The 65589-nt window shown below is 59.7% G+C and overlaps 5 protein-coding genes across 11 annotated transcripts in view; 1 reads left to right on the forward strand and 4 right to left on the reverse strand.

The window, feature by feature from the left end:
• Positions 1 to 442: 442 nt before the first annotated feature.
• UNC45A (unc-45 myosin chaperone A) lies at positions 443 to 11528 on the reverse strand. Of its 5 annotated transcripts, none has more exons than XM_054577609.1 (20): positions 11427 to 11528; positions 11051 to 11212; positions 10790 to 10826; positions 10331 to 10506; positions 8660 to 8752; positions 7981 to 8148; positions 7216 to 7384; positions 6771 to 6941; positions 5967 to 6138; positions 5161 to 5461; positions 4396 to 4490; positions 4004 to 4157; positions 3537 to 3677; positions 3255 to 3382; positions 3033 to 3099; positions 2511 to 2624; positions 2228 to 2343; positions 1374 to 1491; positions 1132 to 1287; positions 443 to 1004 (listed from the first exon to the last, which is right to left on the reverse strand). In XM_054577609.1, the coding sequence occupies exons 1-20, from the start codon at positions 11430 to 11432 to the stop codon at positions 747 to 749; spliced, it is 2802 nt and encodes a 933-aa protein (XP_054433584.1). In that variant the 5' UTR covers positions 11433 to 11528; the 3' UTR covers positions 443 to 746. The 5 variants fall into 5 exon arrangements, with proteins under 5 accessions (XP_054433584.1, XP_054433583.1, XP_054433582.1 ...); XM_054577608.1 differs by having other exon boundaries at positions 4016 to 4157; positions 11379 to 11502; XM_054577607.1 differs by having other exon boundaries at positions 11379 to 11502.
• Positions 11529 to 14071: 2543 nt separating this feature from the next.
• HDDC3 (HD domain containing 3) lies at positions 14072 to 15668 on the forward strand. The gene is made up of 4 exons (XM_054577612.1): positions 14072 to 14212; positions 14489 to 14544; positions 14653 to 14893; positions 15207 to 15668. The coding sequence occupies exons 1-4, from the start codon at positions 14101 to 14103 to the stop codon at positions 15335 to 15337; spliced, it is 540 nt and encodes a 179-aa protein (XP_054433587.1). The 5' UTR covers positions 14072 to 14100; the 3' UTR covers positions 15338 to 15668.
• A 3684-nt stretch (positions 15669 to 19352) lies between these two features.
• MAN2A2 (mannosidase alpha class 2A member 2) lies at positions 19353 to 35933 on the reverse strand. Of its 2 annotated transcripts, none has more exons than XM_054577614.1 (23): positions 35821 to 35933; positions 34221 to 34370; positions 33439 to 33696; positions 33223 to 33367; positions 32933 to 33104; positions 32381 to 32508; positions 31986 to 32159; positions 31432 to 31618; positions 29106 to 29283; positions 28606 to 28808; positions 28332 to 28514; positions 28071 to 28185; positions 27766 to 27833; positions 27479 to 27644; positions 26802 to 27038; positions 26465 to 26587; positions 26034 to 26148; positions 25636 to 25769; positions 25283 to 25424; positions 23575 to 23708; positions 21601 to 21795; positions 21344 to 21454; positions 19353 to 20737 (listed from the first exon to the last, which is right to left on the reverse strand). In XM_054577614.1, the coding sequence occupies exons 2-23, from the start codon at positions 34350 to 34352 to the stop codon at positions 20585 to 20587; spliced, it is 3453 nt and encodes a 1150-aa protein (XP_054433589.1). In that variant the 5' UTR covers positions 34353 to 34370; positions 35821 to 35933; the 3' UTR covers positions 19353 to 20584. The 2 variants fall into 2 exon arrangements, with proteins under 2 accessions (XP_054433589.1, XP_054433588.1); XM_054577613.1 differs by having other exon boundaries at positions 35705 to 35907.
• Positions 35934 to 40219: 4286 nt separating this feature from the next.
• Positions 40220 to 50034, reverse strand: FES (FES proto-oncogene, tyrosine kinase). The gene is made up of 19 exons (XM_054577571.1): positions 49976 to 50034; positions 49301 to 49519; positions 48963 to 49136; positions 47116 to 47212; positions 46825 to 47008; positions 45372 to 45509; positions 45178 to 45297; positions 44968 to 45090; positions 44678 to 44864; positions 44478 to 44561; positions 43737 to 43946; positions 43334 to 43456; positions 42900 to 42953; positions 42188 to 42306; positions 41804 to 41898; positions 41594 to 41717; positions 41201 to 41358; positions 40946 to 41068; positions 40220 to 40505 (listed from the first exon to the last, which is right to left on the reverse strand). The coding sequence occupies exons 2-19, from the start codon at positions 49508 to 49510 to the stop codon at positions 40363 to 40365; spliced, it is 2466 nt and encodes an 821-aa protein (XP_054433546.1). The 5' UTR covers positions 49511 to 49519; positions 49976 to 50034; the 3' UTR covers positions 40220 to 40362.
• Positions 50035 to 51203: 1169 nt separating this feature from the next.
• Positions 51204 to 65589, reverse strand: part of FURIN (furin, paired basic amino acid cleaving enzyme) — a 19084-nt gene continuing 4698 nt past the window's right edge. The window contains exons 1-16 of one of the 2 annotated variants that reach the window (XM_054577615.1): positions 62335 to 62620; positions 58531 to 58870; positions 58072 to 58170; positions 57866 to 57961; positions 57386 to 57514; positions 57201 to 57277; positions 56806 to 56894; positions 56127 to 56299; positions 55500 to 55712; positions 54987 to 55087; positions 54764 to 54867; positions 54557 to 54674; positions 54265 to 54444; positions 53740 to 53864; positions 53528 to 53638; positions 51204 to 53310 (exon numbers count right to left, since the gene is read on the reverse strand). In XM_054577615.1, the coding sequence (XP_054433590.1) occupies positions 52718 to 53310; positions 53528 to 53638; positions 53740 to 53864; positions 54265 to 54444; positions 54557 to 54674; positions 54764 to 54867; positions 54987 to 55087; positions 55500 to 55712; positions 56127 to 56299; positions 56806 to 56894; positions 57201 to 57277; positions 57386 to 57514; positions 57866 to 57961; positions 58072 to 58170; positions 58531 to 58707 (2385 nt within the window). In that variant the 5' untranslated portion in view covers positions 58708 to 58870; positions 62335 to 62620 and the 3' untranslated portion in view covers positions 51204 to 52717. Of the gene's footprint in view, positions 53311 to 53527; positions 53639 to 53739; positions 53865 to 54264; positions 54445 to 54556; positions 54675 to 54763; positions 54868 to 54986; positions 55088 to 55499; positions 55713 to 56126; positions 56300 to 56805; positions 56895 to 57200; positions 57278 to 57385; positions 57515 to 57865; positions 57962 to 58071; positions 58171 to 58530; positions 58871 to 62334; positions 62621 to 65589 lie in introns of those variants that run through there. The other variant, XM_054577616.1, reaches the window with a different exon arrangement.

Here is a 65589-nt window from a genome sequence, read left to right on the forward strand (position 1 = left end):
CCTTCCAGCCAACGAGTTCCGGGAGCTGGCTCGGCCCGCCCAGCGGAAGCGGGAAGTCGGGTCACCCCAGGCTTCGCTCCCCACGCGGCGTAGGTACCGAGGAGCCGCTGGCCCGGTGACACACCCACCCCGAGTCGCAGCGCCGCCCGAGTGGTCACTGAGACGTTCAATACACAGTACTGAGGGGCCAGCATCTAGGAGTCTGTACCCCAAACCGCACGATTAGCTTCCTAGGCTTAACCCCTGAGCCTCCAAAGGGACTGAGCAGCGACACTGCCCGACGCGGGGAGTCCGCGGGAGTCCTCGGCAGAGGCGGCGCCGCTGTGCGCGGGGGCCGGCTCCCGCTCCCGGGGCTGACCCACGGCCAGCCTTCCTGCAGGCCACGGACGGGGCACACAGCTGAGTTCCACACACTTTATTATTACAGGGTCGGGAGCGGTGCCGCTAGCAGGCTCGGGTGACGCTCGCTGCTGGTGCGGCTGCTGGACGTGCCCTTCCCCGCCTGGGCTGCGTGAGGGGCGCCCCCCACTCCCCGCCGTCTGCAGTGGCGCGGGCAGAGCCCTGGAGCGTGCGGCTGCAGGCAGCGCTGGCGGAGCAGGCCTGTGGTGAGCGTGACCCCCGGCTCGGGACACAGGACATCAAAGGGCAGCAGCGGAGGCCAGGCCAGCGCGGCAGCCCCACCCCTGACAGCCCAGCCCGCGCTCCTCATCCCGAGCTGCGACGCGCCGCGTGCGTGCGACAGCCCCTCACTCTCCGTCCCGGTTGGGCTTGATGAGCCCGTATTCCACCGCTTTCCCCAGGCAGGCGGCCGCCGCCCTCCTGACAGGGCCCTCCTCGCCCTTGGCCAGCACCGACAGGATCTCCAGCACCTCGCTCTCCATCAGGGCGCTGGCGGTCTCCCGCGAGGCCTCCACCATGTTCAGCACCACCACGGTGCCCCGGTGCTGCAGCTCCTGGTTGGGGCTGAGCAGCAGAGCCTGCAGGATCTCTAGCCAGTGCGTGGTCTGCAGGAAACGGGGCGGTGTGAACACGGCCGCAGGCTGAACCCCGCAGGGGCCACACCAGCCTGCCCTGGCCCACGGCCCACCGCCCGCCCCCCCCGCCCCCCCCCCCCAGAGAAGAGGCACTGACCACGTGGGGGAGGCGGTGGCACAGAGAGGGCCGCATGGAGGTGAGCATGGCCAGGCCCCCGGCGGCCGCCCGCCGCAGCAGCTCGTCGTCCTCCCCGCTGTACAGCACCAGCAGCTTCAGCCGGTCATTGCCCTCGGCTTCAAAGAGGTCCTGCACCTGGGGCCAGACAAGGGCGGCCAGGTCCGCTGGGGCAAGGCCCACCCAACCTGCCGGCCCACGGCACTGCCTGGATCAACCCTCACCTCCTTGCTCATGGCCAGGTTGCACATGCACTCCGTGGCTGCCCGGCGGATCATCTCGTGGTCCTCAAACATGTAGCCCTCGATCATGGGCACGGCCTTCTCCTTCAGGATCTTCTGCCTGCGGAGCCAGGGGTGGGGGTGGTGCGCCGTCAGCCCCCACCAGCCCTGGGCAGTGTCCAAGGACCCTCCTGTGCCAGGTGTGAACTGCAGGGCTTTCCGGCCTCCCAGGCACGCCCGGGGGATGACACGGGGCCACAGAAACCCCCTGGGCTAGGAGTGAGGAGACGAGGGTGGCGGTGACGCGACGCTCGGCGCCTGAGCGCTTACCTGACCCAGCCCGCAGGCTGGCTGACTTCACGCCCCCCGGCCCAGGCTGAAGGGGCAGGTGTGACTATCGTGGCTACTCTGCAGAAGAGGCCGCCAAGGCTGCGGAGTGATTCACGCAGCCACAGTCCCATTTAGTTATGGCCCCTAATAGGTACTGACTGGGCACATCGCTGGGAGCCAGGCACCTTCGTACTAAGTGCTTTTACATGTATTTTCTCACTTAATTCTCGCCACAAATCCTTTTCACAGAGGGGGAAAGTGAGGCACGGTGAGATTAAGGAACTGGCTTGAGGTTATACACTGGTAACCGGAGAAGTCAGGATCCAAATCCAGGCAGTCTGACTGTGGGCGTGCACTCTAACGGCCGAGGGCCTTGTCCTCATGGAACTGTCCCCCCAGGTGTACGACAAAGAGGGATCTCAAACAGAGCAATGACCAAAGACTGCTTTCCAGGCTGTAAAGTACTTCACTGGGGATAATCTAAACCCTGAAACCCCGCCCAGGCCCCACCTCCCAAGGCATCTTACCGGAGTCTCTCACTGATGCCTGCCAGGTTCGTGAGAGCCATGAGCGCCTCGAAGTTCTGCAGGCCGGAGCAGTTGAGATGCAAGAGGGAGACGAGGGGCCGGACCACCTCATAGATCTGTGACATGCACCCCGCCTGTCAGGGCCGCAGGCCCCAGCCGCCACCGGCCCTGTAGGTGGCGGTCCACCCCTGACAGAAAGTTGCCCTCCCCATCCAGAGGCCCTCAGGGCCCAGGAAGAGGGTGGAGGAGAGGTTGGGCTGGGGCAGGGAGACACGCCACGTACCCGCTCTCCAGGAAACGTCATCTCTGGGTTGGAGGTGATGGTGAGCTTGGCGAGGGCCTGGGCCGCCTTTGTCTGCCCCACGTCAGTGCCTTCCAGGGCCAGCGGGAGCAGGGCCTGCGGGGACAAGCCCTTCAGGGATCCGGGTGTGCCGGGAGCATAAGGCCTACGCCGCCAGGCCCTGACCGTGCCGCCCTTGCCGACCTCCTCACCCCCGACTTGCAGATCGGGGGACTCGGACCTTTGGACCCTCATTCCCTCTCTGAAGTCTCCCATGAAGCTACCCAAACACTTCCTGAAACACCATGTAAGGGCTAGACATCGGCTGTGCTGGGCACCGGGCTACAGAGGTCAAAGACACAAGGAGAGGAGGAAAACGCAACCTGAACAGGAGGAACCCGCCCCGCTCAGCACCACTCACGCAGCAGGAAGACAACCTTCCTGGCCACGAAGAGTGCTTTTCCGTTCCACATCTAGCCCCCAAGCTGTGCTTCAGAGACGGAGAAGGAGTGTAACCCAGCTCACCTTGCCGCCTCCCTGAGCGACCACAGTGCCGCGGTCCTCCACCTCTTCCACCAAAGCCAGGAAGACCCTGTGGGGAGAAGGCGGGGGCGGTGGGTGGGCCCGGGGCTCTGGTGGCAGCCATTCCACTTCTGGGCGCAGGAAAGGAAGGCAGCCACGTGCAGCCCCTGCTCCACGAGGCCCACAGCACCGGGACCTGCTCCCTCGGCTGGGACGCGGGCTCACCTGGACAGCAGCTCTCTGCAGGAACTTGTCAGCACGGGGCTCTCGGTCTTCACCATGCAGGTCATGGCTGACACCACGCCCGCTGCCAGCAGTTTCTTTACCCGCGCCCGCACGAAACTCGGTTTGTCCTAGGGAAGGAGGCAGCTTAGCTCACTAGACAGGGAAAGGGGACCCCTCACAGCACAAAATGATAAACATGAAAACAAAGGGAAGGAAAGACCTGCCTACTGGATGCCCAAGATCAACGGGCCACCATGATACGGAAACGCCCAAGCCCCTCACCTTGGGGTGCTGCTCGGGCACGTGCTGCTTGGCGTACTTGGCCAGCTCCACCATCTTGGGGTCGGGCTCCTCATAGTCGTAGCTGTTGGTGCAGTTCACCAGCGCTGAGGCCACCGCAAAGAGCACCGACCTCTCCTCGGACTGCCGGGGGCAAAGATGGGCACAGCAGCACTGAAATCAATGCAACCTGGGCCCGGCCCCCAGTTCTGCCCTTGGCTGGGCCTCCTATGCACCGGATGTGTCTGGGAACACCCCCAGTCCCCAGGCTGGCCCCAAACTTCAAGAGCTCAGACACTTGACCCCCAACTCCTCCAGAGGGATTGCCCTTTCCGACACTACTGGTGTGGGCCAGTATGTCCGCGTCACACAATGTGGCCACTCAGGCTACCAGCCCTCCCTCCCTGGGGCCTGAACGCTGTTGGCCAGGGCCTGCCAGGGAAGCTGGGGGGCTCTAGTCGGCTGCACACCCGTGGAGATACCTGGCTGAGCTGGAACAGAGCCTTCAGGGCGGCCTCATCCTCCACGAACTCCTCCTTCACGTCGGCATCAAAGGTGAGATAGGCCAGGCCCTCCACTGCCCAGCGCCGAGTGCCCGCATCGATCTGGTCATTGCACAGCCACCTGGGGACAAGGAGGGGAGCAGACAGCCCTCAGGTGGGGCCGAGAAGGGGCAGGCCAGGGCCAAGGAGGAACGCCAGGTACTTGATCCACTCTAAACAGGGAACCCATTCGCGTGACAGAACCAGGAGGGTCTGCCTGGGGGAGAAAGGGGCAGTGGGGAGACCCCGCCCCGCTCTGGACCCTACTTTCCTGAGGTCAAGCCAAGAGGCAGGGAGCCGGGGCAACGCCAGCAACTCACTTCCGACACTGCTTGGCCAGTTTGAGAGTCGAACCCTCAGCAAACTGCTTCATACTGAAGTCGGTCCCTCCGGCTGAGCCGAGCTTGCAGAGTCCCTGGAAGCAACAGCAAGAGCCAGCGGTTGGCCACTGGGGATGAGGCAGAGCCGGGCTGCACACCTGGTGTGGGCTCCCTCCCTGGCGCTCTTCCAGGCTGCCGCATGGCACATTTGTAGCAAAATGTAACACTGGGGTGGCCACATGACACAGCACGGAGTTAAAGAGACTGCTGGCACACGGACCACTGTGCTGTCCTGGGATTTGCTGTCCCTTTGCATGTCAAAAAATAATAAGACTCTTCATAGGTGGAACTAGGCCGTGTGCAGGGACAAGACAGGTGCCTCGGCCGAGGCCAAGATCCTTAAGGGATGAAGAAGCCCAGGACCAAGTGCCCCAGGGGGCGGACCAGTCCCCCCAAGAGGCTCACGCAGGCCAGACGGACCCCCACCTCCAGCTCCTGCAGCCGCCTGCGGGCCCTGCCTTTCCCTAAGGCCCTTCTGACCAGCCTGTCCCAGCCTGTCCTCCAAATGCATCACCTCCTCCTGGAGCTTCTCCCAGCACCTCCAGGGGGTGGTGAGTGCAGCCTGCGTTCTCGGGTGTCCTCTCCGGACGGGGCTCCCCTCTCTGACTTGACCCTGACAGGGCCCCACCCCTGGCAGCATGTGCTGGGGCGGACACCAGCCGGCCCGGGTCCCTGGTGCGCCCGGCCTCAGCCCACCCAGCTCACCACCAGCGCCCGGATGCGGATGCTGTCCTTCTCGCTGCGCTTGTACAAGTCCTTCAGCAGCGACACACCATTGGCTGTGATGAAGGAGGCCCGCTTGGCCTTGCCGGCCGCGTGGATCAGCGCCTCCACGGCCACCAGCTGCTCCTCCTCCCGCTCGGAGGCACACAGGGCGATCACGCTCTCCATGACGCCGCTCAGCTCCAGGGCCCGGTTGCCGGCGTCACACGGGCCCTGCAGGAGGCAGGACACCGTCTGGATGGCCCGCAGCTTCCCGGTCAGGCCGTGGCCCTCAAACCAGCTCCTGAGGAGCACAGGGTGACAGCTGTCACACCAAGGCCAGCACAAAGGGACCCTCCTCCCTGCCCACGGCCAGGCACCTGCCTCCCCAGGCAGGAACAGCGGCCCAGGGAACGCCAAGGCCGTTTCCCGGACGCCGTCCCTGCCCTCGGCTTTCCTCCGAGCCTCCCGACGACACACCACCCCGTGTGCCCCATTTTGCACTTAATAAGGTTGGAAATCATCCTTCTCATTTCATAATTTGTCACCCGCACCCTCCCGGCTGGAAACGCCTCACGAGTTGGGCTGTCACCAGACGACAGGCAAGCCACACTGCTACGCTCAGAGACACAGCCAGCGCTCCGTGCAGAGCCTGGGCTGGATGGGGCGCCACTGAGAACTGGGACAGAGGGCCCCTGGGGAGGGCACTGTGGGAAGAGGGGTGGGCGGGGGCGCCGGGCCCTGCAGGGTCCTCCCACCACCCACCCCCCCGACCCGGGAGCTGGCAGCGGACGGGCCGGCCCACGTGCCTGATGTGGTTTTCGCAGAGGCGGTGGAAGTTCTCCCTCTCGGCGTCACACTTGAGGTCATCGAAGAGCTTGCTGAGGAGGGTGGAGGCGCTCATGCGGCTATTTGCTGTCACTGTGAGCTCCCCGGGAGGCTCCTGCAGGGAGCCCCCCACCTCCAGGATCTTTTTCAAACCTGAAAAAGACACCCTACTTAGAAGCAAAACACCAAGTCTGGCCCCGACAGGCCGAGGGCAGAGGTTTCTGGTAGCCCCCAGGAGAGCAGGACCACGCTGGAAAGGCCACCGGGCGCAGACAGTGGCGGGCAGGGCGGGCTCGGGGTCTGGCTGCTGACCCATGGCCAACGGAGGTCTGCGTGAGGCCCCGCTCGTGGGACCAAATGCTCTGGGGCTTTGAGGTGCCTCATGTGTGTAAAACAGGGGAAAATACCACCCCCACATCACAGGATTACTGCGGTGACACAGGAAGGTGAGCACCCAGTAGGTGCCCACACGGGGGCTTTGGCCACGCCTTCCTCCCTTACCCTTTAGGGGGAAAGACCAGTGTGAACCCCTATGTTACACTTTACTATTTTTCCCTGCGAACAGAAGCAATACTCACTCACTGCACACCATCAGGTATGGAAAGCGGACCCAGCCTCCCGCTGACCTGCTCCACACGCAGGCACATGCACATGTCCACACCGAGGGGTCCCGGTATGAGCGCTAGACGGACCCAACCGCCCCTGGGGATGAGTGGGCCCAGCCCCCCAAGCAAGATGCAACACGTACGCCCAGTCTCTTTCTCTTTCTAAAGCACTGTCCCTACCTTGATCAATGACCCAGAGGGTGAGGCTGTTGTTGGGGTCCTTCAAAGACTTCCGGGGCACCACTTTAATCAAGAGAGTCAGGGCGTTGTCTCGGCCTTGGCCCGAGACCCCCACCTCGGTCAGCAGCTCCAAGAGGTTACTGATGAGGACCTTCAGCTCCCGGGCGGGATCTGGCAACAAGACGACATTAGTAGGCTCCACAGTGACCCAGCCCCGTCTGACCTTTGAACTTGCCCAAGAGGCCAGAGAGACACTGGGAGGGGCATCTGCACCCTGAGCTCTGGGCTGGGCTCCAGCTTCCCCACAGCTTAGGAGCTGGAGTAAAACGCTGTCACCAAACCTTATTCCTGAAAAGCCTGCGCCTGCGAGTCTTGTCCTTGGCTGGCCCCGCCCCCTCCCACCCAGGACAGTGCCACCCAGGGGCCCCAGACCTCATCCACTCACCCACGACGAGTGCTCCTTCTTTGCCTCGGAAGCCTTTCTTGACACCTTCCTTGAGGGCATCGAACATCACCTGCAGCAGGTGACAGGCAGCCAGCGACACGGCCTGGTTTTCCACGCCCAGGACGGAGACCAGTCTCCGAGTTCCCAGCACACTCAGGGCTGCCACTGTCTGGGGGGGGGGAGAGGGGGACTGAGCCTCTGGTTGGGCTCCTCTGAAAGCAGCCAAGGGTCAAGCCCCTGTCCCCGGGGCCAGCCAGCTCAGGTGAGCGCTGGGGCACGGACTTCCCCACAGCAGCCAGGGCTGGGTTGTTCCTGCTGAAGCATCTCTGCTGGGCACCACAGTCTAGCCTGAGGGCCATCTTAGCATCAAGCCATTCGTATCTGTGTCTCGATGGCACAGATGCTGCGGTGACACCACTGGCCACATCAAAACGCCTGTGGGAGCCAGGGAAGGACAGGCGCCCTGCTCCCTGCAGCACGCCTGCCATGAGCGCACGGACTGAGAGTGAGTCAGGAAGCAGGCCTCCCCGTGAGCAGCTGCGGGAGGTCGCACTCGGAAGCCACCCCGCCAAAACAAGTGCTCAGTTGTCAGCGGATGGCTTTGCCCTTTCTTGGCCCTGGTTCATCCCAAATCCCGTGGGTGGTGTCCGAACCACTTCACTTTTTCCTCTCCTATTATGTGCTTCCTTCTACTCTCTGGAGTAAGATGAGAGGTGCATGGACAAGTGGAGGGAGGGACGGATGGACGCACTGCGGCCCACCTACCCGGGACTGGTGCTCAGAGCAGATGCCGACCAGCGTGCGCAGCGCCGCCAGCATCAGGTCGGTCTCGCCTGTGTCCAGCAGGCGCTGCAAGAGCTGGACCCCATTGTTCCGGAAGATCTTCTCAGCCCCAGCCTCCTCCCGGGCCAGCACCACCAGGTTCTGAGAAGCCTGCGTCAAAGGAACTGCAGGGTAATGTGGACACCACACACACACAGGGCTGCACAGGCAGGAAGCCCTGAGCCACTCTGGCTCAGCTGAGCGACCTTGGCTGCAAATTGAACGCTAAACTGCAGTGTCCTTCTTTTTAAGTAGAGGTGAAAGCCCACTCTCAGGGCTGATGGTTAGGGAACACGGGGTCCCAAGTCCCTGGCAGCCTGAAGGGCAGGGTCAGTGACTCAGTCACGTCTGAACACTCAGCTCCTGGCGCGGGGCCTGGCCAGCAGGAACCCCATGAACACTGGTTCCCTCTCCTTGGCTCACGCTTGGGCCCCAGGGCCCTCCAGGCTCCCACCCAGGCTCTGTGACCCCAGGTGCATGATCTGATGAGCGACACGCAGCAGACCGGGTCCACGGGGGCTTCTGGGGCCAACATCAGCAGGGCACAGGCAGGGCACTGGCAGGGCACTATGGGCGGGCAGCTCTACGGAAGCTAAGCTCTCGTTCTGTCCAGGCCCCTCACCTTCTGCTTCTTCTCAGTGCCTTTCTCCTGTGGGTCCAACAGGATCTGGAACATCTGTTCCACCTTGGCATCCGTCGAAGACATGTATCGTACCTATGACAAACCAACAAAGCGTAGAACAAATCCCCGCTTTGGCCAGAGACGGCACATTCCCTCTTTGTTCTCTGCAGCTCCTCCCAGGGCCTGGCTCCGGTCTTTGAGAGGCACAGCAAGGATGTCTGGGTGCAGGCCCTGCACCAAGCTACCGTGGGCAGGAGGAGACTCGCCTGGCCGCTTCTCCCTAACTTCCCGAGGCTATTTTCCTCTCTGAGCAACTTCCCGCTTGGACAGCAGGGGCGGCGCCCATGCTGAAGGCAGTGCCGTTCAGAAGGGGAGGCATCTGGTAGCCAAAGGCTCCCCACTCCCCGTGGTGCCATCTGTGTTGTGGCAGCATCCCCACATCCGGCAAGGGGGCCTGCGGGTCATGAGGCAGCTGCTCACACTGCCCGTAGGTCGAGTATTCAAAACTGATCTGAATAACCAAGGTCGTCCCAGGCCCTCTCCCTCAGCACGGTGCTGGGCACGGGCCGGGGCACAGGCCTCACACGTGCTGCACCCTCCCTGCTCCTGCATCCACGACAGACAGGACTAACCAGGCCCAGCAACCCACTCCCTCATCCTTCCCGCACAGGGCTCTGGGCAGACCCTGCTAATCGAACAGAGCTGGCCCTGACAGGAACAGTCTCCTTTTCTGGGTCTCAACCTTGCAATGAGGCATATGCCATCGTATTACTTGCTTCTGTTGTGTCAGCATTTTAAGACCAAAAGATCTAGTTAATTTGAATTCAGTTATAGTTCACGATGGCGTTCAAATTCTTTTCTCCTAATTTAATTCCTTTCCCCAGGGGTCACGCTGTTATCATTTTGATACGTGTCTTTTAAATTATTTTTCTTTGTATTTACATACCCAAGTGTTTGCACAGAAAAAATACAGTGCTGTCTCGGGTGTGTATGTAAGGCAATCATTTTCATGTAAATGACACCATACTGTATGTATTACTATATGGTACTGTTTTTCAATTAACAAGTCTCAGCTTTCCATGTCTGTGCACGTGGGTCTACCTCGTCTCGGTAACTACAACGGAGGAGCCTGTAGCAAGGACGCTCCCCAGTTTACTCAGCTGTTCTCCCACGGCTGGGCACTGAGGCTTCAATTTTCCATTCAGATAAACAGAACTGAAATAAACACGCATGCCCGCTTGTGCACATGGGCAAGGCTCCTCTCTAGGGGAGACATGTAAACATGCCTGATCACAGGACGTGCCCATTTACAGCTTTAAGAGCTACGCGGAAACGCGCTCCTAATTAGCTGCACCAGCTCACAGCTCTCCCACAGCCGTGAGCAGGCCCACGCCCACCACCTCACCACTCAAGTGCCTGCCCCTCTCTTTCCAGCAAAGTGTACACCCTTTAGGTGTTTGCCAAACAGACCCCCACCGACAAAAACAGCACCTTGCTGTTGTTTCAGTTTGCTTTCCCCGACCCGCCGGTAAGGGGGAACGTCATTCTGAAAGCCCCTGTGCCGTCAGTACCTCCTCTCTGCAGACCTGGGTGCACACCTGTGACCCAGGTGCATTTACTGGTGTCCCTCTGCCACCAGTCCCTGCCACGCTCTCTCAGCCACTCCCATACCTTCTCCTGAATCTGGCCCCCGATGCTGCGCAGGGCCTCCTGGAACACTTTGTTCTTGGGCTCCAGGCTCACACATCTCTGCAGGTCAAGGACAGCCTGGTCGAGGCGGCCCAGCTTCTCCAGGGCTTGGCTCCGCCGGTAAAGTGCTTTGACGTCCCCACCGTCCTTTTCAATGGCTGAGCACAAACGGGAGCTCTGTCAGCACCCTTGCGGCCACCGTCTCCAGGCAAGAGCAGTAGGGAAAGATCTTGAGGGCCAGAGGAAGGTGGGGGGACGGATGTGGGGCTCAGAACTTCAGCCTCGGAAAAGGTGAAGGCAGCTGCAGAAAAGGAAATGCCCGAGGAAGTGGGAAAGAAGGCAGGCGTGTTTCGGGGGGGAAGGAGAGTGTGATGGTGCAGTGGCCCCAGAATCCTGCCCACCACAGAAGCCCCTCAGCTCCACACCGGGCACTTGCCCTACCTTTGGACGCTTCAGCTTCTGCTTTGTTGTAATCTTCCTGTAACAGGAAAAACAGCAGCCTAACTGACTTTTCATCTCCTTCTCAGGGCACTAACTGGGCAGCAGGATTGGTCTCCAGAATCACCCGGCCCCCTACCACCTGGAGGGCCAAGACACCCCACAGGTGTGCGTGGCCTGAGAAGGTCAATGTCTAGCCAGGGCCCCCGCGTGGCGCGATGCGCAAACCACACCCGGCAGGACAGGGGCAGGGGGCTCCCTCACCCGCTTGAGGTGGCAGGCGGCCAGGTTCCGGTGCAGGATGGCCTGGTCCTCGGCCGTGGCTCCCAGTCCCAGAGCCTGAGTGTAGGCCGCCAGGGCGCCCTCGTAGTCCCCGCATTTGAACAGCTCGTTGCCATCCTTCCGCAGCTGCTCCACGGAGCTGGCCTGTAAACGGAAGCGGTGGAAACGCAGAGGTGGGCTCTGGGCAGAGCCGAGAGCTGGGGGTCGCGGACGAGCCCCTTGTTGGCCCGCGACTGGGGGAGAAGGCTGGGGATGGTCAGAGCAGGTGCGGAGTGCCGATAGTGCCGGGGGTGGGGAGGTAGGTACGCACCCCAGAGATGGTGGACAGGAGTTGGGGGTCAGTCCCTGGAGCACTCACAGTCATCGCGGAGGGGGCGTCCGGGCGCGCGCAGGAAAAAATCTCCGAGGAGGGCTGAGTCCTGGCTCCGAAATCCGCCTTCGGCCGCCCCGCCCCAAGCCTGCGTAGGAGACCGGCGAGCAGGGCGGGGCCCGAGCGTGCGTGATCGGGAAGGGGCGGGGCGCTCAGCCGCCTGCGGGCGCGGAGGGGCCCGGGCGCGCCTCGTCTGTTCCCACCGCGACCTGCAGGGGGCGCGCCCCCCGAAGACCAGCGGCGGAAGTGCAGGAGGTCTGCCAGCCGCAAGGCTGCGAGCAGCCCCCCTGCAAGAGGCCCAAGGCTCTGCGCGGGCCGGGCCTCTGGGGGAGAGAGGGCAGTATCGGGATGCTGGTCCCCGCCAGTGCGGCCTGTGGGTAACAGAGCACCCGAGAGTCCAGAGGAAGCTCACGCCCCCTCCCCGGATAAATGCAGAATCTGTAAACACGAATTCAGGGGGCTCACAGGCACCCTTAAGCCATCCATGGAAAGATTCGGGATTGCAAACCCCGATTATACTGTGTGTGATCCACGAAGTACAAAATCCTGTCAGTCTTGGCCCTTGCCCCTCAACGAACGCAGGGCTCCCTGCTACCCACTTTCGCGCCCCCTCGAATTTTCCCTTCACTGAACTGTTTGTAATCATGTATGGAGTTGACTTCCTGTCTGAGGTCTGTCTCTCCACTAGTGTGTAAGCTACAAGCCTCCCACCCCGGAATTTAGGAACAGAGCCCCAGACCCTGGAACTCCCTGGCGGTGTTCCCACGGCTTCGGGGCGGGAGTTCTCACCTGCGGATGGGCTGAGGCTGAAGAGCAGACAGGTTGACCAGGTGTAGGGCCTCAAATTCAGCCCGGGTGCATCAGGTGCCCCCTGCAGCCTGCAGGTGGCAGCAGGAGGCTTCCTTCAGAGGATCAGAGAGCTGAGGACAGAGGAAACCAGGGTAGTAGCAGTGGTGGCCATTGCTGTGGCATCCTGGGTGGTTTGGCACAAGTGAGGGTGCTGAGCCAATACTGGAGGGGCAATACTGAGGGGCAAGGGGGCTGGAGACGGGCAAACACGGACTGCCCACAGCCTACTCCATGCCTTCGGGAGAGTGAAAGGGATCGGCCGTCATCAGAAGGGCAGGCTCCCTTCCTCCCAAACCAGCTTCCCAGAGAGCAGGGCCCTGAAGAGGGTGGGGGTATGGAGGAGAATGCTGTCCCTGGGACTGCGGTGGGCTGGGCAAGGGCCATCCAGCTGAAGAGCAGCAGCAGCCCCACGGAGAGCCTCCTCCGGAAGCCCTGGAGCGGTTACCTCCCCCTCTGCCCGGGTCCCAGGAACCCCAACATTGCCTACTGAGCCAGGGCTGCAGACAGTGAGGAAGTAACAATCAAAGCCCCAAGGCCTCTGGGCACTAAGAACACCGTCCTGAAGGTTCTCTGGCTTAGACCTCTATAAAGAGCTAAAAGTGACAGAGTTTCTACCTGCTGTTGGGAAATGAGGAGACTGCAGCTCCAAGCTGCCTAAGATTTTCTGAGCTGTAGTGAAAAGGCTGAGGAGACTGGAGGACAGAATGAAGGAGGGGAAGGAAATTAAGCCAGGAGAAGAACAGGCAGGCATTTAGAGCCAGATAGGTTTCTCTCCACCCACTCTCAAATTTCAGGCTTTCGTAGAAGCCCTGGGAATTCCGAGGGTTCCATTTCAAGCCCCAGAGGCCTCAGTCCAAGCGTTGGAAACGTCCCTCCCTACCCGCTGGGTCTCAGCAACCACCGGGGCCAGCTGAAAACCAAGGGCTCGAGTCCTTTCATCAACTTTCCCCCTGGGCCCCCCTCTGCCCCAGCTACCAGCCAAGCACAAAAGCTGCCTGTCTGGAGTTTACTTAGCAACTAGCTGATCCCTTGTCACAGGGAAAGCCCCTGTAGGGTTTCTAGGCCCTCTTAGCCCTGACACTTCATAGCTGCTGTCCCCTGAGGACTTTTTCCAGAAGGCTGGAGGCTGCCCGCCAGCGGTGTTAAGTGTTATTCTAGTGCCTACCTGAGGCCTGACAACGCCATGCTTCCAAACCAGCAGCGGCAACACACCTGACCCCAGAGGCCACAGCAGGGGCGTGGGGGCTGCAGCAGGAACCCTACCGCACCAGAAAGAAATGCAAGTGTTGCCCTAGCCCCTGAGAACAAAGAAGACGGTTCCTGCGGAAACATCACTGCTACTTAGGAGCCTAAATCTGAAGCAATACAGCAGAGTTCCGGGCATAGGCTCCAATTTCCAGAAGGTCAGGCCGTAGGGTCTTTTGGGCCCAAAAGTGAGGGTCCCCTGCCCTTGGCAACAAGGCCCATTCCTACAGGGAGAATTATTTTTCAGGCACTTTTGAGAATTTTCAGAGCATTGACAAGTTGGAGATTTTCATGGGGCGGGGGGAGTCCCGCCTGGGAGAAGCTGGCTGACTCTGACCTTGAGGCTGGGTGAACTGCCCTTCTGCCTCGGTAACATTCATCTGTGCCTTCCTGCCCTGCACTCGGCACACTGTGGGGCCACTCTTTTACTTCTGTCTTCCTCCTTCCCTCAAACTGCCATCTGAACCTCATTCCACAATCCTCGGGGCCTCCGCGGGGCCAGGGGGCGCTGTGGAGCTCGGCCGGGGCTTCCCGAGCTCTCAGGAGCGCGGTCTCCCGCCCCACCGCGATGGGCTCCGAGGCGGCGCAGCTGCTGGAGGCTGCTGATTTCGCGGCTCGCAAGCACAGTGGGCAGAGGCGAAAGGACCCCGAAGGGACCCCCTACATCAACCACCCCATCGGTGGGCACGCAGCCTGGGAAGCAACCGCAGCGGCGTCGGGGCGGGGGGGCGTGCACCTCATTGAGCACCTACTCTGCACCAAGCTTTGTGCCAGGCATTGTGGGTGTTTAAGCATCAAACGATCCCGGGCGGTGGGCATGACTGTTCCCTATGGACGCTTGACACCCAGAGAGAGTAAAGGACTTGCCCAAGGTCACCCAGTTAGTGGCTCTACAAAACCCACGCACGCGTGCCTGGGACCCCCTTGGGGTCTGACTTCCTGCTTTGCCCCGTTAGGTGTGGCTCGGATCCTGACCCACGAGGCGGGAATCACTGACATTGTGGTGTTACAGGTAATTTTCCTCCTCCTCTGACAGGAGGCTGGGGTGGGGATCCGGGGCCCCATTCATGTCTGGGCACCCCTGGCTGGCGTCACCGGCTGAGTGGAAGCCTGTCCCCAGGCAGCCCTGCTCCATGACACAGTGGAGGACACAGACACCACCCTGGATGAGGTGGAGCTGCACTTTGGGGCACAGGTGCGGCGTCTGGTGGAGGAGGTAACAGATGACAAGACTCTGCCCAAGCTGGAGAGAAAGAGGCTGCAAGTGGAGCAGGCTCCCCACAGCAGCCCAGGGGCTAAACTGGTGAAGCTGGCGGACAAGCTGTACAATCTGAGGGACCTGAACCGCTGCACCCCAGAGGGTAGGATCCCCCACCTGCTCTGAGGGAAAGGGGAGGGTCCACCTTCTGGAGACCCAGTTTGGCCAGTTCCCCTGATTTAAAAAAAAAAAAAAAAAAGCCTGGCGTTTTGGTTAATTCTCCAAACTAATTCTCCTAGATCACTTATCTGCTTGCAGAAATACAATTCCATAGCTGGGCCAAAGGGAAGTTTTCAGGAGAGGCCATACCATCAAGAAGTCATCTCGTGGCCCTGCACCAGGTCCCCCAGGAAGGTGGCAGAATCCAGTGCTGTCCGGCACGTCCCATGAGCAGTTGTCTGTCCATTTACACGCAGGCTGGTCCGAACATCGCGTCCAGGAATACTTCGAGTGGGCAGCGCAGGTGGTGAAGGGCCTTCAGGGAACAAACCGGCCGCTGGAAGAGGCTCTAAAGCAGCTGTTTAAGGAGCGGGGGTTGACACTCTGAGCAGTGCTTGGAGTGGCGGAGACTCCAGCCTTGGCCAGGCCCGAGTGGAGTCATCCGCCAGCCTTTCGCCGCCTCTCGAGCTCCCTCCGTGGTGCGCTCGGCCCAGCGGCCAAAAACATTTGTCGTTTCTCATTTGGAAGGTCTCCTGCCAACTAAGCTGAGCCTGGATTGTGGGAGTCAGGCGCCTACCCCCCAAATCCACTTCTGATGCAGTCACTGCCCTTCAGGCCTTGAGTCTGTCTGCCATTTTGCAAGGTGATGTCTCTGGCCCCTCAGGTACTTGGGCTTATATAAACACTTGTTCATAATCATTGTGGAAAATAAAGCATTTTGGGTAAAGCTTCAGGTTGCTGCTCCTTCCCCAGCCTCTGGGAGCCGGTAGGTGGGATACCTGCTCTGAGTCTGGCTTCCTTATCAGTGACTAAGGCTGTGGAATTCTCAGGGTTACATTACGTGACGCGCCTGAAGGACCCTGACACAGGTGCTCAAAAATGGGAGCAGTCCTCATTAAGAAAGTTGGACCGGGTAGCAGGTGAATTGGGAGTGCCAGCGGCTAACGCGAAGCTCCTGCTGAGCGCGGAAGAGCCCCCAGCGGCAACGTGGTAGGCCCGTGGGCTGCTAAAGAAAGCCCCCTCACACCCCGGTGGCAGCCTTGTCACCTTTCGGGGTCCTGGGGTCGCTAAGCCACGGGAACTTCCGGGCGGCTCCGGAAGTAGCCCCTCCCCGCGGCCCGGTGGCGGGCGGTGCCTGGGGGAGGTGTCTCGCTGTGGCGTCCGGGTGGGGGATTCACCGGGAGGTGGGTTTTTGGTTCCTGCTGAGCCGCTGAGGGTTATTAGCCCCCTTGGGAAGGGTACCCCTTAGGGATGAATAAATTTTTAGGTCAAAGCCACTTCGTTCTGGACCACGACGGTTTTTCACCCAAAAAAGGCCCAATGCAGGTGCTGCAGAAAAAAAATAAAAAAGGCAAAGGGCAGTGGGCAACAAAAAAAAATATGACTTTAAAAGGAAACGAGTTGCAGGACAGTGCCAGATAAACGGATAAAGTTGAAAAGTTCAGCGTAATCCTCTTAAGGACAGAGCAAGTACTTTTCGGGGAATTTGGGTTTTTTTTAAAAAATTAGTTTTTGGGGGGTGGGGGGTGGGATTACAGGATTTTTAAAACAATATTTACCAAAGTCTTAAAATCAGTCTGCAGTTTTTAAGTGGTTTAAAATTTTAAGTTTTGGGGCATTTAACAAACATGAACCCCTTCTGTACCTTCAGAATGAAAAGATAAGATCGTCACAAGGTGCTTGATGTTTTACAAACCTCGCATTATGTCATATTTTTTATACTAACCGCATGAGATGGGTAAGAGCAGGGCTGGGCTTACTCTAATTTTATACAGCACAGGCTCGGAGAGCTGAGAAGACTTGTTCATGGTAATATAGATCTAATAGTGACGGAATCAGGACCAGAATCCCTGTCCTGTTTTGTGGCAATGCTGGGCCTTGCAACCAGACGAGTGACCACAACTGATGTCACTCTAACCCCTGGAAGGACATAAAGACCAGGCCTGCAATGGCTAGTGGGTTTGGACTATTTGAGTCCAAGGCCTTCTTAGGCGACCCGTTTGATCTGAGCCAATATAGAAGGTATTTTTTAAATTCATTTTTTTAACAACTGTAAACTTACAGAGAAGTGGGAAGTACAGGATACGTCACTTTTTCCCTTGAACCACTTGAGATTAATTTTGCTGACCTGATGCCTTATCACCCCTAAATAACTTAGTATTTAGACAAAGAAATTCTATATAACCAAACTAGAACCATCAACACCAAGAAATTAACGTGAATACATTACTGCCTTAAGTCTATAATAGGGCACCTCACAGTTTACATGCAGGCTCACTGTGGCTGAGCTGGGAACCCAAAATCCGGAATTAGAATGCTTTTATGTTTTAAATACTTTGTGCAGCATTCTTAGGCATTCGGGGGCAGCAGTCCAGCTATTCTGACTCCTCTAGCGTGAATGTTAAGGAAGCCCCTAGGCATCCCGACAGGGAACACCCATTTGGAGAACTTCTCAAGGCTTCCCCCGCCCAAAGCTGTGTCTTAAATCCTCATTCCTGTCACGCTCAGAATGCCAAGCAGTCCTCCTCCGCAGCTCCACTAGTGCGTAGGCTGCCTAATTATGTCGCATTCACTTCCAGTTCAGCTCTATTCTCAACTCGGGAGGTCAAAAGTCAGGAGCCTAAATGGATGGAAGTTCTTTGCAGGTCCACTTGCTTTGGCAACTGAATTGATTTTTCATTGACTCTTAAGTAAAACTGAGGTTCGTTAGGAAGGATCTGGTTGTCCTAAGAGAATTAAGACAAGTTGAACTCTGAGAAGTGCCACTTGAAGTGTTTGTTCTTTGTACACATTTTTGGTAGGGAAAACCAAAGATGTTTAGAGATCTTCACTTTGGTGGTCAGTGTCATTCCCAGACTGATTTCGCCCTCTGTTAGCTGATGCCTGAGTGTCATCAGCTAACCACAGTGACAGTATGGTAAGCACATCCATTTCAGGGTAAAGCTATCACTTCCTCTCTGCAGGTATTTGAGGTTAGACTCACCCACCGCACAAGCCAAATCAGAGCTCTGTCTGGGCCTGGCTCTGCTTGCATTGCAGGACCCCACTCATAGTTTGAAGCTGCCTTTCTCTCCATGGGTCCGACTAGCCATACAGCCCTCTCTTCCTCATGGAAACGGGGATGGTCTTAGGAGGACGGAGAAGCGCAGGAACAGAATTCTACCCAGTTCCAGTGGCTGAAGTTGCTTCCGTGTTAGGTCCTGGCTTGTTTTGATTTTAATGGTCAGAACTGTGAGGCCTCAGTGCCAGAACTTCATCCATGGCCAAGGGCTGCTGCTCGCCTTAAACCTACAGGCCCATTTCCCAGTTAGGAGTGCAAAAGGATCACCTGGGAGCTCGTTAAAATGCAGATTCTTTGGCTCCTCCTCCCAGAGCCTGGTTCAATAGGTTGTGCCCAGGAATCTGCCTTTCCCTCTCTGTACTACAATTAGGTTGCATTTCTTGTTCTTCTCACGTCAGTCTCAGGTTGCTAGACCTCTGCCACAGACCCTCCTCCACACCGACAACCTCATTCCTTCCCCTGTGACATAGACGGATTCCGCAGGCCCTGGTTGGGAAGAACTCCGCTGTGTCACTCTTGCTTTAGGTGGCTGCTTAGCGAACTTTTCTCCTATTTTCACCAATTTTTGAAGTGCAGCAAGTACTTTCTGCCCTGTCATTTGTATTGTAACCTTGTTTTCCATCATACAGAAACTATGAATGTTTTTGTGGTAAAATCTATCTTTCCCCTTACTATAAACCTTCTAAGTTTCATGTCATTTATAACACCTTCCCACACCAGAGGTATAAAAATACCCTACATTTTCTGCAGTAATTTCATAATTTAACTTTTTTGTTTTTCCCTCTGGAACTAATTTTTATGGAAACTGTGAGGTAGAGATCTAGCTTTGGTAGATAGCCAGCTGTTCTAAAGTACTGCTTATTAAATAATCCGTCTTTTCCCCATAAGTACTCCTCTTACCCTAAATTCCCAAATACCTGGGTCTGTGTGTGGGCTCTCCTGTTGGTCCCCCCCGTCTCCGCGCTCCGCCTCCGGAACACGCGCACTGAACTCACGGTCGCCTGAGCGTCCTTTGGGAAGCCCCGCAGGACAAGTGCCTGCGGCCCCCACCCGCCGCCGCGCCGCCAGCCCCGGCTCATCAGGGCTCAGAATTAGTATTCTCACACATTTACTCTTCCAAATAAACTTTAGAACTTGTCAAATTGCAAAAAATATCCAATCTCACTGGAATATAAGGAATTTATGAGCTGTTTGCAGAGCCAGTCTGTCTATACAGGAAATTGCTGTGTATCATCTGGGTTAACTTACAGAATGCTTTTAATAGGTCTTCAGTTGATTTTATAGGTCGGCCCTTCTATCGTCTACAAGTAATGACAATTATAACTCTTTTTCATCTCCTTCATCTGCCACACTGCAGGGTTCAGTAGTGCCAGGACTTTCCTAAATAATAGTAAATCCTTGGCTAATTTCTGACTTCAGTGGGAATGCCTATGGAATTTCCCTTTAGAATGCCATTAACTGTTGGTTTCTTATAGAGACCTTGATCTCGATTACCACGTTTCTTTCTAATCTTCACTTAAAGTTTTAAGAAGGAATAGATTGTAAATTTTGTCAAATATCGCTTCAGCATCTAGAGAGACTACCATGAATTTTTCTGTTAATCGGAGCTGAAATAGAGCCTGAGCAGCCGTAGTGCCTCCAACTGACTCACACACCCCGGGTCCCCGCGCCAGGAACCGAATCCTTCTGAAGAAGGATGTACCGCCGGTGAAGCTTCGTGGCCTGACTGGAGGGATGGTGCTAAAGGCCTCCTCAGGTTGCCCACGCACAGGGGTCTTGGAGGCTTGGCTTTCTTTCCAGGGAAAGGAAGCCTGGCAGACCAAACGCCTCCATGATTGGAAGGAGCTCTCGGGGACAGCGGAGTACAGAGTACAGGGACCGAAGAGGAGCCAGTGGGGTGGACGACCCCCACACCCCGGCCACCTTCCCACAGATCAACGTACAGACCAAGTGCCCAGTCTGAGATGGGGGTTTTGTACCTGAAGTGTCCTGTGACCTCCGGCCATGAGAGTGTCTAGTGAGTCGTTCCGCCACACTGCCGCCCCCAGCCAGGGCGCGCAGCTCAGCAGCCGTCACGCAAAGCCGTGAGTCCTGCTCCTCCACCGGCTGCCATCTCTGGACCCCCGCCCCCCTCCTGCTCATCACATCAGGACAAGCAGTCCCTCCACAGCCGCAGGACCCCGTATCGCCAGCCAACCCTGAGGCCAGGCTGTTACCCCCTCAGCCTCCCCTACCCTTCCTGCTTCTCCGCAATCCCACTTTGGGAAAAGGATGGGTGCTTAAGCCTGTGCCCAATGGGGTGGCCACTGGCTCCCCAAGCTGAGGCTGGCCCTGCCCGTCCTGCCCAAGGCCGAGTCTCCCTGATCTCACCAGTGTCTGCCCTAGCTACCCAACACTGGCTGCGGGTTGCCCCCAAACATAGAAGCGACCATCAACAGGAAGTGAGGGCTGAGCCCAGTCTGTCAGAGTTCTGAGAGGTAGATCGGGACAGATGCCCCGTGTGGCCTGTCCAGCCCGACCTTATGTGAGAGGCAGTCTCTGTGGATGAACCTGCTCTTCAGGCCACAGGAAGCCCTAGCCCAGGCGGAGGCGGAAGGTGGCAACTTCCATGGGCTCCAAGTAGATGTCAGTGCTGTTGGAGGGCGAGGCCAGCGGGTACAGCAACGTCAAGGACATCGGCTGCAGGAAACCCACGTCCAGGCCGTGGAAGAGGCTCCCCAGGGCCACCTATACGGAAGAGAGGGGGCAGGGCTGTGCTGGGCGCCAGCGCCTTAGCTACGGCAGCTCCCTCGAAACGTAACCTGCTGTAGCCCCGCTCAGCAGCAAGGTGCCTACTTGCACGTGCAAGTCTGCATCCAGTCTCAGGCTCACCCACAGGGGCCCGAGCCCAGAGCCTGTCCTCGGACCTAGGGAAGGAACCACTGCTGCACTGAGCTGTGAGCAATCTGAGGACGGGGACCGTGTCTTGGTTCACTTCTGAGGGTCTGGCTCATGGAGGCTTTTATTGGTGCCAGCTTAGACAACGAATGAGCTCGATGGCTTTTGGTTTTTTATTTCTGTTGATTTCTACTTTGTCTGATGGACGTCCCTGTCACAGAGCAGAGGTTCAGCTGTGTGCCTCACATAGAACTTGCCCGTCAGGCCTCAGGAGCTTTGTAAACGAATGTCCGCAGCGTCCCCTTTTCTCTTTAAAAAGCCCGAGAGTGACCCTGCCCTCCGACCGCTGCCTGACCCCACGGCCGTCACCAGCCTCTCTCGCGCTGGCCCTTCCCAGCGGCCCCATTCCCTACCTGCTCTCCTCAGGGCTTCTCCCCACACCTGGGCCCTGCTCACCTTGCCTTGGCTTGTGGTGCAGTTGAAGCCCAGGTTCTTGGCCTCAAGGCCACAGTCAAAGCCTTTGCGGTGTAAGATGAGCGCAGCTTCTGCCGAGGGCAAGGCATCATCCTGAATGACAGACAGACAGCAAAAAGGCAGTGTGCGGGGGGCCTGTGCTCAGGGCTCACAGGTGCAGCAGCCCTGCTGCCCGGAAGGTGGTCCTGGGACAGGGAGGAGTTTGGTCCTGGAGGTACAGGGCCCAGCGGGAGACTCACCTCGCCTTGGAGCGTACGCAGGTTGAGCAGGTGGAAGTCACAGGGCAGTGAGGAAGCCAGAGGCTGAAATGAACGCAGGCTGGGGGCCGGGGGCTGCCTCTTGGCTACAGGCAGGGCAAGCGCTGGGGCATTCAGGTACACGGAGGTCAGGTGGCTAAGGAGGGACGGGTAGCTGGAAGAGTGGCCGTCTGGGACCTGCAAGATTGGCCCAAGGTGGGGGTGAGGGAATGGAGCCGGGGTGAGGATGACACACGACCAGGTCAGTCCCTTTGGAACGAGCTTCCCGGGTGGGTATGACGGGGGCCTGGCCCCAGGGCCCTGCGAGTGTGGCTGCTTCCTGTCGCGCACCACTCAGAAAGGGCTTCTTCCCTAGGCCGCCCCTCCTCTACTCGGGGGGTTTTTCTGGGTCTATGACACTATCCTGAACAACACGCTCCCATCAGCAATGCCTCCCCTCACACGGAGAGACCCTCGGCACACGGAGGACAGCAGACGGACAGACGTGTGCTCCACCGTGGGGCACAGGCCTCCGACGGAGAAGGCCCCGAGCGAGCCTCCAAAGCCCCCGCCCCAGCCCCGACTCTCGGGCCCCATGGCCCCACGGCCCCACGGCTGTGCCCACTGTGACTACTTGGACGGCCAGACTGGACGCCACACACTCACTTCCCTCCGAGGCAGCTTCCTTCCCATGTTCTGGATTTCTGCCCCTAGTCCCTCCCTCCTCCCACGTGCCCACAATCTCACTCCCCCCTGGCCTGTCTCCAGTCCCACTTCCGCTGCGTCCTCACACCCACCCCCCACCCCCACCCCCGGCCTTCTCCCTCCCATGGCTGAGGGTCTAGCCACCAACCTTTCCCACTTGAATGGCCTTCGAACTGTCTTTCTGCCCCCAGATCCACCCTCCCCACTGCTGTTAGAGTGACCGGCATAGGACAGAGTCCTGACAGTGTCCCTCCTGCCTTAGATCCTTCACTGGCCTCCAGGGTAGCGTGCAGACTCTGAGCCAGGCATTCGAGGCCCACTGCGGTCTGCCCCCCTGACCCCCATGCCAGCCCAGTGCTGACACGACTTTCTGCAATGATGGAAATATGCAGCTACTAGCCACACATGGCAACAGAGCACTTGACATGCTGTGAGTATAAATGAAGAACTAATTGGTTTTTTTACTTAGCTCTAATTAATTTAAATAGCCCCACTGGACAGGCAGCTCTAGTCTGAGTGAACGAACTGCTATTCCCCATTCACATGGTCTTTCCTGGCTCCCACTCTGCACCTTGTGTCGTGTGGAGATCAGACCCCCATTGATCAAAGCCATGCCTGGACAGCACCTCCTCCAGGCAGCCATCCTGGATTGCCTTGGCCTACCACGTTCTCTGGCTCCTCAGGACAAGTGGGCACACCCATTTTACAGCTAGTATTTCTACACACCTGGCTTATCCCCCACCCATACCCATGAATAAATTCCTGCAGAGCAGAGGCGGTGTCTTAAGCACGTGAGGGCATAGCAGGTGCTCGGGGTCTACGTGAGGCACAGACCCAGGAGGCCAAGGGGCAGGCTGTCATCACGGGCGCCGACTCCCATCACGACCTGCCAGCCCTCACCTCTCGGTTACTGCTCCTGCTGCTGTGCAAGACCAAGTCCCTCAACATGGCTCCCAGTTGGGAGAAAAAGCCAGGCTGGTAGGGCCAAAGAAAGCGAGGAGACGGGCGGGGCTGGTGAAGAACGAGGGGCCAGGGTCGGGGGGGGGGGGGCGCACAGAGGGGAAGGTGGCAGATGGACACGAGGGCAGAGGAGGCTGGTGCGTGGCAGGGAGGTGCCAGGCTGCAGGGGGTGGAGCTTCAGAGCGTCAGACTCAGACCCAGACCCAGGAGCCAAGCGGGACTCTCGCCTCCCTGCCCAGCTCTAGCTGTGCTCCTCAGGTGCTCGGTGGCACCCCAGGACCGCCTGCCTGGGGAGGGAGGCCCCGGATTTACCTCACTTCCCAGGGTGCGCCGCTCCAACAGGAGGCGGAAGCGGTTGCAGGTCCTCTTGTTGTCCTTGAGACCTTGACCTAGGCCTCGGTTGTCATCCTGCATTAGCCGCCGGTCCAAGATCACCTCCAGCTGGCCTGCAGGAGTGACCTGTGAGTCCCCGGCCCAAGCAGATGGTGGCCTCTGAAAGATCCCCAACCCCAGGCCCTGGTGGAAAGGCCCTGTGGGCAGCTGGATGGTCAGTCACACAAGAGAAAAAGCGGCTCCGGGACCCAGAGCCGGAAGAGGGCTCAGTGAAGGGTCGGCATCATAGAGGAGGAAACAGAGGCCCAGCGGGGGCAGGCCGGTCCTGGCAGGTCACAGTCCCTGCTTCGTGACTTGCAAGCCGGGCCCGGCCAGATGTCCGGGCAGGAGTCCAGTCTAGACCGGCTGCATAAACAAGCAAACTAAACAAACAAACAAGCAAATGCACAACTGCCAGTGCCAGCCTTCGGCAGCTGCTGCCGAGGGCCCAGTGGGCAGGCTTTCTCCGGCTGGGCAGTCTGACGAGAACACGCGCTCTCCGCCCTTGCTCCATGCGGGGACAGGGCCCCGCTCTGCCCGCCTGGTCAGTCAGGACGGCTGTGGAGAGGACAGCCCGATGGCCAGTCAGGCAGAGGCTCAAATGAGGTGTCATTTGGGGATGCCCTGGGGGAGGGAGACGGCAGGGGATCCCCTTGGCTTTCTCTTTAAATATGTGTGAGGACGGGGCTCACTGCAAAGCTAGTATGTGTAGGGATAAGAGTTTTCCCAGCAGCTGTTTTTTTAAGAACCTCCAATGGAAAGACAGCCCTACCACCTTTCCACCGCCCCAGCCGTGGCTCCAGCTTCGGCAGCTCCTCAGTCTTTACCCTGAGCAACCACAGAAAAATGGCCAGAAATCCCAAAAGGGACTCCTGGCATATGAGACAATCATTTCTTAGCACAGCGTGTCCCAGAAGGGCAGAGAGAACCAAGCGGGATATGCCGTGAAAGGTCGATGGCACAGACAGACCCTGGGCAAGTCCTACAGCCGCTGACCCTGCCTGGCGGGGAGGGTGGGCAGCAGAGCCCCTCTGCTCCCAGCACTGTGCTCGCCCGTGACCCGCGGAGCCTGGAGGGGCCCTCTCGGCTGGGCCCTGCGCGAGGGCTCCACCTGGAAGAGAGATCTGAGGCCTCTGTGGCCACCAAGAGCAAGCTGTTCACTTCGCCCCGAGGGCACGGAGACACCTGGCCTGCCCAGCTGACCAGCTCCAGGCCACTGCTCCTAATGTCCTTGTTCTGAATCCTAAGAATGTAATTCTCTCTTTCAATGACTGTGAGTAGGAAGGCCGTATGTAATTTTCTCCTTTGCTATATGTTTCATTACAACAGCGATGCACTTTTCCAAACTCCCATCCCCGGCCAGAAGGGGGCCACACACCTCCACTGCAAACCACCAGCCGAGAATCACCATTCAATATCCGGCCACCTCTTGAGAGGATCTAACAGGGCACCCACCCCCCAGGCGCCTCCATCAGGGCAGGGGGTGACAGTGGGTGCCTGCCGTCCTCCAACGCCTGTGACTGACAGCTGTTAATGCCTCCCGCCTTCTCAAGTGGAGGTGAGGCCGACTGGAGGGAAGAGGCGGCCTGCAGAGCGGAGAGGCCCTGGGCAGGACGTGCCTCCCCTTCCCGTCCAGTTCCCCGCTCACCATCGTGGAGGCTGGAGACGCCCAGGGCCTGCGCCGTGTGCAGCGTGAGGCGGTTCTGGGCGTCCTGGATGTAGGCCATGGCTGGCATGGGGTAGAAGTTGGCCTGCAGGGGCAGCTTCTTCAGATACCGCCGGGGCTGCACCTGTGGGGCGAGGCCAGCAGGTCAAGGGCAGCTGGGCCCTCGCATGGGCCCCAGGGAGTCCCCAGTCAGAAGGAGTCCCTGACCACTCTCTCCTGGTTCCCCCTTCTCCTTCAGGGCGGACCCCCCGCACACCCCGGTGCCTGCGACAGAAGCAAACACAGTCCCAGTTCTGTTCTGTGGGCTCTTCAAGCGCCCGGGCCCCAGGGCTCACCTGAAAGCCGTTGAGGTCTGTGAAGAAGGTGCCCTGGCTGTCAACGTCGGTGTGGATGCGCAGGGCCAGCTCCTTGTTGACGTAGTCCCGGATGTCCACCAGGGATGACACGTCCACAGACAGCCCCTCCACCCCTGGCACGGGGATGGAGGGAAAGCATGAGAATGAGCCACAGCCGGAGAGATGGAGCTGGACAGGCTGTGCCCACTCCCCAGGCCATTCCCAGCCCTTCTTCCTGGACAACCTTTCCTCCACGAGAATTAATTAAGCATCATCCCTGCCTCCACAGTAATTTGTCAGGAACAGATGTATGAACAGAGAACGGGCAGGAGGAAGAGCATGTCACAGCCCGTGGGGCCCACCCCTCCTTCCTGACCTTCCTCATCTGCACGGCGTACCTGGCAGGTTGTAGAGTCGGACCACCTGGTGAACATGCTCGTAGTATGCCACCACCTCAGAGAAGAAGGGGCCTTCAGTGACACGCAGCACGGGAGGATCCTTGGGGACGTAGGGCTAGGGAAAGAGCAGGTGACAGCTGAACCCGCAGCACAGAGCAAAGCAGGCAGGTACCAGCCCGGGGCCAGGCATGGAAGCAGTTGTTCTGTGCAGGCTCTGGCCAGAGACCCCTCCCCTCGCTGGGCCCAAGCTTCCAGATTGAGCTCCTTGCCCCCCACCCTCACCTCCCGGAGGCAGCCCAGGCGAAGCCCCCTGCAGCAGGGCCCGCCCTGGAGGAAGGCCCAAGCGCCCCTCACTGCCTCAGTCCCCAGGCCTCCTTGTGCCCGTCAGCGAAGCCCCGGGCCCCTGGGGCTCTGAGGTGTCTCCAGGGTACCTGGGCCTCGCCGTCAGGCAGGAAGAGGTAGGCTCCACTCTTGTCTTTGGACGTGCGGGTGCCATAGACGAGGAACTCCATGTCCACGCGCCGCTCCTGCTCCTCGTCCACCCTTCGGATGCTCTGCCAAAACACACAGCCCTGACCCCTGGCCCCACAGCAGCATGTCAGGCCTGCCCCCGGGAGGGCACGGAACTTCCCAAAGGAGCCAAGCCCGTCCCCCGAGGCCCCTGGGAGTCGCGGCGCCCTCTCCCAGGCCCCCCATCAGGCGGGTGGCGGCGTGCTCCCCGGCCCACGGCGCGCACGCCCTCCTCTGGCTCCCGCCCTGGCCCTTTACCTTGAGGAGCCCGCTAAGGCCTGAGAACCAGACCTTCATGTAACGGTTGCTGAGGGCAAAGTCGCTGGTACCAGAGTCGATGACGCGCAGAGGGAACGCCTCGTGCCTGCTGACAGCCAGCCGCCGGCCGTGCAGGTAGACGCGCACGGAGGAGGGCAGGGTGCGGTGCCCGTCCAGGCCCAGCTGCAGCTGCAGCACGCCGAGGCCCAGCGCCGGCAGGCGGACGGGCACAGACACCTGCTGGCACAGGGCGGCAAGGAAGCGGGGGCCACAGCCTGGGCTCGTGGGGCCTGAGCACGTCCCCGCGCCCACCAGTGCCTCTCTCCCCTCCTCTGAAAGTGGAGGTTATAGAACTTGGCCCTCGTCAGACTGTTACGAGTCTCAAATGACACTGGAAAAACTATGAAGTGGTAACCCCACGCTAAACTCCCACTGTAGGTCCCTGGTACGAATGAACATTGGGGCAATAGAATGCCATTCTATCATCTTACTCCACCAAACCATCCTCCCTTTAAGGACAGGCTCAAATCCCAAAAGCAGCTGTCCTCTGGCAATCCCTGTCCCCAGGACTCCTGTCCCCGACCCAGGGAGTAAGCAGGAGGGTGGGAGGCTGGTGCTGAAGGACAGAGGCCAGGAGGAGGGAGGGCCAGGGCCCGCCTGCTGAGCCCCCAGCTCACCTGGTAGACGTCAGGGACCATGTCAGTGGCGGAGCTCCAGTGGGCGCTGATCTGCACAGCCAGGGGCTGACCCTCCTCCGAAAACACCCGCACGCGGGGCGAGCTGACCAGCAGGGACACCACGCTGAGCCGCTCCTGCTCCAGCGGGTTGAAGAGCACCACATACCTGCGGGGGAAAGGTAAGCGCGCCCGGGAGGCTGCTGCTCCTGGCCGGCAGGTGTGGGGGCGGGAGGGTGCGGGGGGCCCGGGAGAGGCTCTGCCCCTGAGCCCGGCCTGCTTCCGCTCACCTGGGGGAGGCGTCCAGCTGGATCACCGTGCGCTCTGGCAGGGCATCGTGAGTTAAGCGGGTGTCATCCTGGAAGTCAGTGGGCGGGAAGAGCCACCACGAGGCTCAGCCTGACTTAGAATCCTCCCGCCCGCCCCCCGCCCTGCCCCACCGTCTGTCCTGCATGGGAACCACTAGCTACACTGGGCACCGACCTTCACCCCAGGACAGGGTTGGAAAAGAGGAGAAACGCCCTCGTACCCCAGCTCTTGGGACGGGGCTGCACACGCCAGAGGGCCCCCCGAGCAGGTCCAGGCGGGGGCTCACCATTTGGAGGAAGGGCGCCGCGGGGTCGAAGTGGTAGGTCTCCTTGCTCCCCAGCACCAGATAGTGAGCTGCATTGATGATGACCTGCTTCAGGCCGACAAGGGAGCGCAGCAGCCTGGGGGACGGGGGGGGACCGTGGAGGAGGTGACCACAGACACTCCATCCACACTGCCAGCAGGACGAGCCGACCACCCAGCACACCCTTTCTTTGGGGTGACGGGCAGGGGCGCGGAGCCGACGGGGAAAGGACGGGGCTCGCACCTGGCCCCGTAGTCTGCCGCGACGGCCTCCTTGGCGGTGCCAGTGATGGCGTCGTGGTGCTGGAAGAGCCCCAGTGCACGCCGGGCTTCTGTCAGAAGCGCCAAGTTTGCGAGCGGGTACTGGCTGGCCAGGCCGGCACGGCGGGCGTGAGCAACGGCCAGGCTGTACAGGATCTCCGCCCCCCTGCCCGGAGAGACAAGTCAGTGCCTGACCACCCAGCTCCCAGGGGCCCACCCTCCGTTTCCCGCCACCGGTGCACCTGCCGGGGTCTCACCGCAGGTGGGCTTCCAGGACGCGGTCCAAGCTCTTGTAGAACGGCCGGGAGGTGTAATAGCCCGTCCAGTAATGGTCCTCCCGGTCCGCATAGGAGAAGAAATCTCCACTCAGCACAGGAAACCCCGGCGGCCGGGCCCCTGGCTCCACGCCCGTCCTCTTGTATAGGGCGTCGAAGTAGTCAGAGAGGGTGCCAAACTGGGCCTGTGGGGACCCCAAAAACCTGTCCCCATCAGCACAAGAGCCTCCTGGGAATTTGTGGCCCAGTGCTACTGTCAGGGCTGGGGGCAGGGTCCTCCCGCGCAGCCCCCCCCGTCCTCCCCGCCCTCTGGACCTAGCGCACCAGCTGGGGGCCCCGGGAAGGAGTTCTGAGCAAACGAGAAGCCCCGCTGGGGTGGGGGTGGGGGGTTGGGAATAAACCCTGGTTTAAGGCCAGGGAGGGGGCGCACGGAGCCTCACAGGAAAGGCTGCCCGGCAGCACTGCTGAGGGGCCCCTCGCACCTGCACGTGGAGGTCAGGCTTGCTATTGAGGAAGTCGAAGAGCCGCTGGTAGTTGAAGAACTGGGCGTCCCACTCCTGGGGCTTGTCGTAGCGGAAGTCGTCGCCTAGCGGCACCAGCAGCACGTTGCTTCGGAAGAGCCGGGACTTCTTGCGGTACTGGTCCAGGAGCAGGGCTGCCCTGCGGGCGGGAACGGGTCCAGCCTGAGTCCGGGCATCACGAGATCCTGGGCAGAGCCAGCCCGAGAGGCCCCTCGGCGGCGGCCCCGTTGAGGAGGGCCTCGGCCTGCAGGTGCACACCTGCTGGGGTGGGGAGGCCCGTCCCGGAGCCCAGAGCTCCGCACACAGTCCCGACAAGCGGAAAGCGCTTCCCGCGCTGGCCCACACGTGTGGCTTCCACTCCCTGACCCCAACCCCACGCAGAAGAGATCAGTCCTCCTTCCCCATGAGTACCAAAGGGGTGCCTGCATCCCTCTGTGCAGGGACCCAGTGATGGATACGATGGATACAGGGGACAAGGGACGCCAAAACTGCACTCTGTTCCGGGCTGGTGCTCCCTTGGGAGCAGCATGCGTTTACAAGGGTGCAGCTGGCAGCCGCCACGGTCGCCCCACTGTTACCCCACAGGGCTAACGTCAGTTGCCAGGCATGTGGCTCTCAAGGTCATTTCTGTTTTGTTTTCTGAGGCGAAGGGTGGAAACTCCCATCTCTAAGGAATAAACTTTAGGTGGTTAGATCCAGCCTACATCCCACACTGTTGCGCTCGTTCGGGATCCTGATCCTAACACTGCAGCTTTGTTCTGTCCACCAGCTGGGGAGGCAGCCCTGGGGAAAGGCGCCTGGGCTCGGGGGCCAGACCAGGCCCACACCAGCTCCACGTGCACTAGCCGGGTGACCTCCATGAGTGACTTAACCCCTCTGGGCCTCAGTTTCTATAAAATGAGGCAGCATCAGTACCCACCCTCCTAACATTGTAAGAATGAAAATGAACTGCATGATGAATATTTACTAGAACACTTGGAATAGTGCCTGGCACCTACTAGGAACTATAGGTAAATATTTATTTTCTTTTTCATCGCAATCAATACACACATAGGGCTCTGTACCATATCATCAAAGTACCCTTCTCTTTTTAGATCAACCTATATTAGTAAGTGGCATGTTGTGGGGGTCAAAGTTCAACCAGCCACTAAGCTACTTAACCACGCTGGTCGGCTTCTGCTCTTCTATTTTGTTTTCAGGAGGGGATGCCTCCAACACATTTCTCCCTAATTTATCAGCCTAGGAAGTCTTTCAAAGGAGGAAATGAAGTTATTTTCATGACTTTCTCACTGCACACCTGGGCTGGCCTCTGCAGCTCACAGTGGCTGCCTTAAGAAAAATCCTACCTCGCCCTGCCTGGTGTGGCTCAGTGGATTGAGTGCCGGCCTGCAAACCAGAGAGGCGCCAGTTCAATTCCCAGTGAAGGCACATGCCTGGGTTGCAGGCTGGGTCCCCAGCAGGGGGCGCACGAGACGCAACCACACATTGATGTTTCTCTCCCTCTCTTTCTCCCTCCCTTCCCCGTCTAAAAATAAGTAAACAAAATCTTAAAAAAAAAGAAAAGAAAAGAAAAAGAAAAAGAAAGAAAAGAAAAATCCTGCCTCTTGGAAGCAGGATTTAGGTTTCTGGATTCTGGAAACAAAAGACCACTTTCTTTCCCTTCGGTCACATGTTTTATCTCTTGGGCATCATGGAAATTGGAGTATTGCAACGTGAAAACCAGTTCAACTTGCTGTATTCTTTAGGCCGGTCCAGTTCTGGCTAAATCACTGTTTTCCATTACTCTTAATCCACACTTCCCCAGGGGGTTGACTTGAGCAACAGTGACACGCTCGGGGTCCCTAATGAGTCTCTCAAAGGGAACGAGCCTGCTGTCTCAGAGGCTAGGGGCTACTGGCAGGGCGGAATGTGCACTTGAACAGGGGTTCCAGGCTCTCGGAACACAGAGGACCCTGGCTGACTTTGAGCCAAGGCAGGGTGCCTGCGCTCAGTGACGGCACATTAGGTTGAAGGCTGGAAGGAACTGTAGCCAACTTGAGAATTATTCACCTCTGAGTCAGCCTAGTGGCTCTGACAGTTTGTTAGGACACAGGAAAACATGCTCATTTGGGAAGTAAAACTATTCTGGGAAAGGGGGTTCCTTCAGGCCACTCATTTTCCCGGGAGGCGCGTGAAGGAGCTGCCCCCACAGTGGCTGCAGGCCTGACGCACCACCCAAGCCCACCCCCATCTTACAAAGCCCCCACGCAGCGAGCGCAGGCTGGGGCCCGGGGCCCGTGGCAAATACCTCTCGGCCACGTTGGCGTCGGTGATGGCGCGGGGAGGCACCTTCCACGGGCAGTTGATGCGCCCGCCGGGCAAGCGTTTGAAATCAAACTGGCAGCAGATCTTGGGATCCGGGCCACAGGTATGGGGGACGTCGTAGCTGTAGAAGGGCATCATGTGGCAGAACATGTCTGTGCTGGAGTCCGAGTCTGAAGAAGACACAGCAGACAGTCAGCCACCGGCTGACCACGTCAGGAGCTGGGTTTGGGGCGCCCGCAGGACGGGGATCTGCTCTGGCTACAGGCAGCCCTCACCATGGTGGGGGGTAGGGTGCTGTCCCTGGGCTCAGGGCTGAGGAGGATGGGCAGGCCCAGCGTCAGGACGCGGAGGGGGCTCCAGAGCACGCAGCTCCCCCAGGGGACGGCACGCCCATGCCCTCAGGGTGAACAGCAGATCTCACAGAGGCAAGGGGTCTAGGTGATCCCCTCCTGACCGGGCCTGTGGGTCTTCCCTGAGATCCCTGCCCTTCCCCGGGGAGAGCTACCACTGCCACCCCGCAACCCAACCTGGCCTTACCCCAGCTCTGCCTCCACATGAACTCCAGGCTGTGGGTGGCAGCAAAGTGCTTCTTGATGGCATAGTGCACCCTCTGAATCAGCATGCTGGTCAGGTTGGCACGGCGCAGCAGGTAGGCCATGGTGGGGCTGTGCCCGAAGGGGTCCACGGCCCAGCCCGAGCGCGGGGTTGCACCTGGGCGGGGACACGGAAGCCAGAGGCCCTGAACACCCCGGCACCCGGCCTCCCGGCACTGCGGTCCCAGCCCCCCACGTGCCATCATCACATTGGGGTCCCTGATGGGGGCATCAGCATACAACGGAACCAGCCCCTGCCAACCCTTGCCCCTTAAAGCCCCCGGCAGCCTCGGGGGTCCAGCTGGGAGTCGGGGGGCAGATTCCCTCTCCTGGCCTCACCGAGGTTCTTCTCCAGCCACTGGTGTCCCTCGATGAGCTGGTCGATCAGTGCAAAGTAATGGGAGTTGGCCTCATCGGGCATCACCCAGCCTCCCGTCACAATCTCCAGCTGCCCGTTGCCCACCAGCCTGAAGTTAGGGAGGCACACTCAGCGTGGCGCAGGGACGTCCGCGCCAAACCGACCATGCCGGGGCCTGTGCGCGCTGGCCTCCCTGAGCCAGCTCCCCTGACCCTGGGACTGAGGGGACAGACATGTGCCCTCTGTTCCCGCCAGCGAACTCCCGTGCTGTCCTGGCCCTGGTAACCTGCGGTCGCCCTCGACCCAGGGGCCTGGCCCCACGCTTTCTCTTCTCTGTGCTCACAGACCTTTGATTTCTCCTAACACAAGTGACCCTCAAGCCAGTTCCTCCCGTCTCATTCTCAGCCCCTCCACCCTTACGCCTCACCCCTGCCCGGCTTCCCCTCGCCTCTCCTGCCACCGCTGCAGCTGCGGCTTCAGGCACAACCCAGGCCCAGAGGACAGCTCTCCCCCGGCCCCCAACCGGCACTGGCCTTCGGACCGCTGCTCTCTTTTGGGCGTTGATGTTGTCCCACCACTTGGCAAAGAAGGAGACTTCGGCCCAGAGGAAGCGCCGCCGGGGGTCCTCCTGCAGCTTGGACACCATGCTGTTGAGGATGTGCTGGGTCTGCTCGGCATAGTACTTGTCAAAGGTCTTGATCCAGCCTGGGGGCCAACACAGAGTCCCCTGAAGATGCCGCATCTCCTTCAGCTGTCCCTCGCTGACCCTTGCCATCAGAAAGCCCACTCCACACCCCAGCTCCGGGGCTTTGCTGGCCCTCACCTGGGTCGTTGTGAGAGTGGGGCACCACAAACACCTGCAGGTCTTCGGTGTCCCAGTCATGCGGGCTGTAGGAGATGTCGAAGCCTTGCTTCCACACCCCGCCGTCCACGTTGTCAAAAGGCAGCTCCTCCGACACAGTCAGCATCTGCAGAGCGGGACAGCAGCTGAGTGACGCCCCCGGGGCCGCCGCAGGTCCCTGCCAGCTGTGACTCTTACCTGCAGCTCTGGCTTCTGGCCCCGGCCCCCCAAAGCAAACTGGCAGTCCTGGGGGGAGATGGAGAAGAAGCTGGGCCGGGGCTCCGGCGGCACCACCCAGGAGCCGTTGGCCGTGTAGTAGGGCAGCAGGGCAGGCGGGCCCTCGGCATTGGCGGTCAGCTCCAGCACGGACTCCTTGATGTGGCTGATGATCTCATGGTTCTCCTCCAACAGCTGCTCCAGCTGCTGAATGCGATTCTGCAGCACAGAAATTTGGCTCTGCCGGAAAACCAGGACGCAATCACCCACAGCTCCTTACACCTGAGGGACCACTTCCGCCTGGGGCCCAGGACCTGCGGCCTGACTACGGACCCTGCCCTCCCTGGTGGAAGGCAGAACCATGAGCCCACAGCGATGGCTCTGGTCAGGCACAGGAAGAGGCGCAAATCACCACAGAGGACCGCAGTCCACTTGGGCTGAGCACCCTGGCCCTCCAGCTCCAGGGTGGCAAAAGCTCCCCCTCACAGGCCTATTCTCAGCCATGAGTGCAGCCCGTGTGGAGCACTGTGCTAACAAGGACTGTGGCTGGGCTCAGGGGGAAGGAATAGTGCAACCCATTAGCAATGTCCGCCAAGGATTCCCAAGACAGAGCAGCGGTCCGTCATGCCATTCTGCCTTCCTTCTCCCTTTCCCTGCCTACAGGGAAGGTCCTTATTCCGGCTGACAGGACTCTCCAGCCTGGACGCTACCGTGAGCCCACACAAACTGCACATTGTAGGCCTCAGACGCCAGGTGTGACTCACCCGGGGGAAGTTCCCACCACTCTGATGCCGGGCGGGGTCATGCTGCACTCGGTCCAGCATGAGGTAGAGAGAGAAGACAGCCACGCAGAAGACAGCAGCCCCGCACACGGTCACCTGCTTTTTCAGCTTCATGCTGGCGTCCGCACACACCTGGCAGGAGGGACACCGCATGGAGCACCAACAGCCAAAATCCTTTTGGTGATCTTTCCACCAAATGCCCCAGTGAGTTCCTGAGGGCTGTTCCCAAGGAACTTTTATGTGCCTGACTCCCCAAAAAGGAAGCTTTGAAGCATCAAATCCCAACACTGGCTTGTGGATCCTGACCCCACCTGGATCTTACTCTCTTGGCCGAGACATAGAAAGCACATGTAACACATTTGAGGCTGGCCCTGCTTCGCCCTGAGAGCAGCTCTTCCCCAGGGTGAGGCTGAATGAATCCCTCTCCCCAGGCTGTCACTTAAAAAAAAAAAAAAAAAAAAGGCACGACAGGATAACAAACTTCCCAGCTCTGACTCCAGAGGTCACCACACCACCTCCTGATTATAACCAGCTTCCCAAAGAGCTTATCTATAAGAAAGACACAGCAGGCAGAGGAGGTGGGTGTCCAGGTTCCTTGACCACGTGGTTCTAGTTTCAGAGGAATACACTGCTATCTATTTTGATTTAATAGGTATAAATAGGTCCAAAGAGAAGGACGTCTCCCTGTCCCATAGGTCCAGACTGGTACCCAACAGAAACCGTGCCTGGCACAACTCTTCTCTCATTAGAAAATCCGGAAGGAATTTAAAAAGCAGCAGCTGATGTTTCTAACATAGACTGAGTCCTCTGTCTTCCCCCTGTTAGTTCTCATTCCGCAATGGGGAACTTTCAGCCTTTGCTTACATAGCAGTTGGGGGACCCCCTGGGAAGCCAGCAGTGATTGATGCTGAAGATCCCCTGGGTAGGGAGAGCTCAGGAAAAGCTGCTCGGCTGTGGGGCAACTTCAGACGATCAGTGCCCCCTGCCCCCGCCCGCAGGCCCCCACCCTTGCCTGTTCCCCGGAGGGAGGCCTCCAGCTGCAAGCAAGCGTGAGGGTAGATCTGCTCTGAGTCTCCCTCCGGCCGGGGGCCCAAAAGCTCTGTCGCCTGTGCCTTGTGCCCTACTTAGGGCGATCTAATTCCGCTCAGAAGCCTCCGGGCAATATTTTTAGCCCTTGAAGGCTGGTTCCAGGCCAAAGTGGGTGGAGCTGGGGAAGACACGGTGGGATGCTCCAGGAGGCAGGCACCTGCGCCAGGACCTCGGCCGGCCGGCCGGCCGCCCGCTGGAAAGCCCCTCCCGGCTCGCCCCTCCTCCGCACCGACTCCGCGGGTCCCAGGACCGCGACAACTACCCGGTGCGGGAGCACGGGCCGCTTCGGATCCGGAGGCACCGCTAGCGCTCCTGCTGCCCAAGCCCGGCCGCGGCGGGATAGCCGTGCCCTCCCCCTTGTCTGCCCGGCGCGTTACCGTCTGCGGCCCGCCTCGCGCCACTCCGGGGCCCGCCGGCCTCGCGGCGCCCCTCACATCCCCGGAGCGGCGGCCCGCGTGAGGCAGCGACGCAAAGAAGACGGCCGTCCGCCTACCCGTCGCCCCTGCTCCGCGCGCCGCAGCCGCGCTCCCGCGGGGCCAGGGCCGCCGGCGCGCTCCAATGCGCCCGCCGGCCCGCCCGCGCTGTCCCCTCCTCTAGCGGCCGCCGGCGAGCGGCGTGCGGGGCGGGGACAACCGCACCGCCGTGGCCCCGCCCTCTCCCCCCGACCCCACACGGCCCCGCCCGGCTCCCGCCGGGTCTCGCGCCTCTCCGGCGCTCCCCGCGCCTGGGACCGGACCCGCAGTGCGCAGCCGCAGTCCGCCTGGGCTGGGTGCGCTGCGGGCCTCCGAATAGGAGAGCGAGACTTTATTTGGTCTGAATCTTACTAGAGTAAGCACGTAATCAAAAGCACCGTAATGGAAACATCCCTCCCCCGTTGCACCGCGCCTGCCCTGCTCTGCTCTAGGGATCCCTACTTTAATGCAGCTCTGTTCTCAGGCAGAGGGGTGCTGCCCCCTGTCGGTGCGGTGTATGCATTACCATCCCTTCCCTGCTTGCCACCCAAGGATTAAGGCAGCACATAATTGCCTCGGATATTCTCTTTTTATCGGGCGTCTGCGTTTTTGTAATTTTGAAGTATAATAAACCATACTGCAATGAATATCTCCATTAACTCTACATTTATCTTCTTTCTAAATTACCTTAAGACAAATCCACAGTAGTGCGGCTGCCTGCGCAAAAAATAAGAACTGATAATGACCGGTAATGGCCCGCGTACTGTGGCTCAATTACAAACTGTTGAATATTATTTAAATATTCTTTTTTGTTGATTAACCAGATTTAACATGGCACCTCATTGTTTTAACTCCTGTTTCTTGGATCCCCATCGGGAACGTTTCTCTAGGTTTATTTACTAACTGGAATGCCTGTCACTAAGGTGGTAGACCTAGACTGGGCTTTGTCGCTTTGTCTTTTGCCTGTGTTCTGAGAAACATATCTTCCAACCCTTCTCTTGAATTTTGGCAAGCACAGTCTTAATGTTCTAGAGCTGTTGTTTGTTCTCTCCTAGTTCTTTTTTTAAATATTGAGATAGAGCCCTGACTGGCGTGGCTCAGTAGGTTGGGCACTGTCCTGTGTGCTGAAAGGTCTCTGGTTTGATTCCCAGTCAGGGCACGTGCCTGGGATGCAGGCCAGGTCCCTGGTTAGGGGGCATGCGAGAGGAAACTGATCGATGTTTCTTTCCCTCCCTCCCTCCTTTCTCCTCTCCCTAAGAAGAAACACATAAAAATCTTTAACACTAGAGATATAACTCAGAGTATATGGCACAAGTCTTAAGTGCACAGCTTGATAAGTTTTGATGAATGTACACACAAGCATAATCACCACTCAGACCAAACACAGAACATTCCCATCACTCCAAAAGTTTTCCGTGTCAAGTGGTCAAGCAGTCATGAAGTGCACTGCGGTGACTCACTATGCAGCTGCTAGGCAGGCCTGCCATACTTCGGTAGACTCAGCCAGTAAGGCGACTACAAGCACCAGTGGATCCAGACAACTCATCACTCAGACCAGCATGGAGTCAGCTTCTTGCATCCCTAGTCCCATAGGATGACACCGAATCTAAGAGACCAGATGATGCCTTTAGCTCGTGTGGCTCAGTGGATTGAGTGCCGGCCTGTGAACCACAAGGTCGCCGGTTCAATTCCCAGTCTAGGGCCCATGCCTGCGTTGCAGGCCATGTCTCCAGGAGGGGGTGCACAAGAGGCAACCACATACAGATGTTTCTCTCCCTCTCTTTCTCTCTAAAAATAAATGAAGAAAATATTTTTAAAAAATAAAAATAAAGGGACCAGATGACAGGCAGGAGATATGGGGGTGGGTCCCTCTGTGGCTAAGGAGCCACCTCCAAACAGTTGTATGGCCTGGGGCTGCACGGCAGGGATGGCTGGATGAACAGCGGCCTTGGGCAGTCTCCACAGGATGGGGAGGCTCCACTCCAGGCTGCTTCTCCCCCGGAGTAGTGTCCTCCATGAGTAATTTGTAGGACGTTCTTTGAAGACTGTCAAGACGCAAGTCAGCCAGCTCAAGAGCCTGCTCAAGCATTGCCCATGTGGCCCATCTAGAGGCGACAGGAAGCCCAGGGCAGGGCTGCTGCCCTCCTCTCATGCCCCCTCCCGTCAGTACCCCTCAGATGGGACCACCGTCTTCACTTCTCTATAGCTTAGTATTGCCTGTTCTTGAACCTCATCAACTGGGATCAAATGCATGCACGCCTTCACATCTGACTTAACATGCCTTCGAGAGTCATCAGTGTTGGCGTGTGTATCAGGGGTCAGTTCTTTCTTATTGCTGTGTAGATGTTTGAGTCCTTTTCCGTTTATTCTGGTCCTAACTTCTCTCCCCTCGTGGAACTTCCATGACTCATATATTGGAGTTCCATGTGTGTCCCAAGCTGGGTTGTTTTCCTCCATTCTTTTCTTTTTTTCCTCTCTCTCAACTCAGTTTAGATACCGTCTATTGATCTATCTTCAAATTCACTAATTTTGTTTTCTAATGTGTCCAGTCTCTATAATTTTGACTTTATCCTTTAGTTCTATGAAATTTTATGAAACCTATCCCACGAATTTCAGAGGCGGTATTTTTCCAGCTCTACCTGCTCTTTTGATTCTTGTAAAGTGGATTCCAAACCTGTTGAAATTCTGTATATTTACATCTATTTTGTCCATCCTTTTTCCCATTTAACATACTAACCATTAGTTATTTCTAAGTCCTTGTCTGTCAACTCCAAAACTGGACCATGTGTGGGTTTGCTTCTATTGTTTACTTTTTCTCTTGTGTGTTGGCCCAATTTCTTTTTCTCTTTCTTTCTTTTGCACATTTTATAATGTTTATCTGCATGTTGCATATTGGGTGTAAAAAAAAAGAGTGGGGACTTCAGACTCTGTTATTGCTCCCCCCTCCCCCCCACCCCAGAGGAGCTAGTCACCTCGAGATAACAAAGTACAGAATGAAGCAAGTTGGGGCAGTTATAGCTCTGGTAAATTTCAGGCCTCCTCTGGATTGTCCCTGTCCCTTTGGAGTGGCCTCCTTGCATTTGGGGTTGAAAGCCTAGTCAGTTCCTGTCTCTCTTAGCCCTTGCAATGCTGCTCTTCAGAGATTTTAGGGTTAGCTCTTTAGTCTCCCAATCCACACAGGTCCAAGATCTGGCCCAACATCTTGAGGGGAAGACCAGTTATTTTTTTGTTTCAGGTCCCCCCTCTAAATACTACAAGGCTGTGGGACCTGCCTTCCCAGCCCAGCCCCTTCCCAGAGCTGAGCAGATGTTCCAGGAGGAAAACTGAGCTTGTATTTTGGGCTCCTATGGGGCCCAGAGCGTATCGCAGAAATGGTTCATTTCTCCTTTTTCCTCAGTCATTTCTCTGCCTGGGACAATTCTGAGCACCAGCGATGTCCCAAATCAGCAAATGTCTCAGGGAAGCAAATAGCTGCCCAGCTTCCCTTCAGCCGGTAGGGCCCCCTTCTTCCTCAACATTTTAGTTCATCTGGTGCTTATCTTTCACAACACGCTCCATTCCCTTTCTTTAAAAGTGAAAATTGTCACGTTGTTTCCTCCTCCGTGCTGCAACGAGAATGGCAGCCTACAGAGAAAGACCACATCCTACCCAGAAGCAGAAGTTCTTCACTTCTGCTCTTTAGCACTTCCGATAGAGGTATGATTTGATTTCTTACTATATCCATGGAGTCACACACTAACTTGTTTCCTCTTGTTTAAAGAAGCTGTAGGGCTTTTATGTCTTTGGACATAGATGTCAACTATTTCCTAAACTTTCTGGAGGGATGGCCATTTTGCCTCCATGTTCTGTTTCGTTCTTTGGCGCTAGACCCCCTTCCTATTTCTGCTCTTCGGTGTGCGTGTACTTCTCATCTTCTTGGCCTTCACGGTCGCTGCTGGGAAAAGTGTCAGATACCGTTACAGGTTTCAGGGGGACGGAGCTCCCTGCTCTGCTACCACACTGCTCGGTGAGCTTGTGTGAGAGGTAAACTCCCTGAGAGGTGATTTCCTTCTCTGCAGCCGCTCTGCTCTCCTCTGAGTGAAGCTGTCACTTTCCCCGACTCTCCCCTCTGCTCTGAATCTGACGGGACTGCTGCACACGCCCACAGTGTCAGCTGCTCTCCAACATGTCTAAGCTCACAATGTTCGGGCCTCACGTGCCAGGATTTATTTCTTTCTGGGCCTCCAGATATCCCCAGAGGCCCCTCAAGCCATGTCAGTTCTGCCCCGTGAACACTGCCTCTCTCCTGCCACATGGCTGCAGCACGGACGCTCTAGTCTTCCTAAGACCGGCCCTCCAGAGGAGTGCACATGCTGAGAGCACTGGACAGGCACAAGTGGTTTATTAATTCTGCCGGGGAGAGGAGGCCCTGGCAGGAGCGTGGAGGTGCAGCAGACATGGAGCTGCGTCCCCACCAGCGGCGCGGGTGCCGGGGGCTGGAGTCCAGAATTGTGAAGAGCCGTCGTCACACATGGTGAGCTGGAGCTGGGCTGGAGGTACAATCTTGCCGGCAAAGGCCACTGGCTGGAGAAGCAGGCCCAGCCTCACCGGTGCCGCTTTCGGATGCTCTGCAGCTCCTGGTAGATGGTGCTGAAGCTGGGCCGCTGCCCGGGCTCGTAGGCCCAGCACTGCTCCATGAGCCTGAACACAGCGTCGGGGCACAGCTCGGGGCAGGGCAAGCGGCCCCCTGTGAGGACAGGCACAGCAGCCCGGCATGAGGAGGGGGTCTGGGGGCCCCGCGAAGCCCTGGGGGCACACCGTGAGCAAGGGAACCGCTGAAGCTGCGCTGTTCTCGAGGAGCCACCCTTCCTCGCCAGAGCCCCATGCGCACAGAGGTCCTAACCGCCACCCTCCTGTGCGCTAGCTGCACAGCCTCCGCAAGCCTCGGTCTTTCCTTCTGTAAAAGGGATACACTAATCCCCACCCCTCCCTGTTGTGAAGAGCAGGTGAAGTAATGGACGGCCTGGCACACCACAGGCGTTTACTCAGGGGTCTCTACAGGACCGATTGTTCTTATTCAGCCCCAGTGGGAAGAGTGGAAGCTGAGGGGACCTGGAAGGGTCCCCCTGTGGCACGGAGACCACAGCTCGGCGCTGAGTCTGCTGCCGTGCAGCAGGGCTGCCTTACCTGTCTCTACGAACTCCCGAGTCTGCTGATTGCTGAGGTTGGGGTAGGGGGACGCTCCCAGGCTGAAGGTCTCCCAGAGCAAGATGCCAAAGCTCCACACATCGCTCTCGGAGGAATAGCGGCCTGCAAGGAGGCGAGGAGGCGTGAGAGGGCCAACCCCGTCCACCAGTCTGGGAGGCGCGTCCAGCCTCGGGCTCACAGCCCAAAGTGGACAAGGCCCAGGTTGGCACGCGAGGCCTGACGTTGTTAGGTTACCGTAGTTAAGAGCCTCAGGCGCCGTCCACTTCACGGGGACTTGTCTGAGGCCCCCTGAGGCAGCGTAGATCCCGTCCTCCTCCTCCCGGGACATCCCAAAGTCACTGATCTTCAGGACATTCTTCTCTGTGACCAGGCAGTTCCGAGCAGCCAGGTCCCTGGGGAAAGCAGGCGGGGGAGGGGCTCGCGGAGCCATCCACCATGCAGCACCTGTCGCCCACCTGAGCTGGGCACTCCAGACACAGCCCTGAACAAAACTCGCCGTCCGTGGGGAGAGGCTAAGCCCAGCGCGCGCACTGGGCCTGCTGCTGAGGGGCGCTGGGTGACAGCACAGCCCAAGCCTGGGCAGGGTCCCGGGGGCTGGGCGGCACGAGGCCGGGGCTCCTCGCTCACCGGTGGATGCAGCCCTTGCTCTCCAGGTACTCCATGCCTGCGGCCGCGTCCCCCACCATCTGCAGCAGCGTCTTCACTCGCAGGCGGGCTCCCTCCGTCCGAAGGAAGGTCAGGAAGTCGCCTCCTGGGGGTGGGCGAAGGGGAGGCCTTGTTGAGCCAACACAGCAGGGCTTGGGTCCCCACGCCAGCAGTGCGGCTCCCCGGGCTCACCCTGCACGAGCTCCATGACAATGTAGATGGGCTGCTTCTGGGTGCAGACGCCAATGAGACGCACGATGTTGGGGTGGCTGTACTGCTTCAGGATCCTGGAGGGCACTGCTGCTTAGGCTCCCAGCTTGGGGACTTGCACATCTTTCCCCAGCCCCAGGACCCGAGGGACGATGGGGAAAAGGGCAGCAGAAGGAAGCTTGGCCTCTACAGCCAGGAGGCCTGGACGTGTGACCTCAGGCGGGTCACTGAGCCATAAGCCCCCTGCCCCGGTGCGGGGTCTGTGAGGATGACACGACGCCACGGAAATCCGGCACTCTGCATGGCACCATGCGCGGAGGAGCCCCCTGTGGGGACCCCAGCGGTGACCATCACTTCTTCACCTACCGCGCTTCCTGCAGAAACCTGGCCTTGAGATCAGGGGGGAGCGTCTCTCGGCAGGATTTCACCGCCACCAGCGTGTTGTCCACTCGCAGGCGCCCGCTGAACACTTCACCGAAGTTCCCCTGAAACAGTCCTCGGTTTCCACTCTCTGCCCTGGACCACAGTCCTCTTGTGTCAAGGGACAGTCCTCCTTGTCCCCACCTGCCCTCCACTCCGTGTTCCATCCTAGCTCCCTGGTGTACCCTCTGGTTGGGAACTGAGTGAGGACCCATGGCATAGGCAGGGGATGTCCCCTCTGACTTGCCACGTTCACGAAGAGAAGGGACATGGAAAACCCAAAAGCCACTTTCCCTCGGGTTGGAAAAGACTTGTCGTGGGTAGGAAACTGACTTTCTTCCTAAGCAGGTGTTTTATAGGTCCTGTGGACACAGCATGTTGTTATGTGCGACTGCTGGCGCGCGAGGGCCCCTGAGGAGGCAGCGCCCAGTGGGGCGGGCGGAGGGTGCCAGTGGCCGGGACTCTTCCCTGTCTCCTGGAGGGTGGTGTATGGTGGTGGCCAGGAGGGGGGTTGGGCATGCGCTGGGACTCAGGCCAAGGCAGGGAGGCTGAAGAGCTCTCGGCGGTGGGCTCCGGTGGGGCTGGGGTGTGGGCTGGTCGCGGAGCTGGGTGAGGGGAATGGCGAGCAGCCAGGAGGCCAGCAGGGCACTCAACTCACCCGCCCAATCTGCTCACCCAACACCAGGTCCTCGTGGTTCAGTGCCCACTTGTCCTGGGGAAGGAAGGGTTTGGGGGTCAGAAGTCAGTGAAGGGAAGGTGTGCCGGGCCCTGCGAAGGACTGAAAACACCCTGCCAAGGCTGCGCCTTTCATTCCTTGGTGGCTCGGTTTGTTAGTCTGTAAAATGGGGTTGGATCACGTCAGGATCATAATCAGACGACTTTGAGGACCAGGTGGGGACCTAACTGGGTGAGCACCAGCCTGCGGGATGGGAGTGGTCTTGATGCTCCAGATCTAGCAGGTGGATGACCCTGTGCGGAGACGGGGGCCGTAGGAAGCCCCTCCTGCCGTGACTCTGTGGGCCTGAACCCACGCTCCCCACGGAGCGGGCGGGGCGGGGCGGGGCGGGGCGGACAGGAGGGGCCCAGGCTCACCTTGGGCACAGCCCGGCTCAGGACCACACCGCTCTTCTTGGTGAGGGGCTGCTGGGAGTGCAGCAGGTGGTCGATGAGCAAGGGGATGGTGGGAAAGCCGTCGCCTTCCAACCGGTACAGGTTCTGCGAGGCAGGGGCACGTGGGGTGAGCAGCCTCCACTGCCTCGGGGGCCTGAGCCCTGGGGGGGGACGCAGAGCAGCAGGGCGGAAGGGCCTGCAGAAAGGCCCGGCCTGAGGGTGCCCCCTGCGCCTGCTCCCCGCCTCAGGGGAGAAGCCGCCCTGAGGGCTTTGGCCTGCTTTGTTGCTGGAACCGGGTGGTCTCTGCGATCCTCGATCCTTGCAAGGTGGCGCCGCGCCCCCCCCTCCCCCCACGACAGGAGGGCTGGGCTCCAGGCCCACTCACATCAGCAGACTGGATGATGAAGTGCCGGGGCTGGCCGTCCCACAGCACCGACAGCACGTACTCCTGCTTGCCCTGGCTCTCCCGCACCAGGAAGTCCCCGGACTGCGTCAGCAGCTCAGCCACCTCTGCCCGTGGGATGGCCCCGTGGTACCACAGCTGCTCGTGCAGAGGCTTCTGCACCTCGGGGACGAGCTGCAGCGGCGGGGGGAGCTGGGGAGGGGCGGGGGGAGCGAGAGGGGTCACTCAGCCCGCCTGTCAGGGGAGGCCGCGAGGCCAACTGGGGGCCAGTGGGGTTTCTGTCGCATGACACCCTCAGTCCTCCCAAACCCTGGAGGGGCAGGCAGAGCCGTCCGCACGCCCCCAAAGCGGGCTCGCTCTGGGCAGAGCCGGGATGGAAGCCCGGCTCGGCTGGTCCCAAACGGAGCTTTTGCCGTTCACCCCAGGCCACAGCCTCCCTGCCACTCCCAGAGCAGGAAGAGCTGTGGGGTGACCAAGGCTGCAGGTGCCTTTGCATGTGTGGTGGCCCAGGGAGGGGGTGTCGGGGAGGCAGGATCTGGAGGCATCTGCGCCTGGATACCCAATAAGGGCAGGCTGGGCAGAGCCTTCTCTCCCCAGGGCAACCCAGTGACTGGCCCGGACACCACGGTGGGAGGGACCCAGGGGGCCCATTTCTGAGACCCCTGCACTGGCCCACCACTTGGAGAAGAGGCAGAGGTGTGGGCCTGGCTCGGCTCCACTCACCGAGAACTTGGGGCGAAAGATTCCCGAGATGTGGCTCTTAAGGATCTCCAGGGTGGGCGTCCTTCCCCCTTCCCGCTCATGCTCCTGAGGCCAGGGACAGACGTCAGCAGGTGGCCAGGCTTGGGAGGCGGAGGGTGAGAGTGAGGAGCGCGGCCTGGGCCCGCCTGCAGGGTGGCCGCAGTGGGCGGTGGGGCACTCACCGAGGACGAGGTGGAGTGGCGGTCGTCCTGCAGGAGCGGCACCGGTGGGGGCTCGCCGGGGCCCAGCCTCTCCAGCTTGTCCTGCAGCAGGTCCTGCTGGGCCTGCAGCTTGGCCTGGCTGCACAGCGCCACCTGCAGCCCCTGCAGCTCCTCCTGCAACACCTGCCTCTTGCTGAGCAGGTAAACCCTGCAGGCAGGCGGGTGAGGGGGAGAGAGAGGGCTCAGCCTGCAGCTGGCAACCAGCAGTGGGGAGGGCAGGTGGGAGGCCGCTATCGGTGGGACCCACTCACCGCTGCCTGGGGTGGATGCTCTGCTCCTCTTTTCGGAGCTCGCGCTGCAGTTGAGTGACCACTTCCTGCCGACCTAACACCATCTGCGTGGCCGCAGCCAGCTCATCTGTCACTGAGGTGAGCCTGTGCCAGAAGGAAGGGCAGCGTTAGAGCTGGCCTCTCAGAGGCACCCTGCCGATGCCCGGCGCCCACCCCGACCCCGGCGCGCACGTGTGCTGCACGCTCTCCACCGTCAGCTCATTCAACTGCAGCTCTCCGGGCTCCAGGGCTTCGCTGTCCTCAAGCAGCGACTCATCAAACGTGACACAGGGTGGAATATCTGGTGTGGACCTGTGGGGGGACAGTGCCCCGTCAGGGAACAGGCGAGCAGCCCTGGCGCCCAGCAGGGGCAAGGAGGGGCTTACCCATACTGTCGCAGGAAGCCCTGGTACTCGGCCTCAGGCTGGATGCGGGCAACGGCTGCAGCCATCTCCCGGTGAATGGCCGCCACCTCGTCCTGCACCAGGCTGCTAATCTCCAGGTATTCCTGCAGGATCTCCTTCCTACCCGCAGACGGGACCCCGGGTCAGCGGGGCCTCAGGCCCGGGCACGGCTGGGAAGCTTGGGGCCCCTGACTGTGAGTTGGGAGTCGGCCATGGGACTGAGCCCCACTTCCTCATTTACCAGCCAAATGACCAACAAGCAAATTAGTGACCAGCTCCCAACCCTCACTTCCTGCTGCGTGCAATGGGGGTGCTGGGAGTCGCATTGAGGGCCCAGTGAGATAGATGAGCACAGTGTTACACACTGTGTGCTGGTTAAATGTGAGCTACACGCCTGCCTGCCCTGGACAGCCGGCCCGACGCAGGCGTAAGCCATCGATGCGCTGTAACCCCCACACGCGGATCTTCCGTCCCAGCACCACCCCAGAGCGCCATTCTCAAGTATTCATCTACGTACTCGAAACCTCTTGTTGGACACCACATGTTGAAAAATGAATCACTTTTCTTGTTTCCTGAGCCCGCTTCTCCCATAGCCTTCTCAACCCTGGGAGTCACCCTTGACTCCTCCGTTTCATACCCCACTTCCAGGCCATGAAGAAATCCCACTGGCTCTGCTTTCAAAACACATCCTGGACCCAACCACATCTCTCCTCCGTGGGTCTAAGTGGCTACGGGCTGTGGTCTGAGTTATTAATGTAGCCTCCTGTCCTCCTGTCTGGTCCTCCCTGCCCTTGTCCTTGTCCCCTGAGGTCTAGTCTCAACACAGCCAAAGTCCGCACAAGGGCCTGCTGGGCCCTCTACAGTCCAGCAGTCCCCAAGCCTGGCCTCCCGCCTCATGGCTGACCCGGCCCTCCCCTGACTCTGCACAGGCTACACCGGCGTCCTGGCTTTGCCTGATTTCAGGCATTCTCTTGCCTCAAGGGCCTTTGCACGGCTGCTCTGGCTTTCTCCCAGTATCCTCTGGTTCAGGCCTGCACCTCCGAGGCTTTTTCAGATGCTCTGTTGAAGGCTGCACCCCCCCAATCCCCTTTTCGTTTTAGTTTTCTCCATAGCACTTATCACCTCTAGTGGGCTTTCTTATTTCACTTACTGACTCTCTCCCCTGACATGAACGATCTTAGAGGACAGATATTTTTATCTGCCTTTTTCTCTGCTGTATCCCAGAGCCTAGGACAGCGCTCAATAACTACAATAAACCCCTGCAAAAAAGGGCCCCCAAATAATGTAATTCAGATATAAACGGGCTGGCTCCAATCCTTGGCTCAGGGCCCGTTCTCATACATTCTCTACGACTATCCCTTCTAAGGACTGACTTTTCTGGGCGCAGTGGCAGGGCGATGGGGCTGTGGCGGGGCGGGCGGGGCCGTGGGCTCACAGGATGCGCGCCATCTCCTGGTGCAGGTCCTGCAGCGACTGGAGCAGGCCGGGCAGCATGAGCTGGTGGTGGTGCTGGTGGTGCAGCTGCGCGGCCCGCACGCCAAGCACGTAGCGGTTATGGTGAGCAAAGAGCTTCCACAGGGTGCGCACATACTTATCCTTGGCCCTGTCACGGTCCTTGTCTGCCAGGTTAAGGGAAGGGGAGGGGTGGGTGACAGTACAGAGGCCTGGGCGGCCCCCCGCACCCCACCCTGGGCACCTGCGGACAGGTTAGAGGGAAGGCACGCACCTTTGCCGGCCTCCTGGTATTTGCGCCTGGCCTGGGCGCTGTCCCGCACCAGGGATCGGTACTGGCTCTTCAGCTTCTCGATGTCCTGGCTGTGGGTCTGGGGAGAGAGGAGAGGCAGTGTGGGTCAGCAGGTCCTCAGGGCCGCACACCTAAGTCCATCCTCCAGGAAGGGCCTGACCTCTGGGGTCAGAGAAGCTGGACTGAGGACAAGCCCCTGGGGTCTGGGGGAGGCTGCAGCTGCCCCTCCTGGGCCCCGAGGGGGGCCTGTCAGCAGGCAGGGCCCAGCTGCAGGAGCACAGAGCTCCACACTTAGAAGGCCTCTGTGTTTGGTATAATGCTCTGTTGATGCCACCTTGAGATTCTCACTAATTCTTTCACAAGGGCCCCACATCATTTGGTGCTGAGTCCTACGAATGATGTTCCTGGTGGCAGGGACAACAGACAATCAAGACCAGAGTTCGCATCCCAAGCCCCCCGTTTAGGTACTGGGATACTCTTGGGCCAGTTGCATCCCTCTTCTCTGAACCTCAGTTTCCTCATCTGTAACTGAGCTCAACGTAGAGGCTATAGAGGAGCTTTTTCCTTCAAGGGCCAACTGGTAAACATTTTAGGCATATCAGTCGTACAGCTCTGTCCCAATTACTCAGCTCTGCCATGGCAGCTCTATAGCAACCATAGGTAACTTGAGAACAAATGGGTGTGGCTGTGTGCCAGTAAAAGCACCTGTGACAAGAGGCTTGCTCGCCCTGTGTTTAGAGAAGGTTCTGGGCAGAGAGCCGTGTGGATACACATTGGCCACCAGGGGCCGCTGTAGGTCTGCGCAAGGCCAGGTTTTGCTCTGGTGGAAGTGGGGGTGCAGGGGGCCAACCAACACACTGAATTAGAACAGCGATTTTCGACCTTTTTCCTCTCCTGGCACTAATTACTAAAATTCTGCAGCACACCAAAAAATATTTTTTGTTGATCAGCCAAAAAAAAAAAAAGGTATAATTTTGACTAATTAACAACAAAAAAGTAATTACCTACCCTTTTTACTCCAGTGACTTTTTAAAAAATCAGGTGCCTATACTTGTATGCATTTCTGATACCAAGAACTAACCAATCAGATGCCATCTTATTATGTGGTGCGGCCAATAAGATGTAACTCTATTATATGACCTATATATTTATGGTTCAGAAAAGGGTATTCACACCAACAGCTATTGTTGTGTTGGCTGTTGCCATTTTTTTCTTTGAAAATCTAAGGGAAAAGAGATCACTGTCCGTGACTAAACATTCAAAAGTTCTTGCAACACGCTGGTTAAAAATTGCTGAGTTAGAAGGCTGGACCACTCAGATAAATAGCTCCAATCACACAGCCTCTAAACCGAGGAGCTGGGCAGGATTCAAACGCAGACAGGCTGACTTTGCAGCTCCAGTTTTTAACCTCTGTGTTGGGGCCCCCCCCTGCTGCCTTGCGGTGTCTCTGGGACCCTGGGGGGGAGCCCACCTGGGCCACAAGCAGACAGACTGGCCCTCGTTCCACTGCCTCTCAGCTCCCAGAGCCAGCTGGTGCCCTGCAGGCTGTGCGTTGTGGATCTGTGCTCCCCTGGCAATGGATGGGCCACTCATCCTTGTACTCCGAGAGCTTTGCCCAGGCACGCAGTAGGGTGACAGAAAATGCACAGGGAGGTCCTGCTGTAGGCCAGCCCAGGAAGGTAGGAAAGGAAGCTGCAGGGGCAGGCCTGCGGTCAGGACTTCCACTTTCCTGTGAATCAAGGGGCTCTTGTACAAAACCAGCCCTCTTAGCGCAAAGCGTAGGTAGAAGTGGCCAGGTGAAGGCCCTGGATGCCCGCCTGCCCACCCACCTTGGTTAGCTCCTGCTGCAGTTGCTGCCACTGCTCGCTGTAGGTCTTGCGCAGCTGCTGCCGCACCCCAATAAGCAGGCTTAGCTTGCTCAGGGGCCCGGAGTTCAGGTCTTCCGCGTGCTGCCTCAGCAACCGGCTCAGGCCCTCCGTCTGGCTGGTGATCTCTGCCCAGGACTGCAGCATGGGATGCGTGAGACAGGGCAAGGGAGCTCCGGAACTGGGACTGCCCGAGCTCTAGCCCTCCCCAGGGGTCTTCTGGAAAGATGGGACAGACAGATATCCCTGGAACCCCCAGGAATTCTTGGGGTGAGGAGGCCTAAGACCCCACTGAACCCCACCTGGCTGATGGGGCTGTCGAGGCCGCCCCGGCTCTGGGCCCCGCTGTCCTGCAGGGACATGTGATGCAGCAGCCCTGCGTACTCCCGATCACTCTTGACCCGCTGGGCCATCCACTTCCTCATGCCCTCCAGCAGCCGGAGCTCAGCCTCCTGCATTTGCTGCACTGCCCCGTGGCCCTGGGAGCTGCACAGCTCCGAAGAGAAGCCCATAGTGCTGTCCTGGGGACAGAGAAAGGAGAGGCCGCAGGTGGGGGAGGCAGCTGCTGCTGCAGCCAGAGGACTAGGGCACGGAGGCTGGGGGCTGAGGACCGAGAGAAGCTGCAGACTGAGCGGGGCTGGGGCCAGTCCTGCAGAAATGCCGCCTCAGGTGCAAAACACCACCCTGCCAGGGGCTGACTCTGCTTCCTGTGTCTCAGGCAAAGGCCTGGCGCCAGGGATCCCTTCCCAGTCCTGGAACAGAACCACTGAGAGTCTCCTCCCTTCCACCCAGCACCCATCCCAGGGGTACCCCAGCCTGGGCCCCAGGCAGCCCCAGCCTGGGCCCTGCCCCTGCGGCCACCCCTGCCCCACCCTGTTCCACGGCCCGGTGTGCGCCTTTTGGGCCCCAGCCCCTGCTCTCTGGTCACCGCTCACTGCCCTCGGCCTCCTGGGCCTCGGGCAGGAGTTCGGACTCACCACTCTGGCAGCTGTTCCAGGGGCCCGCAGAGGACCGACTTAGGCCCAGCCAAATGGCCAGTTCCTGATTCGGTGCTTCCTCCTCCCACGGTTTCAGTTAGCTCAGGCCCTGGGGCGGGCCGTTGAGGGGAAGGGGCGGGCGGTAGCCCCCAAGCCTGCCGGCCCCCCTGCCCAGCCACAGCCACACAGCCACGGAAACGGAAGGGAGGAGGGGCCGGGGAAGAATGGCCCTGCAGAGGGCAGCCTGGGCAAGCACTCCCTAGGGCCTGGGGTGGGGACAGGGAGCGGCCCCAGGGTGCCTTCTGGAGGGGGAAGCACAGGGAGAGGCTGCAGGCAGGCGCTGGGCCTCTGAGCCTGGGGATCTGGTGGCAGGTGGGCAGTCCTAGCAGTAGCCCAGTGACCCCAGAAGAGCGAAAGAGAGCGTAGACCAGGTCCTCGGCACCCCAGGGGCTCCCGGAGGAGAACTCCAGGGCCAGGCTCCATTTCAATAAAACTTCCAAGTCAATCTACCTAGGAGGGGCCGGCTTCTCACACACTGGTCCTGGCGGACAGCCACCCCTGCCTAGCCCAGGCGGGGGGCTTCAGTCCCAGGGAGACCTGAAGGGTGGGGTCGGGGAGTGGAGAGGTAGTTGGCTGAGCTGGGGCTCGGGCTCTCCCCAGCAAGAGCACCCTGGTCTTCCTGGCCCCGCCGTGGGCCTCAGCCCTGCACCTGGTGGCCAGGCCACTTCCTTCAGCCAAGGGGGACCCTGAGCAACGGGGACACAGGCTGTTACTGTCCACCTTGCTGGAGACCAGGCCTGTGGGGGTGGAAGTGCCCCACTTGACCCACCCCCTGGGGCTCATCTCCAGCAGCTCCCTGAAGCAGAGCTGTCCAACCTTCTGGCGTCTCTGGGCTACACTGGAAGAAGAGTGGTCTGAAGCCGCACATTAAACACACAAACGTTAACGAAAACTGATGACCAAAAAAGAGTTTTAAGTACATTTACGATTTTGTGTTGGGCCGTGTTCATAGTCATCCTGGGCCGCCTGCGGCCCATGGGCAGCGGGTTGGACACCCTTGAGAGGAACCCCTCAGCAGACAGACTTTGCAGTCCTGACTTGGGCCCATCTCGAGGCAGGTAGACATCACTCAGGGTTATCTAGTCCCCACCCCACCCCCGCCCCCGCCCCCCCGGATGCAGCCCCAGGGACCAGGGAAGAACAGTACCACCACACTGGAGACCAAGTCTGGTTTGCATAGTCTGCACGTTTAATCACTTTAAAACCTCTAACATTATCTCGTGTCCATTAAATAGAACCAACAATGCTGGGCCTGTTTAAATTACAAGGAAAAAAAAAATCACTGTGCACCAACCCAGTATCTTACAAAACCCGCCGGGCTGGCCACAAGGGGGCGGGGAGGGGGCACCCCTGGGCAAGTGGCTGGGTGCCAGGAGGGGCTGGGGAGAGAAAGAAGGGGGCTCCCAAACAGAAGGGGACTGATTGTCCTACTGGGAGGGGTGCAAAAGGCACGTCAGAAGAGCGGAACTTGCGGGGGGCAGGCCAGGCCAGTGCTTTCTCCGCCAGGGCACAGTGTTGGAGGGGGCACGGTGCCACCGCCTGCCCACCCCGGCACTTGGAGAACCAGTGACCCATGAGCCCTTGGCACGACCAGCCCCATCTGGAACAAGGACAACAGCCGCCCCTCCCACTGCAATCTCCCAAGGGCGCCCCTGGCCAGCCTCCTCAGGACTTGGGGCTCAGCTACCTCTCTCTCCCCAGCCACATGCTGCAGCCCCCACACCTCAGGGCCAGGGCAGCCAGGGGAACAGCAGGGTGGAAAGTGGGTGTGGGAAGGTGGGTGGTCCAGGGGCTACCCCCATTAAAAATACAAAAAAAAAAAAAAATCAGCATCTAAAGTGAAGTAATCACAGAGTGAAAATATATCCTCAAACAGCCCCTGAGATCCCCACAGGGGAAAGCAGCATCGGGTGGGAGGCGGGAGAGGCCGGATGGGCCACCGTCCCTCCCCACCACCCACCCAGGGGCTCCGAGGCCGTGAGTGCCAACAGCCCAGGCAGCCCCGGGCTCAGAAAACAGGGACTTGGGCCCCGGCGGGAGGGGAGGGTGGTCAGGACGCCAGCGTGGGGCTTGGCGGGGCCAGCCTCGCTCAGGGGGCCGCCAGCTGTGGTGAGCAAAGGGACACACACGCGTGCACACACACACCCTGGAAGCACCTGCCTCGCCTTGGTCCCTTCCTTCCATCACCGCTTCTGCCTGAGGCGCATCGGAGGTGGGGGCGCTGTCGGGGATGCACAAGCCCTTGAAGAGGTGGCCTCCTCCATCACCTGCCCCTTGGTCAGCCTCCCTGCTGCCTGGATGGGGACCGTTATTGCTTTAGAGGGACAGGGAAGAAGCCAGAGCTGCAACCGGGTCAGGAATCCCGAGAGAAGGGCTTCCCCTCTTTACTCCGCAGGGTACTCTGGCTGAGGACTGGACAACCTTGGAGAGCTGCCCTAAGGTTTCACTCCTTTCCTCACAGAGGGGGTGCTAGGGGTGGGGCGAGGCCCTCCCCTGCCCCCAGCTGGTTCTGGGGCCCCCCCTCAGGAAGCCAGGAGGCCCAAAGGTAGGGTGGGAAGCTGTCTCTGCCCCTCGTGCCTCCTAGCTGGGGTCCAAGCCCAGTCCCAAGATAAAAAAATACTTTGGTGAATTAAAAAGTGCCCAAGGAGGAGACGGGCTTGAAGGGGCAGCGGTGGGCACTCGTCAGAGGATGCTCTGGTCTCTGATAAAGGTGGTCCTCTCGCCCCGGCCCTCGTCCTCCTCAGAGTCTGAGGGGCACTCCTGCCAGGCCTCGGGGGGCAGCCCCTTGTAGGAGATGAGGCCGCGGTCCATGGTGTACACCTTCACCCCCCGGAAGCTGAAGCCTGAGCGCAGCTGTAGGACCAGGAAGACAGTGATGAAGACCAGGACAATGAAGGCGCAGCTGAGCCCGGCCACCACCTCAGGCAGGTGTGAGGGCAGCAGCCCTGCCCGAGGCCGTGGCTCCACCTCCACCTCCGGAGGTGGCCGGGTCAGGGGCGGCGGCTGCTTCGGCGACTCGCGGCTGCTCTGGCCTTGCCGGGAGCACATCTGCTCCACAGGGTCCAGGAAGGCGTGGCTGGGGCAAGTGAGGCAGTCTGTGGGGGCTGGCCCCCGGCATGTGGCACACGAGGTGTGGCAGGGGGCGCAGACGCTGGCGCGGATGGTCTCCACATCGTTCTCGGTGCTGTAGTGCGTGTTGAGGACTTGGGGAGCGAAGCCTGGCGGGCAGTGCTGGACGCAGCTCTTCTCGTGCAGGGAGAAGCCTTCCTCGCACACTGCCGGCGCGGGAGAGAAGGCAGGTGTCGGCCGCGCTGCCCGGGGGGCCCCAGGACCAGGGCCCGTCACCACAGTCCCCAGGAGCGCCAAGCCCCAGAACGGGGTCACCCCAAGGGCTTCAGACCCCTTTTCCTCCCAGGGCACGGCTTTGGGACAGGCACCCTCTATCCCCCCGGCCTCAGGCCCCAAACCCGCACAGCGCAGTACAGTACTGACCCACGCAGGCCTGGCTGGACGTGAGGGTCTTGCAGCCGCTGCTCTCGGGAGGCGTGGGCAGCCCCTCGGGGGCCGTGCCGTACAGCACGAGGGTGAACTTGGTCAGCGTCCCTGTTCCAGGTGGGCGAGGAGGTCAGAGTGAGCGACGCTGGGCCCCGGCATCCAGACCCCACTGGCTCTCCCTGGGCCCCGGCCCTCAGTGGCCCCCGTACCGTAGTTGTTGGCTTCGCTGGTGTTTTCGATCTCCAGGACCCACTCGCCAGAGGGGTCCTCATCCCAGGAATGGGTTGTCATGAAGGCCCAGTCATTAAACCCATCCGCAGAGTAGTCGTGCGGCCTGAGGGAGCAGGGCGCACACAGCCGTGTGAGGCCTCCAGGGACCCGGCCAGGGAGCACCAAACCCAGCACTGACCCTCCCTCGGCAACACCGACCCGGCCACTGGGCTGGAAATGCCTGTTGGCACTGATTCCCAATAGGCCAGATGTTCTTAACCAGAACTTTCTGGAACTATGCAAGGGCACAGCACACGGAAGGCGCACAGATGTGGCATTTGCTGGGTGGAATCAGGGATTCCTGCAACATGGGGGAGCCCCACAGGACGAAACCATCCCTCTGGAACGCCTGCAGCGCCCGGCCGAGAGTGGGCGGGGGCCGTCTGGGCCGACTATGTGCAAAAGCCCAGCATGCACGCAGGCTCAAGGGCGAGGGAGGGCTGCGCAGGGTACAGGGCACGCACCTGGCGGCCAGCAGAGTGGAGCGGGTGCCCATGGGGCTGACCAGGTGGATGGCCAGGTCGCCGCGGCGATTGTAGGACAGGGTGAGGCGCGCCTGAACATGCTCCAGCCGAGTGATGTGGCTGGCCTCCCCGAGACAGGCGGTCACAGTCTTCCGCACCTCCAGACGCTTCCCGATGTCCCTGTGCAGACAGCACCAAGGTGGCCTGTCAGCTGGGCCCAGAGGGACCCGAGGACGCCCCCTGCCACTCCTAGATCCCACCCACCCCCTCCCAGCCAGGCTCCAGTGCTCACTTGGGCTCAGTGAGGATGTCAATAATACATTTCCGCTGGGGGGGCACTGTAGTCCAGTTCTGGGCCAAGGCCACCATGGCACCTGCGTCCAACAACCCGTAGCCATAGGAGTGGCTCACTGTGGGGAGGGAAGGCGGGGTCAGCTGAGAAGCACAGAGCACTCCCCACCGACTCCCACCGCAGCCCAAGGAGCCACTCTGTCCTCACCTTTCCGGCCCACACCATTGGTGGACCAATCGTTAGCATTGAGGTGTGCTGGCTTTGAGGTCTGTACCACCAGGTGCTGCATGTCCCGCCAGGTGAGGTTCTTACTACAAAGGAGGGAGGGAGAGCCTGGGCTCAGACTCTTGGCAGAGAGCCTGGAGACCAAGGGCTGCCCTGCAGAGGGCGCTGGTGGGGACAGGGATCCCTTCCCGCACCCACCACTTACTTGGCCTCCAGGGTGAGAGCGATGATGCCCGCTGCCAGCGGGGCAGAGGCCGAGGTGCCTGTGTGAGATTCGGTACACTTCTGCCGCAAGTCAGTGGTCACCTGCGGGGAGGACATGGCGTGGAGCCTGGGGTGAGCGGAGGGGACCGGCGGGGGGGCCGCCTGGCTGCCCTCCCTCTGCCTGCAGGCCCTGAGAACCACCGGAAAGGTGGTGAGCCAGGGCCAAGACACGTAGGTCCCAGGGCTGCCTTGCTAGGGACAGGACAATGTCTGGCCCTTCCTGGGCCTCAGTTTCCTGAGGAACATGGGGACAGCACTGGAAGCTGGATGTCACTAAAAGCGACGTTTGTCTTTAGGGAGAGTCCGCACTTCTCAGGGGCTCCACGCCCCCAGCCTGCACCCCACGATGCCGGAGCCAGTATCACCCAGCCGCGTGCATGTGGGACGCAGATGGGGCTGCGCAGAGCCAGCAGGCAGCCCCGCTTCCCCGGCCCCCACCCAGGGTGAGACTCACAATCTGCTTCTCATTCTGGTTGCCGCTGCTGTAGGTCGTGGCCAGCGTGGAGGAGCAGGCCTCGCTGTACCAGGGCACGTTGCCGAACTGCGTGGCGCTGCTGATGGACAGCGTGTAGATGCTGTTGGTGTAGCCATCGCAGTTGCAGCTGTCATGTTCCCGGCCCCCGTTCCCCGAGGCCCAGACAAAGATGGAGCCCAGCCCCCCGCGGCCCTGTGGACAGAGTGGGCTGGGGTCACTCGAGAACAGGATTTGGGGGAGGCCTGACGGGAAGAGACACTGGTGGAAACTGGGAAGGCGAGGCCTCGTTCCCAGAGACCCTCTGTCCACCCCCCAGCTCCCCTGGCGGGTCAGGTACACACGCTAATATGCCTGTCCATGCACAAAGAAACCAGGCCTGGACCACCACCAAAATGCTCAGAGTGGTGACTCCAGAAGGTGGAATCATAGGTGACTTTGATTTACTTTTCTCCTTTTCTATTCATCTCGTCCCTTACCGCTTTAATGAACACACTTTGTATAAAATTAAATACAACAAACAAACAGGAACAGAAAAACAAGGAAGAAAGGCTACGGAAAACAGAGCACGCGGCCTGCCCGCAGAGGCCGGGCCTGGGCCCGCCTCACCTGGCTGACTCCCCGGAAGAAGGCCTCCTCGGCCAGGCGGGCCGGCCCGTCCACGGTCTTGCCGTCGTCCTCGGGGCCCCAGCTGGCGCTGTAGATGTGGATGTGGTTGGGGTTCAGGCCCAGTGAGCGTGCCTCCACCGCGTCGGTCACCTCGCCGTCCAGCATGCGCACCCCTGGCCACGGAGGGGGCGGGGTGAAGGATGCTGCAGGGGCCCAGCTGCCAGGGGCACCCCCTGGAGCCAATCTAGCCCTGCACCCAGAGGATGCTCAGGGGAGGAGAGAGGCTGGTGCTGGGAAACCCAGAGCCCTATCTCCCTGGCCTGCCTCTTCCTCTCAAAGATAAGAGCCAGGGAGGGGGAAAAAACACGCCTGCTCTCAGCCACACGTTCTAGGCCAGAACACGTCTCTGGGTTCCCAAAGGAGCGTCGTGACCGAGGCCTGCCATGTAAGGACTCAGAGTGGGTGGTGAGGATGCAGAGAGGCTCTTGTTAAGAAACATTCGTCCACCCCAGCACTGGTGGGTCAGCTCTTCAAGTTCCTAGGAACTTCTGAGGAACAGTCATGTGGTCAAAAGGATCCACAGTGGGGAAGTGGCAGGCACAGGGCAGATGAAAAGTGGGCAGAGCAAAACCCCACCCAAAGAGCCCTCCCAAAGACGGTGGCCAAGGCCTACACCCACCTCCAATGCGGGCATTGTAGGCCACACCCACGCCACAGACGCCGTTGTTGGCCACCGCGGCCACTTCGCCTGCACACCGTGTACCATGCCTGCAGGGCCAAGGGCACGACATTAGTGGTGGGAAGAGCCTGGCAGGTGGAGCCTGAGGAGAAGGGTCACGAGGCCCTCCACCTATGACCTGTGCCCTACATGTGGGCGCAGTCCCCTCCCACACATTCTGCTTGGCATGTGGCCACCTTGGCTCTGACCAAACCCTCCCTCAGAGCCCCAGCAGGACCAAGGCCGCATCAGGCACGTCAGCCTCTCAGCCGGCACGTGTCCACACCCAGGCTCAGCCCTGCTTCCTCAGTGGAAGAGCAAGAGGGAGGCAGAGGCCAGGGGCTGTGGCTTCAGACCTGTTGTCATTCATCTGTGTGTACCGCGGCTGCGGGTCAGGGTCCTGGTCGTTGACATCGAAACTGGCCCCAGGATCCTGGAAAGGACACGGTTGTTGTCAGGGGCAGCCTAACTGTGCTGGAGGCAGGGGACCACCCCTAGACGTCCTCACCAGGGATCACTGCCACCCCCCACACCCGCTCACATAATTGCCTGCCAAGTCCGGGTGGTTCTTCTCGATGCCGTCATCCAGGATGGAGACCACGATGCCACGCCCTGTGTAGCCCTGGGCCCAGGCCTCCTTCACATTCAGGTCCCGTTGGGCAACACCAGACTGCAAGACACCCACCCCCGTCACCCAGCACTTAGGAGATGTGGCTGGCTCTGTGAGGTTAGGGTGCCTGGAAGGTCCCTTCCCCATCCCCAGAGCTCCTTCTCCACCCACCGCTGCTCCTGACAGGCCGCCGCTGGTGGCCTGGCCTCCGTCGGAATGTAAAGGACTCTGGGAGGGTAGGGCCCCCCCGCCCCAGGCTCAGCAGGACGGGCTAGGGAGAGGCTGCTCAGCAGACAGAAAGAGGAAGAAAGAGAAGAGGCCTCAAAGCCGGCCTCCCCCACCTACGGGAGCCCTCAGTGGATGGATGGCTGCCCCTGAGGAGAGGGACCCAGGGCCCAAGGAGCAACGTACCAGGTACCACTGCTGGGGAAACTTGGGGTCCGTGGGCTCCTGGTACACATCCCGCTTGGTCCGCCGTTTTGCTACCTGTTGCTGAAGCCACCGGACCTGCGAGGGGGTGGGGGAGACGGGTGTGGGCGGAGGAGGGAGAGGAAGAGAGAAGCACCCCTGGGAGCAGGAAGGGGAGGGCAGAGCAGGGGGGGCCGGGGCTCACTCACTTGAGGCTCTCTCTGCAGCCGGCTGTGCCGCAGGCGGTGAGGCGACAGGGACCGCTTTGTTACTGCTCGATGCCAGAAGTGGTAATAGTCTCCAAAGATCTGCAACAGAGCAGGAGGACTGAGCTGGGCTTTCCATCTGTCAGTCCCCAGAGGTGGACAGCAGGCTGCAGGGGAGGCATGCAATGGCAGGGGCTGGTAGGGCACCGGCTTCCTGCCCAGGACGCAGCAAGAAGGGGCAGGGGACTGAGCGGGACTGCCCCTTCTGGGGTTGCACGGGCCCTCTGAGCAACCTCTGGGCACAGACAGGCCAAGCCACTGCCCGCATCCCCTGACCACCCAGAACATTCCCTGAGAACACAAGCCCCACAGCTCCTGCTCCCAGTGCCAGAACCCCTGCCCTCCTCAGCCCGCCCCCCGTTATGTGCTAGGCCCAGGCCAGCAGGCGGTAAGAGCACCTACCTGGCCCTGGTTGAGGAAACCATGCTTGCGTGCCAGGCGGTCAGCCACAGCCGGGCCTCCGGAGATATGCACAGCCCAGGTGTTGGTGAAGACCTCCCGGCCGTGGGCCTCAGCCACCAGCAGGACCAAGGGTCCCGCTGCTGCAACCACCCATAGCAACCAGGGCCTCAGCTCCATGGGGGGGAGAGGGGACTGGGACCGAGGAGCCCGCGTCTCCTTGGCCTGGTCACAGGGCCTTGGCGCTCACGTGCCAACACACTGCCTGTGGCCCGGGGCTGACTGGTGGGGGCATGGGGCCGAGGCGGGCAGGGCTGTGGCGGGAGGATGAGGGCCGCCGGCTCTGCGGGGGACAAGGGAGGAAAAGCGGGAGAGCGTCAGTCCCGCAGCCACGGCCGGAAGCTGCCTTCCCGCCCGCGCGCGACTCCACACAGGCCAGAAAGAGGCTCTGGGGGAGAGGGCCGAATGCCCAGCCCCCCAAGGTCGGCCGGCTAGATGGGCGCGGGGGCCGCTCCGCACACGCAGCCCCCAAGCCTCTCCCCGCACAGGAAGAGGGAAGTGGGATGAAGACTGTCGAGGCGGGCCCTGGCGGGTGTGGCTCGGCGGACTGAGCGCCGGCCTGAGAGCGGAAGGGTCGCTGGTTCCACTCCCAGTCAGGGCACACGCCTGGGCCGTGTCCCCAGTGCGGGCAAGCAAAAGGCAACCAATTAGTGTCTCTCTCACACAGCGGTGTTTCTCCCCCTCTCCTTCTCCCTCCCTTCCCCTCTCTCTAAAACTGAATACATAAAATCTTTAAAAAATATATCAAGGCTTGAGTCACTGAATAAATGCTCACTAGAATCAAAGTAAAAAGAAGGATTACAAACCAGTATGTACACACGATTCCATTTTGTTTTCCAAAAACTATTTATACATGTTATGTTTATATATAACCAGAAAACAAAATCTGGACACACACTAAAACGTTAACAATGGTTCTCTCAAGATGGTGAGAATTACGAGGACTGCTTTTCTTCTTTGTGTCCCTGTATGCTTTCCAAGTTACCTGGGTATATTTTATACAGGAATAAAACGTTGGCTTCTTAAAGTTTCTTAACAGGCGGCATCCACACAGCTCTCACTAGGGTTTCGTGGTTCAGCCCCGCGGACCCAGCCCCAGAGCTATTTGCAATAAAGCACAGCCCTTGGGAAGAAACGCGGGGTGACCCTAGGTGGGATGGGGGCTTCTGGGGCTAAGCATGGGGATCGCAGTGGCTTCCCCTCCCTCTATGACCCAGACCCTCGGCCACCATCAAAGTCAGGGGCCCAGGCTCTTTTTTACTGTTTCCTGGGGAACGCGGGGCCGCCCGGCCCTGCCCGGCCTGGGCCTGGAGGCCCCCAGCAGCCCCCCTGCTCACTCCACGCCCACCAGCCTTGCGTAATCCGAGCGGGGAAGCCAGGGCAAACACTGGCTGCTGAGCCAGGAGCACCAAGGTGAGGCTGAATCAATAGACCTCGTGTTGTTTTTCCTCCTTCAGCAAACAGACAGCAGGACCTCTCTGCCAGGGGCCACATAACTGTCCCCACAAAGTGCCCCCACTAGCCAGAAGCCGAGCTCCTGGGGTGGGGACAAACTGGGGGAGATCCCAGCTCCGTGCCAGGGACTGCTCACAGTGCCCAGGACGCCCCCACTGCTCCCGTGGCTCACCTGGGGCCCTGTGAGCTGGGCAGGCGGGCTCCCTCCTGAGAGCCCTTCACCTCCCCGGGGCTGCCCTCAGCCACAACCGGCCTCCCCAGCGGCACGTCTGCTCTGGCTGCAGCCCCGCTGTTCAGGCTGGGGGGACTCAGCACGCTATTCCTGGAGTATTTTCAGTTTACACCAAAATAACCTGACAGCTGATGGCAGGAGACATCCACAACACAGCTCCTCACGCCGGAGGAGCAGAGTCCACAGGGTTCCTGGGGACAGGCCTGGAAGCCATAGCCGCAGGATGCCTTGGGCAGCCAAGTTCCAGGAAGCTGGTCGAAGCAATGGCTGGGCAGCCAGGCTGCTGGCCTTAGGGGGTGAAGGGACCCAAAGCCCCTCAGTTAACAGAGGACACGGGGGCCCTGGGGGCAGAGACAGATGGGAAGGAGGCTTCTTCTCCCCTCCTTGCCACCATGATGACTGCTTCTAGGGTCCAGATGTCATGCAAAGTCACCCCCTGACCACAGTGCTGCGAGCCTGCTGGAACCGCCAAACTAAGACTTGGCTCATCTGGGTCTGGCCCAGTGTGGGTGGAGCGGCAGCTGTGTGGCGTTAAAGGTGATCAACCAACTATTTAATTACCTTGCAGCACCCGGAAAGAAAGCAGGCTTCAGGCACAACTGAGCAATCCCCAAGCAAGGGCGTGCTCACTATGCCCACGTTCCCAGCCAGGGTGGGGAGGACATGGCTTCCACAGAGCCGAGGTGCCCGCCACCCCCCAGCAGCCCTGCCTCGGCAGGGACCCCCATTTCCCAAAAGAGCAGATGCTGAGAACAATGAATGAATGGGCTTCTCCCCACCCCCATCCCAGACTCTGACTCACCCTCTGAGTCCCAGTTCTCGCTGTATTTCTAGCCTTCCACGATGCCCTCTCGCATGGGACGTGGCTCCCGGCTGTGGCCGGAGAGAGCTGTGGGCACTCTTTCACCAGCCCCAGGAGCCTCCGGACACGGACAGCCAAGGCACCCAAACGGAGCCTACCCTCAGGTTTGCTGCCGCTTCCCAGGCACTGGGGGTCTGGCGCAGACGGGGCTGCCTGGGAAACCCGATCCGGTCTCTCCTTCCGGTCTCTCCTACCAACCGAGCCAGGTCCTGTTACAGACACTTAAAGGCTCCCCTGAAATTTTGATCTCTAGTCCCCACTCAACTCACATTTGCTGAGTGATCTTAGATAAGTCACTTCCTCTCTGAGCCTCAGTTTCCTTGGTGGTAAAAACTGCTAAACCAGAAATTTTCAAAGTTGTTTTTTTTTTTTTTTTTTTAAAGCCACAGAATCCTTTAAAAAAAAAAAAAAAGCAAAGCAAATCTTACGTGGAGGCCCAATTATAGTAAATAGTAAGGCTGGGGCCACTGTGCTTGAGTAGGCTTAGGCTTAGGCTTGACTACTCTCCTGTGCCGTGTACACACCTGGCCGGCAGCTGCCCAGCCCTCACTAGGCCACATCCCCGATTCCTATCCTACTGCCCAGGTCAGAGACCCCAGCGCTCTCCAGAGAAAGAGGATCTACACCCCCAGGGTCAAGGAAGCAGGGGACTAAGGGAAAGCAGGTTCTGACCTGACGGACTGCTGTCAGACCTGTCTGGCAAGCAGGCCGCCCCTCAGTCCAGCCACCTCGCGCGAGCAGCGGGGGCCTCCGCCAGGCCTCCGCGGGAGGCGGTCCCAGCACCTACCTGAGCCGGCCTCCCATCGTCGCCGGTCCCGCACCTGAGTCTCCGGCCGCCCAGGTGTGCGGGCGAGGCTGAGGCCCCCGCCGGGAACCACCCCGCGCGCCCCCAACAACAGCAGGTCCTCCCTCCTCAGGCGCGGAGGGGGCGAGCCGGCGGCGACCCCTGGGGGACGGCGTGGGGACGGGAGCGCCCGGTGCCTCTGGAATTCTCTCCCCATCCCGCCCTCTGCGGGGCCCCGCGGCGCTTCCTGAGGTCAGAGGGCTCGCCCCGGCCCCAGCGGAAAAGTACCGGCGCGAGCAGGGCCGGAGCCAACGCGGGCGCGCGCTCAGGTGGGCTCCCCCGGCGGAGGGCCCAGTCCGGCGGCTCCCCGGAACCCGAGTCCTGCTCCCCAGGCCACGCGCCCTCGCCGCTTACCTTGGGGAGCCCGGGCGGGGAAACTTTTCCAGGCGAGCGGCGCGGCGGCTCGGGCGCCCCTCGGCCGAGCAGAGAGCCCGGCGGCGGGGCCTGAGCTCCGCGCGCTCCCCGCGCCCGGCAGCAGCGTCACCGCGCGGAGGCGGGCGGCGCGGCGGCGCGGCCTCGGCCCGGCCGGCTACCAGGGCAGGGCTCGGCCTGGGTTCGGGCTCCGGCGCGGGCGGGGGCAGCGGCCGGGCCGCGGCAGCGCGGCTTGTTTACTCCGGCCGCTGTCAGCCGCGGCGGCCCCGGCTCCTCCTCCTCCGCCGCCGCGCCCCTCCCCCGCGCGGCGCCACCTCCGCGCTCCCGGCCGCTGTCTCCGTCCCGCCGCCGCCGCCGCCGCCGCCGCGCCGCCCATGCCGTCCCGGCCCGCGTTCAAGGAGGAGCACTGAGCCCCCAGCGGCGGCCCTACGGCCTTCTGGGGCGCTTGCTGCCTCCAGCTCACGCTACGGGCGAGCAGGAAGCGGGGCCGGCGATCTCAAAGCCCTCGCGGCCGCCCGGCGCGTCCCCCAGGCCCCACTGCCCGCGCCCCGGGCTCGGCTCTTCGCGCCGCGAGCTCCTCCGGCGGGAGGCGCGGAGACCCGAACTCGGAACCGTCGGCCTGAGTCGGGAAGGGCTGGAGGAGCCGCTGGGAGCCCAGTCTCGGCTGGATCCTGGGGCAGCTGGCCCTCTTTCCCGACTTCCCACTCCCGAGCCGTGAGTTTGGGCACTACCGGGCTAGGGCCTGGATGACGGATCTGGGGCACCCCACTTGTGATTGAACTTCCCAGCGGCCAGCCAACCTCGGGACCTACAGTTGGAGGAGCCAAGATCTTGTTTGCATGTGAATCGTTGTAGGCAGGTGGATAAGCAGAACGGGAAGCCCACTGCCTTTTAAGTGACTGCCGGGCAGCAGGCCACTCACTTCACATTATCTCCTTCTTATGTACATTATTTAATCCACATAATCCTTTCAAGATGACGGTAATCCCATTTTACAGATAAGGAAACTGAGGTGTACAAAGTTTAAATAATTTGCCCTAGATCCCAAAGGAGCAGGCCTCAGAGCCCGGAAGACGTGCGTAGGGCTTTAGCAGAGCCTGGATCCCAGGACTTGCAATATACCAGCCAACTCGGCTCCGTCCCTGGGTCCCTGCCCTAGAAAACGTCTGTGCTACTTGGCGAGGCTGCCCCAGCCCGCGCTGTGAAAGACAAGAGGGGAAACGTGGCCAAGAGCTCCCCAGGCTAGGTTATTCGAAGGTCGCAGAGCGGTCTCTGCCCATCCCTTCCTGCTCACTGGGAGATAACCTGGCAGCACCCTATTAGCCAGTGGCCTCCTTCACACGGGCTTGAGGATAACGACAAAAACGAACACAGCCTAGTGGTTACTAAGAGCCAGGTGCTGTTCTAAGCTTTTCCCATGTAACTCACTTCTTCCTCACAGCAAGCCCCAGGAGGTGGATGTAATACATTTATTTTCCTTTAGGTACCTTTTATGTGTCACTCTATGTTTTACACAGGATGAAAGGACGGCAAGAGATGTTAAGGGACACTCCTAATGACTCACTATGTGACACGTCAGCCGGCAAACCTGGGTTCAAATCCCTGCTGCGCTATTTTATGCCGCTTAGACACATTGCTTAATATCTGAGCCTCAATTTACCCCTTTAAGATGGAGACAGTATTCAGTGTACCATTTGGGCACCCTTACAACTACTGCAAACACCAGAAGCTTGGGGAAGAATGGGGGTCCTGAAAGCTGAGCGGGGAGACAAGCCTGGGACTGGGAACTTTCTCCAACAGGGGGCTGACTCCCGGGGGTAGCCCCACCAGCGCAGCCCCCACGGAAAGAACAATACTTCTGCAGTCAGACCCAGAGAGGCAGGAAGTGAGTCACGGTTCTTCCTCAGTCTGTGAGCAAGAGAACCCACTGAGGGGAAATTGGGACAGGGCTGGCCCCGTCTAGCCTTGGAGTCTCTTCCCACTTATCCTTTAACCTAGAAGAAAGGTCAAGCCAGACAGAACGCAATGCTGGCTGCCTCTAGGTGCCCCACCCATCCTGGAAGCGGGTCCCGGGGGAGCCTCAGTGGGTCTGAGGAGGAGCAAGAGGAGGCTCTTGAACTTCCCAGTTTCTCCAAGCCTGGCCCTCCAACCTGGCCTGTGGCATAATGAGGAAATCTTAAAACTGGGTTGCTCAGAGGTGCATCACCCAGAGGACAGGACTGAGCGAGTGAGCACCTGTCTTTGCTTCGCCTGGAGCTCTTCCACTTCTGTCCCTCTCCTATTTCGGGGTTTCACATGCGATTCTATTTTACTACAATTCTGTGGCTGAGAAGGATGTGAAAGCCACTGTCCTTGCGACCTCTCTTGAGAGCCCCAGCTCGCTTTGGCCGGTGACTGCCAGCCAGCTTGGTCCTTTATCTCGCTGGCACAAGTCCTGTGGGCAGGTATTGTTCTCTTTGTTGCTCCCAATGGATAGCCATACCCACAGGAAAGGCCCTGAGGCCCAAGGGACTGAAACGGCCCCTGGAGCCCAGGGGCCTCGGGAGCCCTACGGGTCTCTTGGCCAGTCCCACACCGCCGTCAATAGGATGGGTACCAGCTGACAGAGGCCTGGCAAGAGGAGAGGCGTCAGCCTGTGGGGCAGAGCAGGGCCTAAGGAAGGAAGGGGCTGTGGATCCTGGAGAAAAGTGTCCTGCCAGCTAGGTCTCCGTATCCCTGGATTTGGGGCTACTCTGGGAGGTTCCACAGAGCAAGCACCCGGTTAAATCCACCTGGTCACCCTCATCACAGGCACGGCCAGTGTCCCCGTGGAGTGCTTTCAGGAGTCCCCTTCTTTCAAGACCTCCTCTCCACTCCCAGGCTCCTTAAACAAAGCCTTCGGCAGCAAAACGCACACCTGGTTTTCATCAAAATGCGTACACCACATTCATACGTGCATAGAAGTTCACACAACAAAATTGAATTGTCTTCTCTGAAAGGGTGGGATTTGCAAGTTCTGTTCTCTTTTTTGCTTCCACGCGTTTCCAGGTATGTCTACAGTGACTTTTGTAATAAAGTAACAAAGCCTTGAAGTCATGCAAAGTGGAATAAAGCATGTCCATACCTCACCCTCCAGCTCCAGCACACCTGGGTCCCTCCTGAACACTGCTGGGCAACAGCCAGGCTCCTCCTATCGCAACGCAGGGCAGGGCCCTGCCGGTTCTGGCTAAACCACTTTGGGGAAAATCTCCTTTATGT

This window comes from Pteronotus mesoamericanus, unplaced genomic scaffold, assembly GCF_021234165.1.
Source record: "Pteronotus mesoamericanus isolate MK-2021 breed Mesoamerican mustached bat unplaced genomic scaffold, CSHL_Meso_final contig_438, whole genome shotgun sequence".
In the NCBI taxonomy this organism is placed as follows: Eukaryota; Metazoa; Chordata; class Mammalia; order Chiroptera; family Mormoopidae; genus Pteronotus; species Pteronotus mesoamericanus.

What these genes read in the sequence shown, in the direction of transcription:
- UNC45A (XM_054577607.1), bottom strand. Translation starts at nt 11,432, where the DNA reads ATGACTGTGAGTGCTCCAGGGACTGACCCCCAACTCCTGTCCACCATC. An exon ending in GCTCTGAGCACCAGTCCCGG is followed by an intron (nt 7,385 to 7,980) that starts GTAGGTGGGCCG and finishes CCCCCCCCCCAG; the next exon opens with ACAGTGGCAGCCCTGAGTGT. An exon ending in TCCGCATCCGGGCGCTGGTG is followed by an intron (nt 4,491 to 5,160) that starts GTGAGCTGGGTG and finishes TGTTGCTTCCAG; the next exon opens with GGACTCTGCAAGCTCGGCTC.
- HDDC3 (XM_054577612.1), top strand. Translation starts at nt 14,101, where the DNA reads ATGGGCTCCGAGGCGGCGCAGCTGCTGGAGGCTGCTGATTTCGCGGCT. An exon ending in CTACATCAACCACCCCATCG is followed by an intron (nt 14,213 to 14,488) that starts GTGGGCACGCAG and finishes TTGCCCCGTTAG; the next exon opens with GTGTGGCTCGGATCCTGACC. An exon ending in GAACCGCTGCACCCCAGAGG is followed by an intron (nt 14,894 to 15,206) that starts GTAGGATCCCCC and finishes ATTTACACGCAG; the next exon opens with GCTGGTCCGAACATCGCGTC.
- MAN2A2 (XM_054577614.1), bottom strand. Translation starts at nt 34,352, where the DNA reads ATGAAGCTGAAAAAGCAGGTGACCGTGTGCGGGGCTGCTGTCTTCTGC. An exon ending in CCGACTCTACAACCTGCCAG is followed by an intron (nt 25,770 to 26,033) that starts GTACGCCGTGCA and finishes TCCCCGTGCCAG; the next exon opens with GGGTGGAGGGGCTGTCTGTG. An exon ending in TGCGTACGCTCCAAGGCGAG is followed by an intron (nt 21,455 to 21,600) that starts GTGAGTCTCCCG and finishes TCTGTCATTCAG; the next exon opens with GATGATGCCTTGCCCTCGGC.
- FES (XM_054577571.1), bottom strand. Translation starts at nt 49,510, where the DNA reads ATGGGCTTCTCTTCGGAGCTGTGCAGCTCCCAGGGCCACGGGGCAGTG. An exon ending in GTGGAGAGCGTGCAGCACAC is followed by an intron (nt 45,091 to 45,177) that starts GTGCGCGCCGGG and finishes CTTCTGGCACAG; the next exon opens with GCTCACCTCAGTGACAGATG. An exon ending in AGCAAGGGCTGCATCCACCG is followed by an intron (nt 41,359 to 41,593) that starts GTGAGCGAGGAG and finishes TGCTTTCCCCAG; the next exon opens with GGACCTGGCTGCTCGGAACT.